The sequence below is a fragment of the Tinamus guttatus genome, unplaced genomic scaffold (assembly GCF_059628265.1).
Source record: "Tinamus guttatus ecotype Peru unplaced genomic scaffold, ASM5962826v1 Tinamus_guttatus_pri_ptg000613l, whole genome shotgun sequence".
Classification (NCBI taxonomy): domain Eukaryota; kingdom Metazoa; phylum Chordata; class Aves; order Tinamiformes; family Tinamidae; genus Tinamus; species Tinamus guttatus.
In genome coordinates, this window is record NW_028289147.1 from 220,791 (window position 1) to 292,314 (window position 71,524).

At 65.3% G+C, this 71,524-nt stretch overlaps 2 protein-coding genes across 2 annotated transcripts; one reads left to right on the forward strand and one right to left on the reverse strand.

Moving 5' to 3' along the window:
• The first annotated feature begins 14,136 nt into the window (after positions 1-14,136).
• On the forward strand, positions 14,137-20,552 carry LOC148592400 (C-type lectin domain family 9 member A-like). Its single transcript, XM_088535084.1, has 4 exons — positions 14,137-14,188; positions 17,241-17,336; positions 18,804-18,955; positions 20,421-20,552. The coding sequence occupies exons 1-4, from the start codon at positions 14,137-14,139 to the stop codon at positions 20,550-20,552; spliced, it is 432 nt and encodes a 143-aa protein (XP_088391210.1).
• Positions 20,553-25,325: 4,773 nt separating this feature from the next.
• Positions 25,326-55,124, reverse strand: LOC148592401 (cadherin-related family member 5-like). The gene is made up of 16 exons (XM_088535085.1): positions 55,034-55,124; positions 53,126-53,352; positions 51,654-51,713; positions 51,478-51,570; positions 49,970-50,056; positions 49,746-49,856; positions 44,277-44,447; positions 41,625-41,715; positions 39,513-39,619; positions 34,816-35,016; positions 31,777-31,908; positions 29,421-29,499; positions 28,416-28,609; positions 27,849-27,869; positions 26,562-26,729; positions 25,326-25,394 (listed from the first exon to the last, which is right to left on the reverse strand). Exons 1-16 carry the CDS (start codon positions 55,122-55,124, stop codon positions 25,326-25,328), a joined length of 1,902 nt encoding a protein of 633 aa, XP_088391211.1.
• Between the last annotated feature and the right edge of the window lie 16,400 nt (positions 55,125-71,524).

The following is a 71,524-nucleotide window of genomic DNA, read 5'->3' on the forward strand; positions in this document are numbered from 1 at the left end:
CTGCACCCCCAAACCCCAGGATGCAGGGACCCCAGCACCCATGGACCCCAATGCCCAGGGACCCCTGTGCCCAGAGACGCCCGGGACCCCCGTGTCCTGGTGTCCCCTAGGACCCGGCCACCAGGGACCCAGGGGACCCCTGTGTCCTGCTATCCATGTCCCCAGGGACCCTGGTACGTGGGGACCTCGGCACCCAGCGCTCCCTTCCCTCCGGAGACCCTGGGACACAGGGACCCCAATGCCCAAGGACCCCCGGGACCGCAGTGTCCCCGTATCCCGGCACCTGGGGACCCTGGTACGAGGCAGCCCCGGGGACCCATGGACCCCGCGCCCTGTCACTGCAGCACCCATGTCCCCAAGGGTTGGGGACAGCCCTGGGCACTGGGACTGGGGGGTGGCAGTGCCACTCGGCCGGGCCCTAGTTGGCCCGGGCCAGGCCTGGGTCCCCGCTCGGGGCAGAATGCAGCCCAGAGGGCTCGGGAAGGGAGCCAGGACGCCTGGGCCCCCTTTGGCCCCGTTTCTGTCAGGCGCCAGGACGCCTGGGCCCCTCTGGGGTCCGATCCCGGGGCACAGCGGGACCCATAGCCGTGGGGCAACCCCAGGAGAGGGGCAAGTGGCTTCGGGGACCACCGGTTCCGTGGGGTTCTGGCCACGCGTGGGGCTTCCCAGGGCCGCGTTCCGCCTCCCCTCGCCCGGGGCCGCCCCGTTCCTGCCGTCCCGCGCGCGGCCCCTTTAAGGGGCGTGTCCCTCTGGCCCCGCCCCGGGCAGGGGGCGGGGCGACGAGGCTATAAAGGGAGGGGGCTCCACGGGGGCTGCGGTGGCTCCGTGGTGAGAGCGGGGACTTGGGGACACGGGGGACTTGGGGACACGGGACACGGGGACGGGGGACCGAACCCAGGGGACAAGGAACCAGGAGACACCGGGCCCAAGGAACACCGGACCCAGGGGGTGACACCGGACCCAGGGGACACCGGGCACAGGGGGTGACACCGGGACCAGGGGACACGGGATCGGGGGCGACAACAGCACTGGGGGGTCTGGGTGCTCCGAGGGTTTCTCAGTCTGCGGGACATCGGGTGCAGGTGACACCGACCCGGGGGGCTCCGGTTCCGGGAGGGTCCGTGGGGGGATCCGAAGGGTCCAGGGGGGCAGCCCCGAGTGGGGACGCGGCGATCCCCGTTGAGCGGGGCCGGTCACCGAGCGGGGACACTCGGGGGTTTGTGGCCTCTCAAGGGGAGGGCTGGGAGGTGGCACGCGGGGACACGGGGACACGGGGACCCCCGCCCCGGTGCTTGGTCACCGGCGTCTCGCATCTCCCCCCGCCCCGGTGCAGGAGCAACGCGGAGCTCCACGGAGCGGGACAGCCCCACGCGGAGCTCCACGGAGCGGGACAGCCCGGTGCGGAGCTCCACGGTTTGGAGCAGCCCGGCACGGAGCTCCACGGTGTGGGACAGCCCTGTGCGGAGCTCCACGGAGCGGGACAGCCCGGTGTGGAGCTCCACGGAGCGGGACAGCCCAGCACGGAGCTCCACAGTGTGGGACAGCCCTGTGCGGAGCTCCACGGTGCGAGACATCCCGGTGTGGAGCTCCACGGTGCGGGACAGCCCCGCGCGGAGCTCCACGGAGCGGGACAGCCCGGTGTGGAGCTCCACGGTGCGGGACAGCCCAGCACGGAGTTCCACAGTGTGGGACAGCCCTGTGCGGAGCTCCACGGTGCGAGACATCCCGGTGTGGAGCTCCACGGTGTGGGACAGCCCAGCACGGAGCTCCACGGAGCGGGACATCCCGGCACGGAGCTCCATGGTGCGGGACAGCCCGGCACGGAGCTCCACGGTGCAGGACAGCCCGACACGGAGCTCCACGGTGCAGGACAGCCCGACACGGAGCTCCACGGTGCGGGACAGCCCCACGCGGAGCTCCACGGTGCGGGACAGCCCGGCACGGAGCTCCACGGTGCAGGACAGCCCGACACGGAGCTCCACGGTGCGGGACAGCCCCACGCGGAGCTCCACGGTGCGAGACATGCCGGTGTGGAGCTCCACGGTGCGGGACAGCCCGGCACGGAGCTCCACGGAGCGGGACAGCCCCACGCGGAGCTCCACGGAGCGGGACATCCCGGTACGGAGCTCCACGGTGCGGGACAGCCCCGCGCGGAGCTCCACGGAGCGGGACAGCCTGGCACGGAGCTCCACGGTGCGGGACAGCCCCACGCGGAGCTCCACGGAGCGGGACAGCCCGGCACGGAGCTCCACGGAGCGGGACAGCCCGGCATGGAGCTCCACGGTGCGGGACAGCCCAGCACGGAGCTCCACGGAGCGGGACATCCCGGCACGGAGCTCCATGGTGCGGGACAGCCCCACGCGGAGCTCCACGGTGCGGGACAGCCCGGCACGGAGCTCCACGGTGCAGGACAGCCCGACACGGAGCTCCACGGTGCGGGACAGCCCCACGCGGAGCTCCACGGTGCGAGACATGCCGGTGTGGAGCTCCACGGTGTGGGACAGCCCCGCGTGGAGCTCTACGGTGCGGGACAGCCCCACGCGGAGCTCCACGGTGCAAGACATCCCGGCACGGAGCTCCACGGTGTGGGACAGCCCCACGCGGAGCTCCACGGAGCGGGACAGCCCGGCACGGAGCTCCACGGAGCGGGACAGCCCCACGCGGAGCTCCACGGTGCGAGACATCCCGGTGTGGAGCTCCACGGTGCGGGACAGCCCAGCACGGAGTTCCACGGTGTGGGACAGCCCTGTGCGGAGCTCCACGGAGCCGGACAGCCCCACGCGGAGCTCCACGGAGCGAGACATCCCGGTGTGGAGCTCCACGGTGCGGGACAGCCCGGCACGGAGCTCCACGGAGCGGGACAGCCCCACGCGGAGCTCCACGGAGCGGGACATCCCGGTACGGAGCTCCACGGTGCGGGACAGCCCCGCGCGGAGCTCCACGGAGCGGGACAGCCTGGCACGGAGCTCCACGGTGCGGGACAGCCCCACGCGGAGCTCCACGGAGCGGGACAGCCCGGCACGGAGCTCCACGGAGCGGGACAGCCCGGCATGGAGCTCCACGGTGCGGGACAGCCCAGCACGGAGCTCCACGGAGCGGGACATCCCGGCACGGAGCTCCATGGTGCGGGACAGCCCCACGCGGAGCTCCACGGTGCGGGACAGCCCGGCACGGAGCTCCACGGTGCAGGACAGCCCGACACGGAGCTCCACGGTGCGGGACAGCCCCACGCGGAGCTCCACGGTGCGAGACATGCCGGTGTGGAGCTCCACGGTGTGGGACAGCCCCGCGTGGAGCTCTACGGTGCGGGACAGCCCCACGCGGAGCTCCACGGTGCAAGACATCCCGGCACGGAGCTCCACGGTGTGGGACAGCCCCACGCGGAGCTCCACGGAGCGGGACAGCCCGGCACGGAGCTCCACGGAGCGGGACAGCCCCACGCGGAGCTCCACGGTGCGAGACATCCCGGTGTGGAGCTCCACGGTGCGGGACATCCCGGCACGGAGCTCCACGGAGCGGGACAGCCCCACGCGGAGCTCCACGGAGCGGGACATCCCGGTACGGAGCTCCACGGTGCGGGACAGCCCCGCGCGGAGCTCCACGGAGCGGGACAGCCTGGCACGGAGCTCCACGGTGCGGGACAGCCCCACGCGGAGCTCCACGGAGCGGGACAGCCCGGCACGGAGCTCCACGGAGCGGGACAGCCCGGCATGGAGCTCCACGGTGCGGGACAGCCCCACGTGGAGCTCCACGGAGCAGGACAGCCCCGCGCAGAGCTCCACGGTGCGGGACAGGCCCACGCGGAGCTCCACGGTGTGAGACAGCCCCAGGCGGAGCTCCACGGTGTGGGACATCCCGGCACGGAGCTCCACGGTGCGGGACAGCCCCACGCGGAGCTCCACGGTGCGGGACAGCCCGGCACGGAGCTCCACGGTGCGGGACAGCCCAGCACGGAGCTCCACGGTGCGGGACAGTCCCACGCGGAGCTCCACGGTGCGGGACATCCCGGTATGGAGCTCCACGGAGCGGGACAGCCCCATGCAGAGCTCCACGGTGTGGAACATCCTGGCACGGAGCTCCACGGTGCGGGACATCCCGGCACGGAGCTCCACGCTGCGAGACGGCACATCGTGGATCTCCACGGAGCGAGACAGCAGATCGCGGAGCTCCGCAGGGCAGGGTAGAGCACCACGGAGCTGCGCTGCGCGGAGCTGCCCGGCGCAGAGCAGCAGATCTCGGAGCTCCCTGGCACGGGGCTGCGCGTGGCGGAGCTGCCCCCCGCAGCGTGTCCCCTCGCGGGTCCCGTGTCCCCTCGCGGGTCGCGCGTCCCCTCGCGGGTCGCGCGTGTCCCCGGCCGTGCAGTGACCCGTGCGGCTCTCCCGGCTCCTCTCGCTTCCCTCGGCCCTCATGGGGCTCCTGGTGGCCCGGGGCGGCCCCGAGCGCGGGCCGGGGGCTGATCGAGGTGTCGCGTGTCGCTCCCACCCGTGAGCGCCGCCCGCCCGGGGGCTCCTGTTAAAGCGGGGGCTGCAGCCCCGGCCACGAGCCCCGCGTCCCGCGTGGGTCTTTGCCCCGCAGCCCCCTCCCCAGCGTGCGGGGCCGGGGGCGGTCGCGGGGCTCTGTCCCCTGCGGTGGCCCCGGCGCCGCCCGCGGCTCCTCGGAGCCGGGGGGTGACAGTGCCACGGTGCGGGAGGGGACATCCCTGTCACCCGCATCCCGCATCCTGCATCTCGCAGTGCCCGTGGACGGGGCCGGGTGGTCACAGTCTGGGCACGGAGGTGACAGTGGCAGGTGACAGCACGTGGAGCTGGGGGGGGACAGGCGACAGCCCCGGGGCAGGGGTGGGTGCGAGGCGGGTGGCACTGGGAAATTTGTGTCCCCGTGGGTGGCCATGTCCCCATGTCCCCATATCCGCGTGGCTGTCCCATGTCCACGCCCCCATGTCCTTGTGGGTGACCCTATATCTGTGTCCTTGTGGGTGTCCCCATGTCTGTGTGGCTGTCCCCATATCCATGCCACCGTATCCATGTGGGTGTCCCCGTATCTGTGTCCTTGTGACTGTTCCCGTGTCTGTGTTGCTGTCCCCATGTCCTTGTGGGTGTCCCCATGTTCATGCCCCTGTGTCCACATGGGTATCCCCATGTCTGTGTGGGTGCCCCCATGTCTGTGTGGGTGTCCCCATGTCCTTGTGGGTGTCCCCATGTCCTTGTGGGTGTCCCCATGTCCATGCCCCTGAGTCCACGTGGGTGTCCCCATGTCTATGTGGGTGTCCCCATGTCTGTGTGGGTGTCCCCATGTCCTTGTGGGTTTCCCCATGTTCACACCCCTGTGTCCACGTGGGTATTCCCGTGTCCGTGTCCCCATGTCCCCACGCATGTCCCCATGTCCCTATTGTCTCTGGTGCTCTCGTCCTGGCTCTGCCCCGAGCCAGCTCTGTCCCCCTCCCAGGCCAACCCCCCCACAGCGGAGGGGACAGCAGGTAAGTGCAGATGACCATGGGCCACCGTGGGTCCCCCCCTCGCATGTCCCCAGTGTCCCCAGGGGGCCACCCAGGCTGGGGGGGCAGCTGTGGGGCTCCATTAAGGGACCCTGGGGACATCCCCGCGTCCCCCCTTGGTCTGTCCTGGATTTAGCCCCTCTCTTGCCCATCTGGGGACCCGGGAGGGGGTGTCACCCCACATGGGTGCTGTGTGGCCCTGGGGACAACGGGGACCCGGTGGCACCCGGGTGGCACCCAGCCAGGCTCTGTTTGGGTGGCTGGTGATGGATCACAGGGCACCAAGGTGGTGAGCAAGGGGGTCTGTCCCCATAGTGGTGGCCCACAGGCCCCAAGGTGGCAGCCAGGGGGGCTCTGTCCCCATAGAGGTGACCCACAGGTCCCAAGGAGGTGACCAAGGGCGTCTGTCCCCATAGAGGTGACCCACAGGTCCCAAGGTGGTGACCAAGGGGGTCTGTCCCCATAGAGGTGACCCACAGGCCCCAAGGTGGCAGCCAGGGGGGCTCTGTCCCCATAGAGGTGACCCACAGGTCCCAAGGAGGTGACCAAGGGGGTCTGTCCCCATAGAGGTGACCCACAGGCCCCAAGGTGGCAGCCAGGGGGGCTCTGTCCCCATAGAGGTGACCCACAGGCCCCAAGGAGGTGACCAAGGGGGTCTGTCCCCATAGAGGTGACCCACAGGTCCCAAGGAGGTGACCAAGGGGGTCTGTCCCCATAGTGGTGGCCCACAGGTCCCAAGGAGGTGACCAAGGGGGTCTGTCCCCATAGAGGTGACCCACAGGTCCCCTGGCTGTCAAGGGCTCCTCTCTGTGGTGGCCCCATTGGTGCCAAATGGTGGCCACTGCTGGTGGCCCTGTCCTGTCCCCAGTGTGGGACATGGGGGACATGGAGCCTCCCCTGCCACTGTCCCCTGGTGTCTCTCCGGCCCCCACGGCCACCATGGGGACAAGGTGGAGAGCGGCCACCAGCAGATGGAGCCACCGCCTTCCTGCCTGTCCCCAAGCCGCCAAGGCCCTGCCTGTCCCCAAGCCACCGTGGCCTTGTGCCATTGCCCCTCTGCATGTCCCCATGCTGACTGTGTCCCTGCATGTCCCTGTGCCGTTGGAGCCCTGCAATCCCCTGGGGACTGCTCCGGTCACAGGGACCCCGTCCTGCTGGGAACTGATCCGGATGCTCCAACCCATCCCACTGGAAACTACTCGGGATGCTCCAACCCCATCCCATTGGGAGCTGCTCTGGTCACACTGACCCCATCCCACTGGGAGCTGCTCCGGATGCTCCATCCCCATCCCATTGGGAGCTGCTCTGGTCACACTGACCCTATCCCACTAGGAGCTGCTCCGGATGCTCCATCCCCATCCCATTGGGAGCTGCTCCGGCCACAGGGACCCCATCCCCCTGGGAGCTGCTCGGGATGCTCCATCCCCATCCCGCTGGGAACTGCTCGGGATGCTCCGACCCATCCTGCTGGGAGCTGCTCGGGGTGCTCCATCCCATCCTGCTGGGAATTGCTCCAGATGCCCTGACCCATCCTGCTGGGAGCTGCTCAGGATGCTCTGACCCCATCCCGTTGGGAGCTGCTCCGGATGCTCCATCCCCATCTCGCTGGGAGCTGCCCGGGATGCTCCATCCCCATCCCATTGGGAGCTGCTCGGGATGCTCCATCCCCATCCCGCTGGGAGCTGCTCGGGATGCTCCATCCCCATCCCGCTGGGAGCTGCTCGGGATGCTCCAACCCATCCTGCTGGGAGCTGCTCTGGTCGCACCGACCCCATCCTGCTGGGAACTGCTTGGGATGCTCCAATCCATCCCACTGGGAGCTGCTCCATAACACCGACCCCATCCCGCTGGGAGCTGCTCGGGATGCCCTGAGCCCATCCAGACCCGGAGATGCCATGAGCAGATCACATTGAGTTAAAAAAACTTCCTTTTGGGCAACTTTACCAGAAATGCAACATTCACCCTCCCCCCTCCCCGGCGGGCGTCACAGCCACAGGGGGGGGTCTGTGACCCCCGTGTCCCCATCCCCTCCGTGCGGGGGTGCCGGGGGGGGTGTCCGTGGGTGGCTCCGGCCGCGCTGTCCCCTGTCCCCGCGTCACGGCCGCCCCTTCCTGCACACACAGCGATGCAGCTCCCGGCAGCGGCGCCGGAGGAACTGCCCGTGCAGGAGCAGCCCGCAGAACATGCGGCGGTTGGAGCCGCGCGGGCCCGGCTGGAACCTGCGGGGACGGCCCCTTCCCGCGGTGACACCGCTGTCCCCTGGTCCCCTCCGGGGCGGGAAGGAGCCCGGGGGGACACGTGGCCTGGGGGGGTGACACTGAGCCTGGGAGGGGGGACGTGGCCTGAGGGGTGGGTGGCCCTGAGCCTGGGAGGGGACACATGGCCCAGGAGGGGACACATGGCCCGGGGGGGGGGGGGGTGACCCTTGGAGGGGACACATGGCCCGGGGTGGGGGATGACCCTGAGCCCCAGGAGGGGACACATGACCTGGGGTGAGTGAGGGGGTGACCCTGGACCCCAGGAGGGGACACATGGCCCAGGGGGGACACATGGCCCAGGGAGGGGGATGACCCTGAGCTCTAGGAGGGGACACATGGCCCAGGATGGGGGGGTGACCCTCAGAGGGGACACATGGCCCAGGCTGGGGATGACCCTGGACCCTGGGAGGGGACACACGTCCCAGCGAGGGGGGTGACCCTGAGCCCTGGGAGGGGACACATGGCCCAGGGGGGACACATGGCCCGGGGGGACACATGGCCCAGGGAGGGGGGGAGTGACCCTTGGAGGGGACACATGGCCCAGGCTGGGGGTGACCCTGGACCCCGGGAGGGGACACATGGCCCGGGGGGGGCGGGGGTGACCCTGGACTCCAGGAGGGGACACATGGCCTGGGATAGGGGGTGACCCTGGACCCCAGGAGGGGACACATGGCCTGGGGGGATTGAGGGGGTGACTGTGGACCCCAGGAGGGGACACATGGCCCAGGGGGGACACATGGCCCAGGGAGGGGTGGGGTGACCCTTGGAGGGGACACGTGGCCCAGGCTGGGGTGACCCTGAGCCCCAGGAGAGGACACATGGCCCAGGGGGAGTGAGAAGGTGACCCTGGACTCCAGGAGGGGACACATGGGACAGGGAGGAGGGTGACCCTGAGCCCTGGGAAGGGACACGTGACCTGGTGGGGACACATGGCCTGGGATAGGGGGTGACCCTGAGCTCCAGGAGGGGACACATGGCCCAGGGGGGACATATGGCCTGGAATGGAGGGGTGACCCTCAGAGGGGACACAAAGCCCAGGGAGGGGGACAACCCTGAGACCCATGAGGGGACACATGGCCCAGGGGGGACACATGGCCCTAGGAGGGGACACATGGCCCGGAGTGGGGGGTGACCCTCAGAGGGGACACATGGCCCGGAGGGGACACATGGCCCAGGGGGGACACATGGCCCAGGGAGGGGGGGGTGACCCTGGGAGGGGACACATGGCCCGGAGGGGACATATGGTCCAAGGGGGACACATGGCCCAGGCTGGGGGTGACCCTGGACCCCGGGAGGGGACACACGTCCTGGGGGGATTGAGGGGTGACCCTTGAGCCCAGGAGGGGACACATGGCCCAGGGGGGACACATGTCCCGGGGTGGGGGGTGACCCCGGACCCCAGGAGGGGACACATGGCCTGGGGGGGGAGTGAGAAGGTGACCCTGGGCCCCAGGAGGGGACACATGGCCCGGAGTGGGGGGTGACCCTCAGAGGGAACACATGGCCCGGAGGGGACACATGGCCCAGGGGGGACACACGTCCCGGTGGCCCCGTGTCCCCGCGGCGGTGACACCTCCTCACCGCTCCGTGGGGAACACGGTGCCATCCAGCCACGTCCAGACCTTAGCGGTGCCATTGAAGGACAGACCGACCCAGTGGGGCAGGGACAACCGCGGGGCCGCGTCCCCCGTCCCCAGCGTCCCCCGCATCCGCTCCGTGACAAACTCCTGCGGGACGGGGACCATGAGCAGGGCCGCCCTGATGCCACCTCCCGCCCGGGACACTTGGGGACGTCACCGTCTCTGCGTCCGTGTCCAGGCGGAGCAGCTGCGCGTCCCGGGCGCCGCAGTAGCCCACGCACTTGCCCCACGCACGCGGCTCCGTGGAGAAGTGGTAGCAGATGCCACCGCGTTGGTGCCACCCCTCTGCGCACGGCGGGCACCCGCCGCCTGGGGACACCAGGGGACATCCAGCCGCGTCACGGGGCATCCCCCCATGTCCCCATGTCCCCAGTGTCACCCGCGGCCTGGGGACACCGGGGGACATCTAGCCTTGTCGCGGGGCGTCCCCCCATGTCCCCATGTCCCCAATGTCACCCGCCGCCTGGGGACACCGGGGGACATCCAGCCTTGTCGCGGGGCGTCCCCACATTCCCCCCATGTCCCCATGTCCCCAATGTCACCCGCCGCCTGGGGACACCGGGGGACATCCAGCCTTGTCGCGGGGCGTCCCCACATGTCCCCCCATGTCCCCATGTCCCCAATGTCACCCGCCGCCTGGGGACACCGGGGGACATCCAGCCTTGTCGCGGGGCGTCCCCACATGTCCCCCCATGTCCCCAATGTCACCCGCCGCCTGGGGACACCGGGGGACATCCAGCCTTGTCGTGGGGTGTCCCCACATGTCCCCCCATGTCCCCATGTCCCCAATGTCACCCGCCGCCTGGGGACACCGGGGGACATCCAGCCGTGTCGTGGGGTGTCCCCACATGTCCCCCCATGTCCCCATGTCCCCAATGTCACCCGCCGCCTGGGGACACCGGGGGACATCCAGCCGTGTCGCGGGGCATCCCCACATGTCCCCCCATGTCCCCATGTCCCCAATGTCACCCGCCGCCTGGGGACACCGGGGGACATCCAGCCGCGTCGCGGGGCGTCCCCACATGTCCCCCCATGTCCCCAATGTCACCCGCCGCCTGGGGACACCGGGGGACATCCAGCCTTGTCGTGGGGCGTCCCCACATGTCCTCCCATGTCCCCATGTCCCCAATGTCACCCGCCGCCTGGGGACACCAGGGGACATCCAGCTGCGTCGCGGGGCATCCCCACATGTCCCTCCATGTCCCCATGTCATGTCACCCGCCGCCTGGGGACACCGGGGGACATCCAGCCTTGTCGTGGGGCGTCCCCACATGTCCCCCCATGTCCCCATGTCCCCAATGTCACCCGCCGCCTGGGAACACCGGGGGACATCCAGCCTTGTCATGGGGCGTCCCCACATGTCCCCCCATGTCCCCATGTCCCCAATGTCACCCGCCGCCTGGGGACACCGGGGGACATCCAGCCGCGTCGCGGGGCGTCCCCACATGTCCCCCCATGTCCCCATGTCCCCAATGTCACCCGCCGCCTGGGGACACCGGGGGACATCCAGCCGTGTCGTGGGGTGTCCCCACATGTCCCCCCGTGTCCCCATGTCCCCAGTGTCACCCGCCGCCTGGGGACACCGGGGGACATCCAGCCTTGTCGTGGGGCGTCCCCCCATGTCCCCATGTCCCCAGTGTCACCCGCCGCCTGGGGACACCGGGGGACATCCAGCTGCGTCGCGGGGCGTCCCCACATGTCCCCCCATGTCCCCATGTCCCCAATGTCACCCGCCGCCTGGGGACACCGGGGGACATCCAGCCTTGTCGTGGGGCGTCCCCACATGTCCCCCCGTGTCCCCATGTCCCCAGTGTCACCCGCCGCCTGGGGACACCGGGGGACATCCAGCCTTGTCGTGGGGCGTCCCCCCATGTCCCCATGTCCCCAATGTCACCCGCCGCCTGGGGACACCGGGGGACATCCAGCCGCGTCGCGGGGCATCCCCACATGTCCCCCCATGTCCCCATGTCCCCAGTGTCACCCGCCGCCTGGGGACACCGGGGGACATCCAGCCTTGTCGTGGGGCGTCCCCACATGTCCCCCCATGTCCCCATGTCCCCAATGTCACCCGCCGCCTGGGGACACCGGGGGACATCCAGCCTTGTCGTGGGGTGTCCCCACATGTCCCCCCATGTCCCCATGTCCCCATGTCCCCAATGTCACCCGCCGCCTGGGGACACCGGGGGACATCCAGCCTTGTCGTGGGGCGTCCCCACATGTCCCCCCATGTCCCCATGTCCCCAATGTCACCCGCCGCCTGGGGACACCGGGGGACATCCAGTCTTGTCGTGGGGTGTCCCCACATGTCCCCCCATGTCCCCAATGTCACCTGCCGCCTGGGGACACCGGGGGACATCCAGTCTTGTCGTGGGGCGTCCCCACATGTCCCCCCATGTCCCCATGTCCCCAATGTCACCCGCCGCCTGGGAACACCGGGGGACATCCAACCTTGTCGCGGGGCGTCCCCACATGTCCTCCCATGTCCCCAATGTCACCCGCCGCCTGGGAACACCGAGGGACATCCAGCCTTGTCGCGGGGTGTCCCCACATGTCCCCCCATGTCCCCATGTCCTCAATGTCACCCGCCGCCTGGGGACACCGGGGGACATCCAGCCTTGTCGTGGGGCGTCCTCACATGTCCCCCCATGTCCCCAATGTCACCCGCCGCCTGGGGACACCAGGGGACACCCAGCCTTGTCGTGGGGCGTCCCCACATGTCCCCCCGTGTCCCCATGTCCCCAACGTCACCCGCCGCCTGGGGACACCGAGGGACATCCAGCCGCGTCCCCATGTCCCCATGTCCCCCCATGTCCCCAGTGTCACCTGTGCGCAGCCGCAGCTCCCGCAGCGCCTCGCGGAGCCGGGCGCCCTGCGCCCGCAGCAGCGCCACGCGCCGCCGTGTCACCAAGGGGACCGCGAAGTCTGCGGGGGACACGGGGGGACGCGGACACGTGCCACCCGCTGCCCCGTGTCCCCGAGTGTCCCCTACTCACGCCGTGCCGCGAGCGCCAGCAGGGCCGGTGCCAGGAGCAGGCAGGCGGCCAGCAGGGCCAGCGTCACCCGCCGCCACCGCAGGGACGGCGCTGGGGACATCGGGATGAGCGTGGTGAGAGACCGGCGTTTTGGGGCGGTTTGGGGTGTTTTTGGTCCCCGGCCGTGCCCCGCGCTCACCGCCCGCGCTGGGCGCCATGTTGTCCCCATGGGGGGGACTTGGTGGCCTTGGTGGCTGCGGTGGCAGTGGCCCCACGCGCCAGGTGGCCATGCGGGGGACGTGGCGCCGTCGCCATGGAGACGGAGCCCCCCGTGCGCCATCTTGGGGACACGGGGACTGTCACCGTGGAGACAGAACCCCCCCGCCGCCGCCATCTTGGGATGTGGGGCTGTCACCATAGAGTTGGAGCCACCTTGGCCACCATTCTGGGGCCTTGGGGACCGTCATGGTAGAGATGGAGCCACCTCAGTTGCCATTTGGGGGCCTTGGGGACCATCAGGATGAAGATGGAGACACCCTGGCCACCATTCTGGGGCCTTGGGGACCATCATGATGGGGACAGAGTGTCCCCTGCCCAGACCTTCTTTTTGGAGCCACAGGGGCCATGACCATAGAGATGTCCCCTCCGTCACCACCTTGGGGCCCTGGCACTGTCACCATAGAGTTGGAACCACCCTGGCCACCGTTCTGGGGCCTTGGGGGACCATCATGGTGGAGATGGAGCCACCTCGGTTGCCATTTTGGGGCCTTGGGGACCATCAGGATGAAGATGGAGCCACCCTGGCCCCCATTTTGGGGCCTTGGGGTCCATTATGGTGGAGATGGAGCCACCCTGGCCACCGTTTTGGGGCCTTGGGGGACCATCATGGTGGAGATGGAGCAACCTCGGTTGCCATTTTCGGGCCTTGGGGACCGTCAGGATGAAGATGGAGACACCCTGGCCCCCCGTTTTGGGGCCTTGGGGTCCATTATGGTGGAGATGGAGTCACCCTGGCCACCATTCTGCGGCCTTGGGGACCATCATGGTGGAGATGGAGCCACCTCGGTTGCCATTTGGGGGCCTTGGGGACCATCATGGTGGGGATAGAGACACCCTGGCCCCCATTTTGGGGCCTTGGGGACCGTCATGATGGGGACAGAGTGTCCCCCACCCAGACCTTCTTTTTGGAGTCGCAGGGGCCATGACCATAGAGATGTCCCCTCCGTCACCACCTTGGGGCCCTGGCACTGTCACCATGGAGATGGAGCCACCCTGGCCACCGTTTTGGGGCCTTGGGGACCTCATGGTGGAGATGGAGCCACCTCGGTTGCCATTTTGGGGTCTTGGGGACCATCATGGTGGGGATAGAGACACCCTGGCCCCCATTTTGGGGCCTTGGGGACCATCATGGTGGAGATGGAGCCACCTCGGTTGCCATTTTGGGACCCTGGGGACCATCCCTGTGGAGATGGAGCCCCCCACAAAGACCATTTTGGGTCCCCAGGGGCCATCGTGGTAGACGTGGTGCCCCCCAAACTGCCATTTTGGGGCTCTGGGGACCGTCACCATGGAGGTGGCACCCCTACCCAGGCACCATCTTGAGGCCATGGGGCGATTCCCATGGGGACGAAGCCTCCCTAGGGCCCCCGTCCCCATCTTGTGCCCTGAGGGCCTGGGTGGGGACAGGGGGTGACTGTTGCCATTGGCGACCGACTCCGTGTCCCTCCCTGGTGACATCCGTTGGGGACAGATCCCTGCGGATCCCCGCAGCCATGGAGGAGGCCGGAGGCGCTCCGGGGTCGAGGGACGACGTCCACATCGCGGGTGGGGACAGCGGCCCCGAGCAGCCTGCAGGGCATCAAGGGGACGTCCCTGACGCGTCCCCCCATTTTCCAGGGCCTCCCAAGGCCTCGCGGTGGCCCTGGTTGGCCCTGTTGGCCTCCATCGCCCTCCTGGTCCTGCTGGGGCTCATGGGGGTCTTGTTCCACCAGGGTGAGGAGCGCGGGGGGACATGGGCTGGCGTGGGGAGGCCTCGGCTCTGTCCCTGTCCCCATCTCCGTCCCTATCCCTGTCCTCATCCTCATCCTTATCCTCATCCTCATCCCCGTCTCCATCCCTATCCCTGTCCCCATCCTCATCCTCATCCCCATCTCCATCCCTATCCCGTCCTCATCCTCATCTCCATCCCTACCCCTGTCCTCATCCTCATCCTCATCCCCATCTCCATCCCTATCCCGTCCTCATCCTCATCTCCATCCCTACCCCTGTCCTCATCCTCATCTTCATCCTCATCCCCATCTCCATCCCTATCCCGTCCTCATCCTCATCCTCATCTCCATCCCTATCCCTGTCCTCATCCTCATCCTCATCCCCGTCTCCATCCCTATCCCTGTCCCCATCCTCATCTTCATCCTCATCCCCATCTCCATCCCTATCCCGTCCTCATCCTCATCCTCATCTCCATCCCTATCCCTGTCCTCATCCTCATCCCCATCTCCATCCCTATCCCTGTCCCCATCCTCGTCCTCATCCTCATCCCCGTCTCTGTCTCTATCCACATCCCTATGTCCATTCCTGTCCCATCTCTGTCTCCATCCCCATCCCTTTCCCTATGTCCATCCCCGTCCCTGTCCCCATTCCCATCACTGTCCCCATCCTTGTCCCCATCCCTGTCCCTGTCCCTATTCCCGTTCCTGCCCCCATCCTCCTCCCCGTCCCTTTCCCTGTCCCCATTCCCATCCCTGTCCCCATCCCCATCACTGTCCCTGCGACATCCCCATCTCCAACCCCATCCCCATCCCCATTCCTGTCCCCATCCCCGTCCTCATCCCTATGCATGTCCCCATCCCTGTCCCCATCCCCATTCCCTGGAGACCACCCTGCCCTCCAAGGGACCCTGCTTGGGGCAGCTGGCGGTGGACGGGGTTTGGTGACACGTTGTCCCCATAGCCCTCGCTGCCACCTTGCTGGGGGGCACCATGGCCTGGGCCTTGGGACAGCTCAGGGGACCTTCCATGGGCCCTCATGTGGGTCCCATCTTGGGGCGGGGAGGTCCCAGGTGGGGCTCCCACCTCAGGCTGGCAGGGCTGTGGGTGTCCCACCCTGGTGGCATCGTGGGGTGTCACCCTGGGGCAGGCTGGGTGGGAGTCTCCTGTCAATGGGGCACATGGGGCCATGGGGTCCAACAGGGCTATGGGGTCCCATCCAGGGCACAGGTCCATGGCGGTCCCAAGGGCCATGGGGTCCCATCCAGAACACACAGGACCATGGGGGTCCCACAGGACCATGGGGGTCCCCTTGCAGGACACATAGGACCATGGAATCCCACAGGACCATGGGGTCCCATCCCAGAACACAGAGGACCATGGGGTCCCATAGGGCCACGGGTGTCCCATCCAGAACACACAGGACCATGGGGTCCCATAGGGCCCTGAGGTCCCATCCCAGGGCACACAGGACCATGGGGTCCCACAGGCCATGGGGTCCCATCCAGAACACACAGGACCATGGGTGTCCCACAGGACCATGAGGTCCCATCCCAGGGCACAGAGGACCATGGGGTCCCACAGGGCCATGGGGTCCAACAGGGCCTTGGGGTCCCATTGCAGGACACATAGGACCATGGGGTCCCACAGGGCCATGGGGGTCCCGCAGGGCCATGGGGGTCCCATCCCAGGACATGTAGGACCATGGGGGTCCCACAGGGTATGGGGGTCCCATCCAGAACACACAGGATCTTGGGGGTCCCACAGGACCATGGGGTCCCATCCCAGGGCACACAGGACCATGGGGTCCCACAGGACCATGGGGTCCCATCCCAGGGCACACAGGGCCATGGGGGTCCCATCACAGGACACATAGGACCGTGGGTCCCACAGGGCCATGGGGGTCCTGCAGGGCCATGGGGGTCCCATCCCAGGACATGTAGGACCATGGGGGTCCCACAGGGTGTGGGGGTCCCATCCAGAACACACAGGATCTTGGGGGTCCCACAGGACCATGGGGTCCCATCCCAGGGCACACAGGGCCATGGGGGTCCCATCACAGGACACATAGGACCGTGGGTCCCACAGGGCCATGGGGTGCCATCCCAGGGCACAGAAGACCATGGAGGTCCCACAGGCCATAGGGGTCCCACAGGGCCATGGGGGTCCCATCCCAGGACATGTAGGACCATGGGGGTCCCAGAGGGCATGGGGTCCCATCCAGAACATACAGGGCCATGTCCCACAGAACCAGGGATGTCCCACAGGACCATGGGGTCCCATCCCAGGGCACACAGGACCATGGGGATCCCACAGGGCCATGGGGGTCCCATTGCAGGATATGTAGGACCATGGGGGTCCCACAGGGCCATGGGGTCCCACAGGACCATGGGGTCCCATCCCAGGGCACAGAGGACCATGGGGTCCAACAGGACCATGGGGGTCCCATAGACCATGGGGTCCCCTCCAGAACACACAGGACCTTGGGGGTCCCACAGGGCCATGGGGGTCCCATCCCAGGGCACACAGAATCTTGGGGGTCCCACATGACCATGGGGGTCCCACACGACCATGGAGGTCCCACAGGACCATGGGGTCCCACAGGGCCATGGAGGTCCTATCCCAGGACATGTAGGACCATGGGGGTCCCACAGGACCATGGGGTCCCATCCACAACACACAGGACCATGGGTGTCCCACAGGACCATGGGGTCCCATCCCAGGGCACACAGAATCTTGGGGGTCCCACACGACCATGGGGGGTCCCACAGGACCATGGGGTCTCACAGTGCCATGCAGTCCCACGTAGCGTCACTGCGGTCCCACGTGCAGCTCTGTGAGGTCCCCCAGGGCTCTGTGGGTCACCCCGTCCCGCGTCCCCGTGTCCCCAGCCTACGTGGCGTGGCAGCAGCACCAGGCCGCGGTGGCCGTGGAGCTGGAGAACGCGGAGCTGGCGGAAGGCGTGCGGCAGCTCAGCAAGGGGCAGGGTACGCGGGGCACCGCGGGCACCGCGCGGGGACGGCGCCCGGCGCCTCCGACGCGTCCCCAGCCGCGGTGGCACCTGACAGGGCGCCCATGTGTGCCCAGTGATGGTGACATCCTGGGATGCAGGTGATGCTGTGTGTCCCCAGCCATGGTGGCACCCTGGGACGCAGGTGATGCTGTGTGTCCCCAGAGACGGTGGCACCCACCAGGGCTCCCACGTGTCCCCAGCTGTGGTGGCACCCTGGGACGCAGGTGATGCTGTGTGTCCCCAGAGATGGTGGCACCCGCCAGGGCTCCCACGTGTCCCCAGCCATGGTGGCACCCTGGGGACATAGGCGATGCCCTGTGTCCCCAGCCATGGTGGCATCCTGGGACGCAGGTGATGCTGTGTGTCCCCAGAGATGGTGGCACCTGCCAGGGCTCCCATGTGTGCCCAGCCGTGGTGGCACCCTGGGACGCAGGTGATGCTGTGTGTCCCCAGAGATGGTGGCACCTGCCAGGGCTCCCACGTGTCCCCAGCCGTGGTGGCACTCTGGGGACATAGGCGATGCCCTGTGTGCCCAGCCATGGTAGCACCCTGGGGACATAGGTGATGCCCTGTGTCCCCAGCCACGGTGGCATCCTGGGACGCAGGCGATGCCCTGTGTACCCAGATGATGATGGGACTTGGGTGGTGCCATCTCCCTCATGTCCCCAGCAATGGTGGCACCCTGGGGACTCAGGCAATGCCCTGTGTCCCCAGCTGCGGTGGCACCCGCCAGGGTTCCAACATGTCCCCAGCCGCGGTGGCACCCTGGGGATGCAGGCGCTGCCCTGTGTCCCTGGATGCAGGCGGTGCCATCTCCCTCATGTCCCCAGTGGCGGTGGCACCCTGGGGACACAGGTGCTGCCCTGTGCCCCTGGATGCAGGTAGTGCCACCTCCCTCATGTCCCCATGATGGTGGCACCCTGGGGACGCAGGCACTGCCCTATGTCCTTGGATGCAAGCAGTGCCACCTCCCTCATGTCCCCATGATGGTGGCACCCTGGGGACGGAGGCACTGCCCTATGCCCCTGAATGCAGGCGGTGCCATCTCCCCCATGTCCCCAGCGATGGTGGCACCCTGGGGACGCAGGTGCTGCCCTATGACCCCAGCTGCAGTGGCACCTGCCAGGGCTCCCGTGTGTCCCCAGCCATGGTGGCACCCTGGGGACACAGATGATGCCCTGTGCCCCCAGATGATGGTGCGACATGGGTGGTGCCATCTCCCTCATGTCCCCAGCCATGGTGGCATCCTGGGGACACAGATGATGCCCTGTGCCCCCAGATGATGGTGGGACATGGGTGGTGCCACCTCCCTCATGTCCCCACGATGGTGGCACCCTGTGACACAGACCCCCAGCCCTGTTCCCCCAGCCGGGGGGGGGTCCGCGGGCGCTGCCACCTCCCCAGTGTCCCCCCGGGCTCACGGTGTCCCCGGTCCCCGCAGGGCTCAACTGCAGCGCGTGCCCCGTGCGCTGGGTGCAGCGCGGCACCAGCTGCTTCCTGCTCTCCGAGGGCACCGGAGCGTGGCAGCGGGGACGGGGGGTCTGCGTGGGCCAAGGGAGCGCCCTGGCACGGCTGGATACCCGGGAGGAGCTGGTACCGTGGGGACACGGGGACATGGGGACATGGGGACACGGGGACATGGGGACATGGGGACACAGGGACGTGTGGCAGCGGGAACGGGGGGTCTGCATCGGCCAGGGGAGCGCCCTGGCACGGCTGGAGAGCCGGGAGGAGCTGGTACCGCATGGGGACATGGGGACGTGGGGACATGGGGACATGGGGACACGGGGACATGGGGACACGGGGACGCGTGGCAGTGGGGACACGGGGCCTGTGCCAGCCTGGGCAGCACCCTGGCATGGCTGGAGAGCCGGGAGGAGCTGGTACCACATGGGGACACGGGGACATGGGGACATGGGGACATGGGGACACGGGGACGTGGGGACATGGGGACATGGGGACGCGTGGCAGCGGGGACGGGGGGTCTGCGTGGGCCAGGGGAGCGCCCTGGCACGGCTGGAGAGCCGGGAGGAGCTGGTACCGCATGGGGACATGGGGACATGGGGACGTGGGGACATGGGGACATGGGGACACGGGGACGGGGGGTCTGCGTGGGCCAGGGGAGCGCCCTGGCACAGCTGGAGAGCCGGGAGGAGCTGGTACCGTGGGGACACGGGACACGGGGACACGGGGACGTGGGAACGTGGGGACATGGGGACATGGGGACATGGGGACACGGGGACGTGGGGACATGGGGACACGGGGACATGGGGACGTGGGGACATGGGGACACGGGGACGTGTGGCAGCGGGGACGGGGGGTCTGCGTGGGCCAGGGGAGCGCCCTGGCACGGCTGGAGAGCCGGGAGGAGCTGGTACCGCGGGGACACGGGACACGGGGACACGGGGACGTGGGAACGTGGGGACACGGGGACATGGGGACATGGGGACACGGGGACATGGGGACGTGGGGACATGGGGACATGGGGACGCAGAACCTGTACCGGCCTGGGGAGTGCCCTGGCATGACTCAAGACCCTGGAGGAGCTGGTACAGCAGGGAGACGGGGACGTGGGGACATGGGGATAGAGGGATGCGGAGATACGAGGACATCAGGGAGGAAGGGTTGTGGGGACACAAGGATGCCAGGGGTGTGGGGACACCAGGGACACTGGGGATGCGGGGACGCAAGGACGTGGGAGCGCAGGGACACAAGGATGTGAGGACGCATGGATGCAGGGACACGGGGATGCCGGGGACGCCAGGGACGTGGGGACACAGGGATATGGGGATGCAGGGATGTGGGGACGCTTGGACACAGGGACACAAGGATGCGGGGATGCAGGGATGCGGGGACACAGGGACACCGGGGATGCCAGGGATGTGGGGACACAGGGACACCGGGGATGCAGGGAGGCCAGGAACGCAGGGATATAGGGACGCAGTGACATGAGGACATGGGGACACAGGGACACAAGGATGCCGGGGGCGCAGGGACGCAGGGTGCCTGTCCCGGTGGTCACGGCGCTGTCCCCGCGCTGTCCCCGCGCTGTCCCCAGGCCTTCGTGACACACGAGGTGGCCCTCGCGGGCGGCAGGGCCCCGCGCTCCTTCTGGCTGGGCCTGGCGTTCGACGGCGCCCGGCGCGTCTGGGCATGGAGCGACGGAGCCCCCCTGGCACCGGCACTGTAGGGACACGGCGGGACGCGGGGACCGGCACCGCGGGGCGGGGGGACGGGATGGGGACGGGGATAGGGAGAGGGATGGGCATGGGGATGGGGACAGGGATAGGGAGAGGGATGGGGACGGGGACGGGGACGGGGAGAGGGACGGGGATAGGGACAGGGACGGGGATGGGGACAAGGATGGGGACAGTGATGGGGACGGGGATGGGGATGGGGACGGGGATGGGGATGGGGATGGGGAAGGGGACAGGATGGGGATGGGGATGGGGATGGGGATGGGGATAGGTATGAGGATGGGGATAGGGATGGGGATAGGGATGAGAACAGGGATGGGGACGGGGATGGGGACAAGGATAGGGATGGGAACAGGGATGGGGACAGGGATGGGGATAGGGATGGGGACGGGGACGGGGATGGGGATGGAGACAGGGATAGGGACAGGGATGGGGATGGGGACAGGGATAGGAATGGGGATAGGGAAGGGGACAGGTCAGGATGGGGACAGGGATGGGGACGGGGACGGGGATGGGGAGGGGGATGGGGACGGGTATGGGGATAGGGACAGGATGGGGACAGGGAGAGGGATGGGGACCCGGATGGGGATGGGGAGAGGGATGGGGATGGGGAAGGGGAAAGGGACAGCATGGGGACAGGGATGGGGATGGGGACAGGGATGGGGACGGGGATGGGGACAGGGATGGGGACAGGGATGGGGATGGGGACAGGGACGGGGATGGGGAAGGGGAGAGGGACAGGGATGGGGACTGGGACAGGAATGGGGATGGGGGTGGGGAAGGGGACAGGATGGGGACAGGGATGGGGTTAGGGACGGGGAAGGTGAAGTGGGGACACAGAAGGTGATAGGGGACCGAGGACAGTGACGGAAATGGGAACAAGGGCCAGAGACCGGGATGGGGACAGGGCTGGAACAGGGCAGGGGTTGGGAGCCCCTGGAGACACCCCATGGGGACCATGGGGACACAGCGGAGCAGGTGCCACCTCCAGACTGTCCCGAGGGCCCAGGGAGGCTGCACCCCCGGCCACCCCATTGCCCGACCACTGTCACCCTGTGTCCCACCTCCCTGCCACCCCGTTACCCCCCTGCCTGTCCCACCTGTCCCTGTGTCCCCGTCACCCGCCCCATTTGTCCCCCATCACCCAGGTGCCACCCCAGAGCCCTGCCAGGTCCCCGCCTGCCCCACTGCTGGTGTCCCCAGCCCCCCAAAAGCTCCGGCCCTGGGGGACCCTGAGTCTGAGAAGGGGGGATGCAAGCACAGTCTGAGTGTGCATGCATGTCTGTGCACATGTGCATGCATGAGGATGTGCATGCACGTGTATGCATGCGTGTGCACATGCATGAGTATGTGCATGTGTGTATTTGCATGTATGGGTGTGCATGCATATGTGTACGCGTGCACACCTGTGTGTGCATATGCGCGCACACATATGTGCATGCATGTGCGCGCACGCATGTGTGCATATGCATGCATGTGTGTGCATATGTCTGCTTATGTACGCCCACGTGTGCGCGCATGTGTGTGCACACGTGCATGCATGAGTATGTGCATGAGTGTATTTGCATGTACGGGTGTGCATGCATGTGTGCATGCCTGCATGTGTGTGTGCATGCATGAATACGTGGATGTGTGTATTTGCATGTACGGGTGTGCATGCATGTGTGCATGCGTGCACATTTGCGTGTGTGCATATGCACGCACACATATGTGCATGCATGTTTGCATATGCATGCATGTGTGTGCATATGTCTGCTTATGTATGCCCACGTGTGTGCACACGTGCACGCATGAGTATGTGCATGCATGTATTTGCATGTATGGGTGTGCATGCCTGTATGTGTGTGTGTGCACATGCATGAGTATGCGGATGTGTGTATTTGCATGTACGGGTGTGCATGCATATGCGTGCACACCTGCGTGTGTGCATATGCATGCACACATATGCGCCTGCACGTGTGCATATGCATGCGTGTGTGTGCATATGCATGCTTATGTACGCCCGCATGTGCGCGAGCATGCATGCGCACGCATGTACGTGCATGCACGCGCTCCCGGCGCAGGTTCTCGCTGCAGGCGCGAAAGGGCTGCGCGTTCCTGCATGCCCGGGGGGTCTCCGCAGGGCCCTGCAGCAGCTCCCACCGCTTCCTCTGCAAGAAGCTGGCGGGGCTGGGCCTGTCCTGAGCCCTTGCTGCACGGTGCAGCTTGCTGCATGCTGTTGCATGGTGCAGCTCGCTTGCTGCATGGTGCTGCACGGTGCAGCTTGCTTGCTGCATGGCATGCTCGCTGGCTGCATGGTGCAGCTCGCTTGCTGCAGCCTCCAGCGCAGTTTTGTGCAGCGGTTTCACCCGCTGCAATAAATTCCAGCTGGTTTTCGGAGCGGCGCTGCCTCCCGTGCTGGCCCGGCAGCGCAGGACGGTCCCTCGGGCTCACCCGGATAAATGGGGGCTGTGACACCCCGGGGTGTCCCAGTGTGTCCCAGGGCCTCCCAGTGTGTCCCAGTGCATCAGAGCTGGGGCTGTTGACACCCCAACATGTCCCAGCACCTCCCAGTGTGTCCCAGTCCCTCCCAGTGTGTCCCAGTGCTTCCCAGTGTGTCCCAGTGTGTACAAATGAGGCTGTGACACCCCAACGTGTCCCAGCACCTCCCAGCATGTCCAAGTGAATCCCAGTGCCTCCCAGTGTGTACAAATGAATTCCAGTGCGTTCCAATCCCCCCCAGCTCGTCCCAGTGCTACCCAGCATCTCCCAGTGCATCCCAGCGTGTCCCAGTGCCTCCCAGTGCCTCCCAGTGTGTCCCAGTGCATCAGGGCTGGGGCTGTGACACTCCAATGTGTCCCTGCACCTCCCAGCGTGTCCCAGTGAATCCCAGTGTGTCCCAGTGAATCCCAGCATGTCCCAGTGCATCCCAGCAAGCAGAGCTGAGGCTGTGACGTCTTGGGGTGTCTCAGCACCTCCCAGTGTGCCCCAGTCCCTCCCAGTGTGTCCCAATCCTGCCAGCACATCCCAGCATATCCCAGTGCCTCCCGGGGTGTCCCAGTGTGTCCCAGTCCCTCTCAGCATCTCCCAGTGCATCCCAGCATGTCTCAGTGACTCCCAGTGTGTCCAAGTACAACCCAGTGCATCCCAACACCTTCCAGCATGTCCCAGTGCCTCCTAGGGTGTCCCAGTGCCTCCCAGCATGTCCCAGTGTCTCCCAGTGCATCCCAGCATCTCCCAGTGCCTCCCAGTGTGTCCCAGTGCCTCCCAGTCCCTCCCAGTGTGTTCCAGTCCCTTCGAGCTTGTCCCAGTGCCTCCCACGGTGTCCCAGTGCCTCCCACGGTATCCCAGTGTCTCCCAGTGTGTCCCAGTCCCTCTCAGCATCTCCCAGTGCATCCCAGCATGTCCCAGTGTCTCCCAGTGCGTCCAAATGTCTCCCAGGGTGTCCCAGTGCCTCCCAGCATGTCCCAGTCCCTCTCAGCATGTCCCAGTGCCTCCCAGGGTATCCCAGTGTCTCCCGGTGAGTCCCAGTCCCTCTCAGCATCTCACAGCGCATCCCAGCATGTCCCAGGACCTCTCAGTGTGTCCCAGTCCCTCCCAGCACGTCCCAGTGCCTCCCAGGGTGTCCCAGTGTGTCCCAGTCCCTCCCAGCATCTCCCAGTGCATCCCAGCATGTCTCAGTGACTCCCAGTGTGCTCAAGTGCGACCCAGTGCATCCCAAAACCTCTCAGCACGTCCCAACACCTTCCAGCATGTCCCAGTCCCTCCCAGGGTATCCCAGTCCCTCCCAGGGTGTCCCAGTGCCTCCCAGTGTGTCTCAATCCCTCCCAGCGCATCCCAGCACCTCCCAGTGCCTCCCAGCATGTCCCAGTGTCTCCCAGTGAGTCCCAGTCCCTCTCAGCATCTCACAGTGCCTCCCAGCATGTCCCAGTCCCTCCCAGTGTGTCCCAGTCCCTCCCAGCATGTCCCAGTGCCTCCCAGGGTGTCCCAGTGTGTCCCAGTCCCTCTCAGCAACTCCCAGTGCCTCCCAGTGTGTCCCAGTGCCTCCCAGTATGTCCAAATGTCTCCCAGGATGTCCCAGTGCATCCCAGCATGTCCCAGTCCCTCCCAGTGTGTCCCAGTCCCTCTCAGCGTGTCCCAGTGCATCCCAGCATGTCTCAGTGACTCCCAGTGTGTCCAAGTGCAACCCAGTGCATCCCAGCACCTCCCAGCACGTCCCAACACCTTCCAGCATGTCCCAGTCCCTCCCAGGGTATCCCAGTGCCTCCCAGTGTGTCCAAGCGTCTCCCAGTGTGTCCCAGTGCATCCCAGTACGTCCAAATGTCTCCCAGGGTGTCCCAGTCCCTCCCAGTGTGTCCCAATCCCTCCCAGCGCATCCCAGCACCTCCCAGTGCCTCCCAGCATGTCCCAGTGTCTCCCAGTGAATCCCAGTCCCTCTCAGCATCTCACAGTGCATCCCAGCATGTCCCAGTGCCTCCCAGGATGTCCCAGTCCCTCCCAGGATGTCCCAGTGCCTCCCAGTGTGTCCCAGTCCCTCTCAGCATCTCACAGTGCATCCCAGCATGTCCCAGTGTCTCCCAGGATGTCCCAGTCCCTCCCAGGATGTCCCAGTGCCTCCCAGTATGTCCCAGTGCCCCCTGCCCTGTCCCCAGTGCCCCCCACCCCCGGTGCCCGCAGGGACGCAGTGGGGCGGCCGCTCCCTTGTCTTTATTGCGGCTCCCGCGGCGCCCCCGTCCCGTCCATCCGATCCCATCCCATCCCATCCCGTCGTTCCCGTCATTCCCGTCTCAGCACTCGATGGAGTCCTCGAGCAGCTGCAGCAGCGCGGGCGGCACGCGCGGCTCCTCCTCGGCGCCCTCCTCGTGCAGCGCGGGCAGCGTCACCGCGCGCCACCCCCGCGGGGACCCCCCCGCTGCCACCGCTGCCACCGCCGGGGACACGGGGCTGCCCGGAGCCACCGCGGCGGGGACGGGAGATGGGCCATGCGCCGGGCCATGCGCCGTGCTGGGAGATGCACCATGCACCGTGCTAGGAGATGCACCATGCACCGTGCTAGGAGATGCACCATGCACCGTGCTGGGAGACGCGCCATGCACTGTGCTTGCAGATGGGCCATGCACCATGCTAGGAGATGCACCATGCACCATACTTGGAGATGCACCATGCATCGTGCTTGGAGATGGGCCATGCACGGTGCTTGCAGATGGGCCATGCACCGTGCTAGGAGATGCACCATGCATCGTGCTTGCAGATGCACCATGCATCGTGCTAGGAGATGCACCATGCATCGTGCTTGCAGATGCACCATGCATCATGCTTGCAGATGTGCCATGCACCGTGCTGGGAGATGCACCATGCACCGTGCTTGCAGATGGGCCATGCAACATTCTGGGAGATGTGCCATGCACCGTGCTTGCAGATGCGCCATGCACGGTGCTTGCAGATGTGCCATGCACCGTGCTGGGAGATGCACCATGCACCATGCTTGCAGATGCACCATGCATCATGCTTGCAGATGTGCCATGCACCGTGCTAGGAGATGCGCCATGCACCATGCTTGCAGATGTGCCGTGCACCAGGCCATGCACCGTGCTGGGAGATGGGTCATGCACCGTGCTTGCAGATGTGCCATGCACCATGCCGGGAGACGCGCCATGCACCGTGCTGGGAGATGCACCATGCACCGGACCATGCAGTGTGCTGGAAGATGCACCATGCACCATGCCGTGCACCGCACCGGGAGATGGGCCATGCACCGTGCTCAGAGATGCACCATGCACTGTGCTGGAAGATGCACCATGCACCGTGCTGGGAGATGCACCATGCACCGCACCGGGAGATGCACCATGCACCGTGCTTGCAGATGCACCATGCACCATGCTGGGAGATGCACCATGCACCGCACTTGCAGATGTGCCATGCACGGTGCTTGCAGATGTACCATGCACCGTGCTGGGAGATGCACCATGCACGGTGCTTGCAGCCGCGCCATGCGCCGTGCCCGCAGCCGTGCCCGTCCCCACCGCGGTGGCCGCGGGGCCACCCTCGGCCTGGCCCACCGAGTTGGCCACTGTCTTGTTGTCCCCGCGGCCACCCGCGGGCGCCTCGGGGTGCCCGTCGCCCACGTCGCTGTAGCCCTCGTTGGGGAAGCAGAGGCTGCCGGCGCCCGGGGGGGCCTTGCTGGCGTTGACCTGCGCGGAGGGACGCGGTGACGCTCGGTGACACCGCAGGGACACCCCGGCCGCGCGGGGGCCCAACGCACCCGTGGTGGGGACACCGTGAGCTGGGGTCGCCATGTCCCCATGCACCCCATGGTGGCACCTCATGGCTTGGGGGTCCCCATGTCCCCATGCACCCCATGGTGGGGGCTCATGGCTTGGGGTCACCCTGTCCCCATGCACCCCATGGTGAAGGTTCATGGTCCAGCGTCACCCTGTCCCCATGCACCCCATGGTGGCACCTCATGGCTTGGGGTCCCCATGTCCCCATGCACCCCATGGTGGCACCTCATGCCTTGGGGTCACCGTGTCCCCAAGCACTCCATGGTGGGGACTCGTGGATGCATTGGGTCCCCATGCACCCTGGCGTGGGGACACTGTGAGCTGGGGTCACCATGTCCCCAGGTATCATGTCCCCATGCACCCCATGGTGGAGGCTCATGGTCCAGCGTCACCCTGTCCCCATGCACCCCATGGTGGCACCTCATGGCTTGGGGTCACCCTGTCCCCATGCACCCCATGGTGGGGGCTCATGGTCCAGCGTCACCCTGTCCCCATGCACCCTATGGTGGCACCTCATGGCTTGGGGGTCACCATGTCCCCATGTGCCCTGGGGTGGGGGCTCGTGGCCCGAGGTCGCCATGTCCCCATGTATCATGTCCCCACACACCCCATGGTGGCACCTCCTGGATTGGGGTCACCATGTCCCCATGCATCCCATGGTGGCACCTCATGGCTTAGGACCACCCTCTCCCCATGCACTCTGCACTGGGGACACCATGACATGGGGTCACCCAGTCCCATGTTGGAGGGTCCCACGGCCCAGGGCCACCCTGTCCCCATGCACCCCATGGTGAAGTCTTATGGCCCAGCGTCACCCTGTCCCCATGCAGCCCATGGTGACAACTCGTGGCTTGGGATCACCCTGTCCCCAAGCACCCCATGGTGGCACCTCATGGCTTAGGGTCACCCTGTCCCATGTTGGAGGGTCCCATGGCCTGGGGCCACCCTGTCCCCACACACCCTGCACTGGGAACACCGTGACCCAGGGCCACCCTGTCCCCACGTTGGGGACATCACGGCCGCACTCACCGGCTGGAACCACCTGAGGCTCTGCGGAGAGAGCGGGACAGCGTGAGCCGGGGCCAACGCGGGGGGCTCAGGCGTCCGGGCACCCCCAGCGCCACCCAAGGGACCCAGGTGTCCGGGCACCCCCAGCGCTGCCCGAGGGGCCCAGGTGTCCAGGCATTCCCCTAAGCCCCCAACGTCACCCAAGGGGCCCAGGCGTCTGGGTGCCCCCCTGAGTCCCCAGCACCACCCAAGGGGCCCAGGCGTCCGGGCGCCCCCCTGAGCCCCCAACGTCACCCAAGGGGCCCCGGCGTCTGGGCGTCCCCAGCGCTGCCCAAGGGGCCCAGGCGTCCGGGCATCCCCCCTGAGTCCCCAGTGCCACCCAAGGGGCCCGGGCATCCAGGCACCCCTCTGAGCCCCCAACGTCACCCAAGGGGCCCTGGCGTCCGGGCACCTCCAGCGCCACCCAAGGGACCCCGGCGTTCAGGTGCCTCCTGAGCCCCCAACGTCACCCAAGGGGCCCTGGCGTCCGGGTGCCCCCCTGAGCCCCCAGCACCACCCAAGGGGCCCAGGCGTCCGGGGGGACCCTACCACGTTGGGGTGCTTCTCGAGCGCCAGCGCCGCGCGGTCCGCGGTGCCCTGGTGCTGCTGCCGCCTCTTCATGGCCCTCATGACGAGGAAGAGGATGGCGGCCGTGAGGAGCACCAGGGCGGCCAGGCCCCCGGCCAGGACCCCCGTGTGCACCGCGCTGCGGCCCGGCCCCACGTCCTGGGGGTCCCGGGGGGCTGCGGGAGGCTGCGTTAGTGGGGCTGGTGCTATGGGGCAGCCCCATCAGTGGGGCTGGGTGCTATGGGGCAGGGGGAGCCCCGTCAGTGGGGCTGGGTGCTATGGGGCAGGGGGAACCCTGTGAGTGGGGCTGGTGCTATGGGGCAGCCCCATCAGTGGGGCTGGGTGCTATGGGGCAGGGGGAGCCCCGTCAGTGGGGCTGGGTGCTATGGGGCAGGGGGAACCCTGTGAGTGGGGCTGGGTGCTATGGGGCAGCCCCATCAGTGGGGCTGGGTGCTATGGGGCAGGGGGAGCCCCGTCAGTGGGGCTGGGTGCTATGGGGCTGGATTCTATGGGGCTGGAGGATCCCGATCAGTGGGGCTGGGTGCTATGGGGCAGGGCGAGCCCCGTCAGTGGGGCTGGCGCCATGGGGCAAGGGGAGCCCCGTCAGTGAGGCTGGGAGCTATGGGGCAGAGGGAGCCCCACCAGTGGGGCTGGGTGCTATGGGGCAGGGGGATCCCTGTCAGTGGGGCTGGGTGCTATGGGGCAAGGGGAGCCCTGTGAGCGGGGCTGAACACTATGGGGGCAAGGGGAGCCCGTCAGTGGGGCTGGCACTATGGGGCAGGGGGAGCCAGGTCAGTGGGGCTGGGCGCTATGGGACCGGGTGCTATGAGGCCAGGCGCTATGGGGCAGGGCGCTATGGGGCCAGGCACTATGAGGCCAGGTGCTATGGGGCAGGGCACTATGGGGCTGGGTGCTATGGGGCAGGGCGCTATGGGGCCAGGCGCTATGGGGCAGGGCGCTATGGGGCGGGCGCCGCTCCCTCCGTACCCGCCTGCCCCGGCCGCAGCACCTCCAGCTCCACGGTGGCGTTGGCCGTCTCGCCCGACTCCTCGTCCCGCGCCAGCACCTGGGGGGCAGGCGCTGCCGTGGGGCCCTCCCAGCCCCCCGGGGGCCGCCCGGACGCCTGGGCCCCTCCCCAGCCCCCAGCCCCACGGAGGGGCCCCACCCCCCTCAGGGACAGGGTCACTCCCTGTAAACCCCGGGCTGGGTCCTGCCCCCATGGATATGTGGGGCTGGTCCTGCCCTATGGATGTGTGGGGCTGGGTCCTGCCCCCATGGGTGCTGGATGTGGGGCTGGTCCTGCCCTATGGATGTGTGGGGCTGGGTCCTGCCCCCATGGGTGCTGGATGTGGGGCTGGGTCCTGCCCTATGGATGTGTGGGGCTGGGTCCTGCCCTATATGTGTGTGTGGGGCTGGGTCCTGCCCCCATGGATGTGTGGGGCTGGTCCTGCCCTATGGATGTGTGGGGCTGGGTCCTGCCCCCATGGGTGCTCGATGTGGGGCTGGGTCAGGCCCTATATGTGTGTGTGGGGCTGGGTCCTGCCCCCATGGGTGCTCAATGTGGGACTGGGTCCTGCCCTATGGATGTGTGGGGCTGGTCCTGCCCCTCGGGGTCCCATCTGGACGGTGCCAGCCCTGGGGACGGGTCCTGCCACCCGGGCGCCTCCCATCTGGCTCCTGTGTCCCGGGCACCCAGGATCTCATCCCATCCCATCCCATCCCATCCCCATCCCCATCCCCATCCCCATCCCATCCATCCCATCCCATCCCATCCCATCCCATCCATCCCATCCCATCCCCATCCCATCCCATCCCATCCCATCCCCATCCCCATCCCCATCCCATCCCATCCCATCCCATCCCCATCCCCATCCCCATCCCATCCCATCCCATCCATCCCATCCCATCCCATCCCATCCATCCCATCCCATCCCCATCCCATCCCATCCCATCCATCCCATCCCATCCCATCCCATCCCATCCCATCCATCCCATCCCATCCCATCCCCATCCCATCCCATCCCATCCCATCCCATCCCCATCCCCATCCCATCCCATCCCATCCATCCCATCCCATCCCATCCATCCCATCCCATCCCATCCCATCCCCATCCCATCCCACCCCATCCATCCCATCCCATCCCATCCCATCCCGTCCCGTCCCATCTCCATCCCATCCCATCCCCATCCCATCCCCATCCCATCCCATCCCCATCCCCATCCCCATCATCCCCATCCCCATCCCATCCCATCCCATCCCATCCATCCCATCCCCATCCCATCCCATCCCATCCCATCCATCCCATCCCATCCCATCCCATCCCATCCCATCCCATCCCCATCCCATCCCACCCCATCCATCCCATCCCATCCCGTCCCATCCCCATCCATCCCATCCCATCCCATCCCATCCCCATCCCATACCATCCCCATCCCATCCCATCCATCCCATCCATCCCATCCCATCCATCCCATCCCATCCCGTCCCATCCCATCCCATCCATCCCATCCCATCCCGTCCCATCCCATCCCATCCCATCCATCCCATCCCATCCCCATCCCATCCCATCCATCCCATCCATCCCATCCCATCCATCCCATCCCGTCCCATCCCATCCATCCCATCCCATCCCATCCCATCCCATCCCATCCCATCCATCCCATCCCATCCCATCCCATCCCATCCATCCCATCCATCCCATCCATCCCATCCCATCCCATCCCATCCATCCCATCCCATCCCATTCCATCCCCATCCCATCCCATCCCATCCCATCCCATCCCATCCCATCCATCCCATCCCATCCCATCCCATCCCATCCCATCCCATCCCATCCATCCCATCCCATCCCATCCCATCCATCCCATCCCATCCCATTCCATCCCCATCCCATCCCATCCCATCCATCCCATCCCATCCCCATCCCATCCCATCCCATCCCATCCCATCCCCATCCCCATCCCCATCCCATCCCATCCCCATCCCATCCCATCCCCATCCCCATCCCCATCCCATCCCATCCCATCCCATCCCATCCATCCCATCCCATCCCATCCCCATCCCATCCCACCCCATCCATCCCATCCCATCCCGTCCCATCTCCATCCCATCCCATCCCATCCATCCCATCCCCATCCCGATCCATCCCATCCATCCCATCCCATCCCGTCCCATCCCCATCCATCCCATCCCATCCCATCCCACACCTGTAGCCGGTAGGAGCGCCCCGGACGCAGGTCCCCCCGTGCCACCAGCAGCCCGTTGGGCATGATCTGCACCCCATCCCATCCCATCCATCCCATCCCATCCATCCCATCCCATCCATCCCATCCCATCCCACACCTGTAGCCGGTAGGAGCGCCCCGGACGCAGGTCCCCCCGTGCCACCAGCAGCCCGTTGGGCATGATCTGCACCAGCTGCTGGCTCAGGTTGGCGCGCGGGCGCAGGCTGTACCGCACCTGCGGGTTCAGGCCCTGGGGGGCCGGGGGGGTCAGCCTGGACCCACGGGGGACCCCAGGGACATCCTGGGACCCCTGGGCACCCCCTGGCACCCCCTTGGGCTCCCTCGGTTACCCCATAGGCATCCCTCTGGGGACCCCCTGGTTACCCCATGGGCATCCCCTGGGTACCCCCTTGACCTCCCCTGGTGACCCCATGGGCATCCCCCTGGTTATCCCATGGACATCCCTCTGGGATCCCCTGGGAGCTCCCAGGCATCCTGTGGGTACCCCCAGGCATCCCCCTGCTTACCCCATGGTTACCCCATGGGCATCCCTCTGGGGACCCCTGGAACATCCTGGGCAACCCCTGGGTACGCTCTGGCACCCCCTTGGCCTCTCCTAGTCACCCCATGGGCATCCCCCTGGGGACCCCCGGGACCTCCCGGGCACCCCCTGGGGACCCCCAGGCATTCCCCTGGGACCCCTGGGCATCCCTCTGGGCATCTCCCTGGGATCCCCTGGGACTTCCCAGGCATCCCCCTCATTACTCCATGAGCATCTCCTGGTACCTTCTGAGTGCCCCCCCTGGGTACCCCCAGGCATCCCCTTTGGCTTCCCCAGTTACCCCATGGGCATCCCCCTGGGGACCCCTGGGACCTCCTGGGCACCCCCTGGGGACCCCCAGGCATCCCCCTGAGACCTCCTGGCCATCCCTCTGGGCATCTCCCTGAGTCCCCTGGGACCTCCCAGGCATCCCCCTCATTACTCCATGAGCATCCCCTGGTACCTTCTGAGTGCCCCCCCTGGGGCCCCCCGGGCATCCCATTGGGTACCCCTTGGGCATCCCCCGGTACCAACCAGGGATCCCCCTGGTACCTCTTGGGCATTCCCCTGGGACCCCCTGGGTACCCACTGGGCACCCCCTCTGGGTACCTCCTAGTACTGCCCAGTCACCCACTGGTACCCTCTGAGCATCCCCCTGGGCACCCCCCTGATACATCCTGGTACCCCCTGAGCACCCCCCGGGCACCCCCCTGCTAGCTCCTCGTAACCCCTGGGTACCCCCAGGTACCTCCCGGGCATCCCCCTGGTACCTCTTGGGCATCTCCTGGGCATCCCTCATGTGTTCCTTGAGCATCCCCCTGGGTACTCCCCGGGTAACCCCTGGGTATCTCCCTGGCAGCCCCCATTACCCTCCTGGTACCCCTGAGCACTCCCTGGTTACCCTCCAGGCATCCCCCAGTACCCCTGGGCATCCCCCTGATACCCCATAGCACCCCTGAGCACCCCCTGGTTACCCCCAGGCATCCTCCTGGTACCCCCTGAGCATCCTCGGGTTCTTCCCCGGGCATCCCCCTGGGTATCCTGCTCGTTATCCCCCAGGTATCCCCCTGGTTTTCCTCCAGGCATTCCCCTGGTACCCACGGGCATCCCCCTGGTTTTTCCCTGGGCATCCCCCCCGTACCCCCGGGCATCCCCCTGGTTATCCCTTAGGCATTCTCCTGGTACCCCCTGGGTACCCCCCAGTACCCCCGGGCATCCCCCTGGTTATCCCCCTGGCATCCCCTGGGTGCCCACTGGTATAACCCAGGCATCCCTCTGGTTATCCCTTAGGCATCCTCCTGGTTATCCCCTGGGTACCCCCTGGTGCCCCCAGGAATCCCCCTGGTACCCGCTGGTATAACCCGGGCATCCCCCCAGTACCCCTGGGTATCCCCCTGGTTACCCCCAGGTATCCCCCTGGTTTTTCCCTGGGCATCCCCCCAGTACCCAAAGGTATAACCCGAGCATCCCCCTGGTACCCCTGGGCATCCCCCGGTTATCCCCTAGGCATCCTCCTGGTACCCCCTGGGTACCCCCTGGTACTTGCAGCCATCCCCCTGGTTATCCCCTAGGCCTCCCCCTGGTTACCCCCCAGCCATCCTCCCTAGGCATTCCCCCAGTACCCGCTGGTATAACCCGGGCATCCCTCTGGTACCCCCAGGCATACCCTGGTACCCCCTGGGTACCCCCGGGTACTCCCGGGCATCCCCCTGGTTATCCCCTAGGCATCTACCGGGGACCCGCTGGTATAACCTGGGCATCCCCCTGGTGTGCCTGGGTATCCCGCTCGTTATCCCCCAGGCATCCCCCTGGTTTTCCTCCTGGCATCCCCCTGTTTTTTCCCCAGGCATCCCTCCAATACTCCCAGGCACCGCCCTGGTTACCCCCAGGCATCCTCCTGGTACCCCCTGGGTATCCCCCAGTACCCCCAGGCATCCCCCTGCTTATTCTCCAGTCATCCCCCCGGTACCCACTGGTATAACCCGGGCATCCCCCCTAGTACCCCTGGGCATCCCCCTGGTTATCCCTTAGGCATCCTCCTGGTATTCCTTGGGTACCCCCTGGTACCCCCAGGCATCCCCTTGGCATCCCCCTGGTACCCACTGGTATAACCCGGGCATCCCCCCGGTACCCCTGGGCATCCCCCTGCTTATCCCCCAGGCATCCCCCTTGTACCCCCTGGGTACCCCCCGGTACTCCCGGGCATCCCCCTGCTTATCCCCCAGGCATCCCCCTGGTACCCGCTGGTATAACCCTGGCATCCACCCGGTACCCCCGGGCATCCCCCTGGTTACCCCCAGTCATCCTCCCAGTACCCGCTGGTATAACCGGTGCATCCCCCTGGTACCCCTGGGCATCCCCCTGGTTACCCCCAGGCATCCCCCCGGTACCCACTGGGTACTCCCTGGTACCCCTGGGCATCCCCCTGGTTATACCTTAGGCATCCTCCTGGTATCCCTTGGGTACCCCTTGGGACCCCCAGGCATCCCCCTGCTTACCCCCTGGCATCCCCCCGGTACCCACTGGTATAACCCGAGCATCCCCCCGGTACCCCTGGGCATCCCCCCTGTACCCCGGACGGTCGCCCCCGGTGCGGTGGCGCGTGGGGACACTCACGTCCTCGAAGTCGGCGTCGTGGGCGCGCAGGGCGAGCACGCGCCCGCCGTAGGTGGTGAGCAGCACGGGCTCGCGCGGCGCCGCGGGCGCGAAGGCGCGGTAGGCGGCGCGGGCGAAGCGCGGCGGGTGCCGGTTGGCCGCCAGCACGCGCACCAGCGCCTCCGTCACCGCGTACTTGGTGGCGTCGTTCGCCTGCGCGGCCTGCGGGGACGGGGCCGCCGAGCGGGCCTTGGGCCTGGCACCTCCACCCAACAGCCCTCAGCCCGACAGCCCAACAACCCTCAACCCAACAGCCCTCGTCCCAACAGCCCAACAGCCCAACAGCCCTCGTCCCAACAGCCCTCATCCCAACAACCCAACAGCCCTCGTCCCAACAGCCCTCGACCCAACAGCCCTCGTCCCAACAGCCCAACAGCCCTCAACCCAACAGCCCTCAATGCAACAGCCCAACAGCCCTCGTCCCAACAGCCCTCGACGCAACAGCCCAACAGCCCTCAACCCAACAGCCCTCGTCCCAACAGCCCTCGTCCCAACAGCCCTCATCCCAACATCCCAACAGCCCTAATCCCAACATCCCAGCAGCCCTCGTCCCAACAGCCCTAATCCCAACATCCCAACAACCCTCGTCCCAATAGCCCAACATCCCAACAGCCCTCAACCCAACAGCCCAACATCCCAACAACCCTCTTTCCAACAGCCCTCGCCCCAACAGCCCTCACCTCAACAGCCCTAATCACAACATCCCAACAGCCCTCGTCCTAGCATCCCAATAGCCCTCGTCCCAACATCCCAACAGCCCTCATCTCAACAGCCCTAATCCTAACATCCCAACAGCCCTCATCCCAACAGCCCTCATCCCAACATCCCAACAACCCTCATCCCAACAGCCCTCACCCCAACAGCCCTCATTCCAACAGCCCTAATCCCAACATCCCAACAACCCTCGTCCCAACAGCCCTCATCCCTGGCACCCAAGAGGCCTTGTCCCAACAGCCCTCACCCCAACATCCCTCATCCCAACAGGCCTCATCCCAACATCCCTCATCCCGAGCATCCCCGTCCAAGCATCCATCATCCTGAGCATCCCACCCTCCTTCCCACCCAAGCATCCCTCATCCTGAGCATCCCAACATCTCTCATCCTGAACATCCTCATCCCAGCATCCCAATATCCTTCCCACCTGAGCATCCTTCTTCCTGAGCATCCCACCCTCCTTCCCACTCGAGCATCCCTCATCCTGAGCATCCCTCTTCCTGAGCATCCCAACATCCCTCCCCTTCAGCATCCCTCCCCGGAGCATCCCTCACCCCAACTATCCCTCACCCCAAATATTTCTCAACCGATCAATCCTCATCCTGAACATCCCTCATCCTGAGCATCCCTCATCCCGAGCATCCCTCATCCTGAGCATCCCAACATTCCTCCCTTTGAGCATCCCTCACATTTCTCAACCAAGCATCCCTCATCCCGAGCATCCCTCATCCTGAGCCAGCCTCATCCCAACATCCCTCCCCTTGAGTGTCCTTCCCTGGAGCATCCCTCACCTGAGTATCCCTCATCCCAGACCAGAATATATTCCTTGCCTGAGCATCCCTCGCCGAGTATCCCTCTTCCTGAGCATCCCTCACCCGAGCATCCCAACATCCTTCCCCTTGAGCACCCCTCACCTGAGCACCCCTCACCTGAGCATCCCTCACCTGAGCATCCCAACATCCTTCCCCTTGAGTATCCCTCATCCTGAGCATCCCTCTTCCTGAGCATCCCTCATCCTGAGCATCCCTCCCCAGAGCACCCCTCACCCGAGCATCCCTCACCTGAGCATCCCAACATCCTTCCCCTTGAGCAGCCCTCACCTGAGCACCCCTCACCTGAGCATCCCTCATCTGAGCATCCCAACATCCTTCCCCTTGAGTATCCCTCATCCTGAGCATCCCTCCCCAGAGCACCCCTCACCCGAGCATCCCTCACCTGAGCATCCCAACATCCTTCCCCTTGAGTATCCCTCTTCCTGAGCATCCCTCTTCCTGAGCATCCCTCACCTGAGCATCCCTCACCCCAACTATCTCTCATCCCAAATATTCCTCACCTGGGGTCCCACACCGAGCATCCCTTACCTGAGCATCCCTTACCTGACCATTCCTCACCCGAGCATCCCAATATCCTTCCCCTTGAGCAGCCCTCACCTGAGCATCACTCCCCAGAACGTACTTCACCTTGAGTGCCCCTTGTCCCAACTGTCCCTCACCTGAGCATCCACCACCCAAGTCTCCCTCTCCCTGAGCATCCCTCCCCCGAGCATCCTTCACCCAAGCATCCCTCACCCGAGCGTCCCTCACTCCGAATACCCCTCACCCCACCTCTCCTCCATGCCCCTATCCCTGCCCTGGGTATCCTTGATCCCGGCTATCCCTCATCCCAAGCCTCCCTCTCCCTGAGCTCCCTCCTCCTGAGCACCCCTCACCTGAGCATCCTTCAAGAGGCGCCTCTCGCCCAAGGCCCCCTCACCCAAACAGCCCTGCCCCGAGGTCCCTTCCCCTGCCTGTGTCCCCGCATCCCTCCATCCCCGCGTCCCCTCAACCCCGTATCCCCACATTCCCATATCCCTGTGCTCCTGCATCCCCATGTCCCTGCGTCCCCATGTCCCCATATCCCCACATCCCCACACCCCTGCATCCCGCATCCCCGCACCCTTGCATCCCCTCTCCCTGCATCCCTGTGTCCCCTCATCCCCATGTCCCCATATCCCCACATCCCTATGTCCTCATAACCCGTATCCCTGTATCCCCACATCCCCATATCCCTATATCCCCATGTCCCTATGTCCCTGTATCCCCATGTCCCCATGTCCCCATATCCCCACATCCCTGTGTCCCTGCAACCCTATATCCCCCATCCCCATGTCACTGCATCCCCTCATCCCCGTGTCCCTGTATCCCCACATCCCTGTGTCCCCGTATCCCCACATCCCCACATCCCACCTCCCCATGTCGCCACATCCCCGCATCCCTGTGTCCCTGTATCCCCATATCCCTGTATCCCAACATCCCCGTATCACCGTGTCCCTGTATCCCCATGTCCCCACATCCCCACATCCCTGTCTCTGCATTCCCGTATCCCCACATCCCCATATCCCCATGTCCCTGTATCCCAACATCCCCGTATCACCGTGTCCCTGTATCCCCATGTCCCCACATCCCCACATCCCTGTCTCTGCATTCCCGTATCCCCACATCCCTGTATCCCCATGTCCCTGTATCCTCGCTTCCCCGCATCCCCATATCCCCACATCCCCGCATCCCCGTGTCCCTGTGTCCCTGTATCCCCACATCCCTGTATCTCCACATCCCCACATCACTGTGTCCCCACATCCCTGTATCCCCACATCCCACCTCCCCGCGTCCCCAAATCCCCACATCCCCGTGTCCCTGCGTCTCCGTATCCCCACGTCCCTGTATCCTCACATCCCCATACCCGTGTCCCTGCATCCCCATGTCCCCACATCCCCATGTCCCCACATCCCCATGTCCCCACATCCCTGTGTCCCTGTATCCCCACGTCCCTGTATCCCCATGTCTCTGTATCCCCCTATCCCCATGTCCCCATATCCATGTCCCCATATCCCCGCATCCCCACATCCCCGTGTCCCTGCATCCCCGTGTCCCCATGTCCCCGTGTCCCCGTCCCCACATCCCCGTGTCCCCACATCCTTGTGTTTCTGTATCCCCGTATCCCCACGTACCTGTATCTCCATGTCCCTGTATCCCCCTATCCCCATGTCCCCATATCCCTGCATCCCCACATCCCTGTGTCTCTGCATCCCCGTATCCCCACATCCCTGTATCCCCACATCCCACCTCCCCGCGTCCCCACATCCCCACATCTCTGTGTCCCTGCGTCTCCGTATCCCCATGTCCCTGTATCCCCACATCCCCATGTCCCTGCATCCCCATGTCCCCACATCCCCACGTCCCCACATCCCCACGTCCCTGTATCCCCACATCCCCGTGTCCCCACATCCCTGTGTTTCTGCATCCCCATATCCCCACATACCTGTATCCTGTATCCCCATATACCCGCATCCCCGTATTCCCACGTACCTGTATCCCCATGTCCCTGTATCCCCGTATCCCCATGTCCCCATATCCCTGCATCCCCACGTCCCTGTGTCTCTGCATCCCCGTATCCCCATGTCCCTGTATCCCCATGTCCCCGCATCCCACCTCCCCAAGTCCCCAGCTCCCCACATCCCACCTCACCACATCCCCACATCCCTGCGTCCCTGTGTCCCCATGTCCCTGCATCCCCACATCCCTGTGTCCCCATATCCCCACGTCCCTGTATCCCCACATCCCCGTGTCCCCACATCCTTGTGTTTCTGCATCCCCGTATCCCCATGTACCTGTATCCCCATGTCCCTGTATCCCCACATCCCCGTATCCCCGTGTTCCTGTATCCCCACGTCCCTGTATCCCCACATCCCACCTCCCCACGTCCCCGCATCCCTGAATCCCCACATCCCCGTGTCTCTGCATCCCTGTATCCCCATATCCCCACGTCCCTGTATCCCCATGTCCCCGTGTCCCCACGTCCCCGTCCCCACATCCCCGTGTCTCTGCATCCCCATGCCCCCGCGTCCCCGTCCCCGCGTCCCCGCATCCCCGCATCCCCGTCCCCCCGTGTCCCTGGTCCCCGCGCACCACGACGCCGAGGCGGATGGCGGGCGTGCTCCGGCTGCTCTCCACGGCGCGCAGCAGCGTGATGGCCCCGCTCGCGTTGTCGATGTGGAAGCGGCCGCTCTCCTGCCCTGGGGGGACAACCAGGGGGTCCCCCAGCGCCCCCTCCGCGTCCCCGTGTTGGGGTGCAACGGGGTGACCCCCGGCAACCCCGTCCCCCCCCCGGCGCTGGGGGATTAGGGCCCCGCTCGATCCCTTGATGCAATTTGCGCCCGCGGGGCCCATTGGATGGTGCCAATTGGATTGCGGCACCGCCGCCCCCGCGCGCCGGGATGTGCCGGGATGTGCGCTGCGTGCGCATCCGCGTGCCACGCGTGCAAGGCCCGGTGGTGTGTCGGGCTCGGGTGTGCGCACGCTTGTGTGCCCGTGTTCTCGTGTGTGCACACTCGTGTGACCATGCTCTCGTGTGTGCATGCTTGTGTGCCCGTGCTCTTGTGTGTGCACGCTCGTGTGACCATGCTCATGTGTGTGCACGCTTGTGTGCCCGTGTTCTTGGTGTGTGCACACTCGTGTGACCATGCTCATATGCGTGCACGCTTGTGTCCTTGTGCTCTTGTGTATGCATGCTTGTGTGCCCGTGCTCTCAGTGTGTGCACACTCGTGTGACCATGCTCTTGTGTGTGCATGCTTGTGTGCCCGTGCTCTTGTGTGTGCACGCTCGTGTGACCATGCTCGTGTGTGTGCATGCTTGTGTGCCTGTGCTCTCATGTGTGCATGCTTGTGTGCCCGTGCTCTTGTGTGTGCACACTCGTGTGTGCATGCTTGTGTCCCGGTGCTCTTGTGTGTGCACGCTTGTGTGCCTGTGTTCTCGTGTGTGCACACTCATGTGACTGTGCTAATGTGTGTGCATGCTTGTGAGCCCGTGCTCTCATGTGTTCACACTCGTGTGACCATGCTCTCATGTGTGCATGCTTGTGTCCCTGTGCTCTCGTGTGTGCATGCTTGTGTCCCCGTGTTCTCGTGTGTGCACACTTGTGTGATCATGCTCATGTGTGTGCACGCTTGTGTGCCCGTGTTCTTGGTGTGTGCACACTTGTGTGACCATGCTCATGTGTGTGCACGCTTGTGTGCCCGTGCTCTTGTGTGTGCAAACTCGTGTGACTGTGCTAATGTGTGTGCGCACTTGTGTGCCTGTGCTCTCAGTGTGTGCACACTCGTGTGTGCATGCTTGTGTCCTGGTGCTCTCGTGTGTGCACTCTTGTGTGCCCGTGTTCTCGTGTGTGCACACTCGTGTGACCGTGCTAATGTGTGTGCGCACTTGTGTGCCCGTGTTCTTGGTGTGTGCACACTCATGTGACCATGCTCATATGTGTGCATGCTTGTGTGCCCGTGCTCTCAGTGTGTGCACACTCGTGTGACCATGCTCATATGTGTGCATACTTGTATGCCCGTGCTCTCAGTGTGTGCACACGCTCATGTGTATGCACACTCGTGTGCACACGCTCATGTGTGTGCATGCTTGCGTGCCCGTGCTCTCGGTGTGTGCACACTCGTGTGACCATGCTCTCGTGTGTGCATGCTTGCGTGCCCATGTTCTCGGTGTGTGCACACTCGTGTGACCATGCTCATGTGTGTGCGTGCTTGTGTGCCCATGTTCTTGGTGTGTGCAAACTCGTGTGACCATGCTCTCGTGTGTGCATGCTTGTGTGCCCGTGTTTTCGGTGTGTGCACGCTCGTGTGACCATGCTAATGTGTGTGCATGCTTGTGTCCCTGTGCTCTCATGTGTGCACGCTCGTGTGGCTGTGCTCAGGTGTGTGCACACTTGTGTGAGCGTGCTCTCTGTGTGTGCAAGCTTGTTTGTGCTCTGGGGTTTGCACACTTGTGTGACTGTGCTCCTGGTGTGTGCACGCTCATGTGGCCTTGCTCTTGTGTGTGCAAGCTCGCATAGCCGCGCTCTTGCACGTGCACGCTCCCATGGCCGCGCTCTTGTGTTTGCACGCTCGTGTGAGCATGCTCAGGTGTTTGCACACTCGTGTGGCTGTGCTCAGGTGTTTGCACGCCCGTGCTGCTGTCTGTGCTCACACGCGCGCCCCGTTGCACGCGCGCCCCGTTGCACACGCGCGTGCCCCCCGTACCTGCGAGCAGGGAGTAGGTGATGGGCGCCCGCAGGCCCCGGTCCCCGTCCTCAGCGTGCACCGCGCCGGGGGCGAAGCGCAGTGGGCCGGCCTGCGGGAAGGGCGGCATGGCATGGAATGGAATGGAATGGCACGGAATGGCATGGAATGGCACAGCACAGCATGGCACGGAACGACATGGCACGGCACGAAATGGCACGGAGCAGCACGGAATGGCACGGAATGACACAGCACAGCATGGCACGGCATGGCACGGCATGGCACGGCATGGCATGGAATGGCACGGAATGGCACAGAGTGACACGGAACGGCAGGGAATGACACAGAACGGCAGGGAATGACACGGAATGGCACAGCACAGCATGGCACGGAACGACATGGCACGGCACGGAACGGCATGGCACGAAATGGCACAGAATGGCATGGAATGACACAGCACAGCATGGCATGGCATGGCACGGAATAGCACAGCACAGCATGGCACGGAACGACATGGCACGGCACGAAATGGCACGGAGCGGCACGGAATGGCACGGAATGACACAGCACGGCATGGCACGGCATGGCACGGCATGGCATGGAACGGCACGGAATGGCACGGAATGGCATGGAATGACACAGCACAGCATGGCATGGCACGGAACGGCATGGAATGGCACAGCACAGCATGGCAGGGAATGACACAGTGTGGCATGGCACGGAACAGCATGGAATGGCAGGGAATGACACGGAACAACATGGAATGGCACGGAATAGCACTGCACAGTGTGACACGGAATGGCAGGGAGTGACACGGTGTGGCACGGAACGGCACGGAATGAAACGGAACGACACAGCACAGCATGGCATGGCATGGCACGGAATGGCATGGAATGGCACAGAATGACACGGAATGGCAGGGAATGACACGGAACGGCACAGCACAGCATGGCACGGAATGGCACGGAAAGACATGGAACGACACAGCACGGCACGGCATGGCATGGCACAGAACGGCATGGCATGGAATGACACAGAATGGCACAGCACAGCATGGCACGGAACGGCAGGGAATGACAGGGTGTGGCATGGCACGGCATGGCACAGAAAGACATGGAACGACACAGCACAGCATGGCATGGCACGGAATGACACGGAATGGCATGAAATGACACAGAATGACACCGAATGGCAGGGAATGGCACAGCACAGCATGGCACAGAATGGCAGGGAATGACATGAAATGGCATGGAACGACAGGGAATGGCATGGAACGACACGGAAAAGCACACAACAGGGCACAACACAGCATGGCACAGAACAACACAGAATAGCATAGCATGGCATGGAACGACATGGAATGGCATGGAGCAGCATGGCATGGCACAGAATGGCACAGTGTGGAAAGGCATAGCGCAGCATGGAATGACATGTGGCATGGCACAGCATGGCACAGAACAACACAGAATGGCACAGCATAGCATAGCATGGCATGGAATGACATGGAACGGCGTGGAGCAGCACGGAATGACATGGACCAGCACGGCATGGCACAGAATGGCACAGCGTGGAAAGGCATAGCACGGAACGGAGTGACATGGACCAGCACGGCATGGCACAGAATGGCACAGCGTGGAAAGGCATAGCACGGAACGGAATGACATGGACCAGCACGGCATGGCACAGAATGGCACAGCATAGCATAGCATGGCATGGAACGACATGGAATGGCATGGAGCAGCACGGAATGACATGGACCAACATGGCATGGCACAGAATGGCACAGAATGGCACAGCGTGGAAAGGCATAGCGTGGAACGGCATGGCACAGAACAACACAGAATGGCACAGCATAGCATAGCATGGCATGGAACGACATGGAATGGCATGGATCAGCACAGAATGGCATGGACCAGCACGGAATAGCACAACGTGACACAGAACAACACAGAATGGCAAAGCATAGCATAGCATGGCATGGAACGACATGGAATGGCATGGAGCAGCACGGAATGACATGGACCAGCACGGCATGGCACAGAACAACACAGAATAGCATAGCATGGCATGGAACGACATGGAATGGCAGGGATCAGCATGGAATGGCATGGACCAGCACGGAATGACATGGACCAGCACGGAATAGCACAACGTGACACAGAACAACGCAGAATGGCACAGCATAGCATAGCATGGCATGGAACAATATGGAATGGCGTGGAGCAGCACGGAATGACATGGAGCAGCACGGCATGGCACAGCATAGCACAGAATGGCACAGCGTGGAAAGGCATAGCACAGCATGGAATGACATGGAACAGCATGGCATGGCACAGAACAACACAGAATGGCACAGCATAGCATAGCACGGCATGGAATGACATGGAATGGCATGGAGCAGCACGGAATGACATGGACCAGCGTGGAATAGCATGACGTGACACAGAACAACACAGAATAGCATAGCATGGCATGGAATGACATGGAATGGCACGGAGCAGCACGGCATGGCACAGAACAACGCAGAAGGGCACAGCACAGCATAGCATGGCATGGAACAACATGGAATGGCACGGAGCAGCACGGCATGGCACGGCGTGGCACAGAACAACGCAGAAGGGCACAGCACAGCACAGCACGGCACAGCACGGCCCGGTGCGGCACGGCTGTCACCTGCAGCTCGCCCTCGGTGACGTTGGCGCGGTACACGGGGCTCACGCACACCGAGGCGCCGCGCAGGCTGCGGCGGCTGCAGGGCAGGAACTGCGGGTACTGGTCGTCGCCGTCCTGCACGTGGACGCGGATGCGCGCCGACGCGTTGAAGCGCTCCTTGGTGCTCATCTCCTGCGGGCACCGCGCGCCGTGGGGGACGGGGACCCGGCACCGCGCGCCGTGGGGACACCGGGCGCTGTGGGGACACCGGGTGGCCCCGGTGCCCGTCGTGCGCCCGCACCGGCTCTCCCAGCCGTTCCCGGTCCGGAGATGGAGCGAGCCCGGGGACAGCCCTGGCCTGCGAGTCCCATGGGCAGCGTGGGGACAAGGACACTGGGACCCCCATGCATGGGACCCCCCCATGGCACCAGGACCCCTGGGCACAGCGACCCCCAAAGCAAAGGGACCCTCAGGGCATGGGGACCCCCCAGGACACTGGGATGCCCAAGGGACAGGGACCCCTGTGGCACCAGGACCATCAATGCACAGCAACCCTGGGCATGGGGACACCCATTGCACCGTGACCTCTGGACACAGGGACCCTGGTGGCACCAGGACCATCAATGCACAGGGACCCCAATGCCCAGGGACCCCCATGGCACCAGGACCACCAATGCACAGGGACCCTGGGCACAGGGACCCCCATTGCACCAGGACCCCTGGGCACAGGGACCCCGTGGCACCAGGATCACCAATGCACAGGGACCCTTTGCATGGGGGCACCCATTGCACCAGGACCCCTGGACACAGCAACCCCCAAAGCAGAGGGACCCTCAGGGCATGGGGACCCCCAGGGCACTGGGATGCCCAAGGGACAGGGACCCCTGTGGCACTAGGACCCCTGGGCACAGGGACCCCCATGGCACCAGGACAACCACTGCACAGGGACCCTGGGCTTGGGGACCCCCTTGGCACCAGGACCCCTGGGCACAGTGACCCCCAAAGCAGAAGGACCCTCAGGGCATGGGGACCCCCAGGGCACTGGGATGCCCAAGGGACAGGGACCTCCGTGGCACCAGGACCATCAGTGCACAGGGACCCCAATGCACAGGGGCCCTGGTGGCACCAGGACCCCTGGACACAGGGAGCCCCAAAGCAGAGGGACCCTCAGGGCACGGGGACCCTCAGGGCACGGGGACCCCCAGGGCACTGGGATGCCCAAGGGACAGGGACTCCCATTGCAGCAGGACCCCTGGGCACAGGGACCCCCGTGGCACCAGGACCACCAATGCACAGGGACCCTGGGCATGGGGACACCCATTGCATCAGGATCCCTGGGCACAGGGACCCTGGGCATGGGGATCCCCTCATTGCACCAAGAGCCCTGGGCACAGGGACCCCCGTGGCATCAGGATCATCAATGCACAGGGGACCCTGGGCATGGGGACACCCATTGCACCAGGATCCCTGGGCACAGGGACCCTGGTGGCACCAGGACCATCAGTGCACAGAGACCCCAATGCACAGGGACCCCCGTGGCACCAGGACCACCAATGCACAGGGACCCTGGGCATGGGGACCCCCCCCCCATTGCACCAAGACCCCTGGGCACAGGGACCCCCATGGCACCAGGACCATCAATGCACAGGGACCCCAATGCCCAGGGACCCCCATGGCACCAGGACCACCAATGCACAGGGACCCTGGGCATGGGGACCCCCATTGCACCAGGATCCCTGGGCACAGGGACCCTGGTGGCACCAGGACCATCAGGGCATAGGGACCCCAATGCCCAGGGACCCCCGTGGCACCAGGATTTCCAGGACACAGGGACCCCCGTGGCACCAGGAACACCAATGCACAGGGACCCTGGGCATGGGGACACCCATTGCACCAGGACCCCTGGGCACAGGGTCCCCCATGGCACCAGGACCATCGATGCACAAGGACCCTGGGCATGGGGACACCCATTGCACCAGGATCTCTGGGCACAGGGACCCTGGTGGCACCAGGACCATCAGTGCACAGGGACCCCAATGCCCAGGGACCCCCGTGGCACCAGGATTTCCAGGACACAGGGACCCCCGTGGCACCAGGAACACCAATGCACAGGGACCCTGGGCATGGGGACCCACATTGCACCAAGACCCCTGGGCACAGGGACCCCCATGACACCAGGACCATCAATGCACAGGGACCCCAATGCACAGGGACCCCCATGGCACCAGGACCACCAATGCACAGGGACCCTGGGCATGGGGACACCCATTGCACCAGGATCCCTGGGCACAGGGACCCTGGTGGCACCAGGGCCATCAATGCACAGGGACCCTGGGCATGGCGACCCCCCCCCCCCCGCCATTGCACCAGGACCCCTGGGCACAGGGTCCTCCATGGCACCAGGACCATCAATGCACAAGGACCCTGGGCATGGGGACACCCATTGCACCAAGATCCCTGGGCACAGGGACCCTGGTGGCACCAGGACCATCAGTGCACAGGGACCCCAATGCCCAGAGACCCCCATGGCACCAGGGCCATCAATGCACAGGGACCCCGGGCATGGGGATCCCCCCATTGCACCAAGACCCCTGGGCACAGGGACCCTGGTGGCACCAGGACAATCAGGGCATAGGGACCCCAATGCCCAGGGACCCCCGTGGCACCAGGATTTCCAGGACACAGGGACCCCCGTGGCACCAGGAACACCAATGCACAGGGACCCTGGGCATGGGGACACCCATTGCACCAGGATCTCTGGGCACAGGGACCCTGGTGGCACCAGGACCATCAGTGCACAGGGACCCCAATGCACAGGGACCCCCATGGCACCAGGACCACCAATGCACAGGGACCCCGGGCATGGGGATCCCCCCATTGCACCAAGACCCCTGGGCACAGGGACCCCCGTGGCACCAGGACCATCAATGCACAAGGACCCTGGGCATGGGGACACCCATTGCACCAGGATCTCTGGGCACAGGGACCCTGGTGGCACCAGGACCATCAGTGCACAGGGACTCCCAATGCACCAGGATTTCCAGGACACAGGGACCCCCCCCAGCGCACCAGGACCCGCAGGACACAGGGCAGGACAGGGACACGGGGCTGGTGCCACGGAGCCGGTGACACCTGCGGTGGCGCCGGTGCCGCGGGGGGGTCAGGCCGGATGCGCCGGCCATTAGGGCCGCCTTAGCGCAATTAGGGAAATTAAAAAGGGGGATTGAGGGCAGCGGCGGGGCGCTGACGAGATCACGTCGCCCCCAATTAGCGGGGAAGGCGCCGGGGCCGCTAACGAGCTCGGCGCGGGGTGGGGGAGGGTACCGCGCACCCGTGGACACCTGCACGTGTCCCCCCAGCACGGGGCACACGCGTGTGTCATTGCACACGCATCCCTGAGCCCCTCCAGGGCATGTACCCTGTTGCATGCACCCTTTGCTGCAATGCATGCACGCATGCTTGAGCATGCATCACTGCAGCACTCCAGTCCATGCACACCCCCCCATTGCATGCACACGTGTGCTCGCACACACATCCCTGCACCCCTCCAATGCGTACACCGGTGCTGCATTGCACGCGTGCATGCTTGCACACGCATCCCTACATCCTTCCATTGCACACACCCCTGCTGCAATGCACACACGTGTGCTTGAACATGCATCCCTGCACCCTTCCAGTGCATGCACCCGTTGCACACACCCCTGCTGCATTGCACACACGTGTGCTTGCACACGCAGCCCTGCACCCTTCCAGTGCATGCACCCATTGCACACACCCCTGCTGCAATGCATACACGTGTGCTTGCACACGCATCCCTGCACCCTTCCAGTGCATGCACCCATTGCACACACCCCTGAGGCATTGCACATACGTGTGCTTGCACATGCATCCCTACACTCTTCCAGTGCATGCACCCATTGCACGCACCCATTGCACACACCCCTGCTGCAATGCACATGTGTGTGCTTGCACATGCATCCCTGCACCCTTCCAGTGCATGCACCCATTGCACACACCCCTGCTGCACTGCGCACACGTGTGCTTGCACACGCAGCCCTGCACCCTTCCGGTGCATGCACCCATTGCACACACCCCTGCTGCATTGCACATACGTGTGCTTGCACACGCATCCTTGTACTCTTCCAGTGCATGCACCCATTGCACACACTCCTGCTGCACTGCACACACGTGTGCTTGCACACGCAGCCCTGCACCCTTCCAGTGCATGCACCCATCCCTGCTGCATTGCACACACGTGTGCTTGCACACACATCCCTGTACTCTTCCAGTGCATGTACCCATTGCACACACCCCTGCTGCAATGCACACACGTGTGCTTGCAAATGCATCCCTGCACCCTTCCAGCACATGCACCCATTGCACACACATGTGCTTTAACACGCATCCCTGCACCCTTCCAGTGCATGCACCCATTGCACACACGTGTGCTTGCACACGCAACCCTACACCCTTTCAGTGCACGCACCCATTGCACACACCCGTGCTGCAATGCACACACGTGTGCTTGCACACGCATCCCTCCACTCTTCCAGTGCATGCACCCATTGCACACACCCCTGCTGCATTGCACACACGTGTGCTTGCACACGTATCCCTGCACCCTTCCAGTGCATGCACCTGTTGCACACACGTGTGCTTGCACACACATCCCTATACCCTTCCAGTGCACGCACCCATTGCACACACCCCTTCTGCATTGCACGCACGTGTGCTTGCACACACATCCCTATACCCTTCCAGTGCACGCACCCATTGCACACACCCCTGCTGCAATGCACACACATGTGCTTGCACACACATCCCTACACCCTTCCAGTGCATGCACCCATTGCACACACCCCTGCTGCAATGTACACATGTGTGCTTGCACACACATCCCTGCACCCTTCCAGTGCGTGCACCCATTGCACGCACCCATTGCACACACCCCTTCTGCATTGCACGCACATGTGCTTGCACACACATCCCTATACCCTTCCAGTGCACGCACCCATTGCACACACCCCTGCTGCAATGCACACACATGTGCTTGCACATGCATCCCTGCACCCTTCCAGTGCATGCACCCATTGCACACACATGTGCTTTAACACGCATCCCTGCACCCTTCCAGCGCATGCACCCATTGCACACACATGTGCTTGCACACACATCCCTACACCCTTCCAGTGCATGCACCCGTTGCACACACCCCTTCTGCATTGCACACACGTGTGCTTGCACACACATCCCTATACCCTTCCAGCACATGCACCCATTGCACACGCCCCCGCTGCATTGCACACACATGTGCTTGCACATGCATCCCTGCACCCTTCCAGTGCATGCACCCATTGCACACACATGTGCTTGCACACGCATCCCTATACCCTTCCAGTGCATGCACCCATTGCACACGCCCCCGCTGCACCCCGCTGCATTGCACACATGCATGCTCGCACACGAGCGCATCCCTGCACGCGTGCTCACCACGGCGTGCACCACCACGTCCAGCTGCTGCTTGGTCTCGAAGTCGAGCGCCCGCGCCAGCACCACGCGGCCGCTGTTGGGCAGGTCGATGCGGAAGTACCTGGCGTCGGGCTGGGGACAGGGTGACAGGGTGACAGCGGTGGCAGATGGCGCGGCCGCCCCCGCGCGGCCCCGCGCTGCCCGCTCATCCCCGCCCCCGGACGCCGGGGCCCCGCGGCACTCACCGAGGCCGTGTCGAGGACGTACATGAGCGTGTCGCCGTCCGCGTCCTCCGCCTGCGCGCTGAACACCACCGAGTGCACGGCCGCCAGCTGCCACGCGGGTGGCCCTGTCACCCGCTGTCCCCTGCGTGTCCCCGCGCGGTGCCCCGGCCCACCCGGCGCCCGTCCTGCTCCTCGATTCCTCGTGGGCACCCTCTGGGTGTCCCATCTGCCCTTGGCACCAGTTGTCACTGTCCCCAGTGTCCCTATTCTCATCCCCATTCCGGTCCCTCTTTTGCAGTCGCCCCTGTCCCCAGCGTCCCTATTCCCATCCCCATTCAGGCCCTTTTCCACAGTTGCCCCTGTCCCCAGCGTCCCTTTTCCCACCCCCATTCCCATCCCTAGTCTTTTCCCTGTCACTGCCCCCATATCCAGGTCCATTCTTGTCCCATCCCTGTCCACATTCCCACCCCTGTTCCCATCCCCATCCCTGTGCCCTCCCTGTCCCCATCCCCGTGCTTTCCCTGTCCCCATCCCTGTCCCTTCTCTCCCCTATCCCCATCCCTGGGCCATTCCCATCCCCATCCCCATCCCTGTGCCATTCTAGTCCCCATTCCCATGACATCCCCATGCCATCCCCATTCCTGTGCCCTCCCCATCCCCATCCCCATGCTTTCCCTGTCCCTATCCCTGTGCCATCTCTCCCTGTATCCCCATCCCTGTGCATCCCTGTCCCCATCCCCATCCCTGCGCCCTCCCTGTCCCCATCCCCATGCTTTCCCTGTCCCCATCCCTGTGCCTTCTCTCTCCCATCCCCATCCCTGTGCCATCCCCATCCTTATCCCCGTGCCATTCTAGTCTCCATTCCCATGCCGTCCCTGTCCCCATCCCCATTCCTGTGCCCTCCCTGTCCCCATTCCCATCCCCATGCTTTCCTTGTCCCCATCCCCATCCCTGCGCCCTCCCTGTCCCCATCCCCATGCTTTCCCTGTCCCCATCCCCAACCCTGCGCCCTCCCTGTCCCCACCCCTGTCCCTGTGCCATCCCCATCCTCATCCCTGTGCCCTCCCCGTCCCCATCCCCATACCCATGCTTTCCTTGTCCCCATCCCCATCCCCATCCATGTGCCTTCTCTCCCCATATCCCCATCCCTGCGCATCCCTGTCCCCATCCCCATCCCTGTGCCCTCCCTGTCCCCATTCCCATGCCATCCCTGTCCCCATCCCCATTCCTGTGCCCTCCCCGTCCCCATCCCCATCCCCATGCTTTCCTTGTCCCCATCCCCATCCCTGTGCATCCCTGTCCCCATCCCCATCCCTGCACCCTCCCTGTCCCCATCCCCATGCTTTCCCTGTCCCCATCCCTGTCCCTGTGCCCTCCCTGTCCCCATTCCCATGCCATCCCTGTCCCCATCCCCATCCCCATCCCTGTGCCATCCCTGTCCCCATCCCTGTGCCATCCTCATCCCTGTGCCATTCTAGTCTCCATTCCCATGCCATCCCTGTCCCCATCCCCGTCCCCGTCCCTGTCACCTCGCTGACGTTGTGGGTGAGCACCGAGTTCCCCAGGAACCGGGGCCGGTTGTCGTTCTCATTGAGGACCTGCACGATGATCCGGTACTCGACCTGCGGGGACAGGGGGCCGTGGGGACACGGTGGCACCACGTGGCACCGCGTGGCACCACGTGGCACCCCCGTGCCCTCCGTACCAGCGAGAAACCGTCCTCGGTGCACGTCAGGGCCACCATCAGCACCGGCGACTCCAGCTCCTGCAACGGGGCGTCACGCGGGGACGGGGACAGGGACAGGGACAGCGCCCGCCCCCGGCACGAGTGGGATCCCCCCTACCCGGATGGGTGTCCCATGGGCGGGTGAATGGGGGGGACAGGGAGGGGACCCGGTGGCTGCAGGGGGATGTGGGGAGGAGGCAGGAGGATGTGGGATGGATGCGGGAGGATTTGGGATGGATGCGGGATGGAGGCAGGAGGACATAGGATAGAGGCAGGAGGATGTGGGATGGGGGCGGGATAGCCGTGGGATGCAGGACAGGGACTAGCATGGATGGATGGATGGACGGATGGACGGACCGATGGATGGATGGACGGATGGATGGATGGATGGACAGATGGATGGACGGATGGATGGATGGATGGATGGACGGATGGATGGATGGACGGATGGACGGATGGATGGATGGACAGATGGATGGACGGACCAATGGATGGATGGATGGAGGGTGGGTGGATTTGTGCAGATGTGGAGATGGATGTGGACCATCCACATGGATGTGGCTTGGATGGATGCGGAGATGGATGCAGAGCGGATTCACGTGGGGACAGGAGGACACAGGAGGGGACAGAAAGGGACTGGAGGATGCAGGTGGGGACTGGAGGACGCAGGAGGGGACAAAAGGGGACTGGAGGATGCAGATGGGGACAGGAGGATGCAGATGGGGACAGGATACAGGTGGGGACAGGAGGACACAGGAGGGGACAGAAAGGCCCTGGAGGATGCAGATGGGGACAGGAGGATACAGGTGGGGACAGGAGGACGCAGGAGGGGACAGAAAGGGACTGGAGAATGCAGATGGGGACAGGAGGATACAGGTGGGGACAGGAGGACGCAGGTGGGGACAGGAGGACGCAGGAGGGGACAGAAAGGGACTGGAGGATGCAGGTGGGGACTGGAGGATGCAAGAGGGGACAAAAGGGGACTGGAGGATGCAGATGCGGACAGGAGGATGCAGATGGGGACAGGATACAGGTGGGGACAGGAGGATACAGGTGGGGACAGGAGGACACAGGAGGGGACAGAAAGGCCCTGGAGGATGCAGGTGGGGACAGGAGGACACAGGAGGGGACAGGAGGATGCAGGTGGGGACAGAAAGGGACTGGAGGATGCAGATGGGGACTGGAGGATGCAGATGCGGACAGGAGGATGCAGATGGGGACAGGAGGACACAGGAGGGGACAGAAAGCGACTGGAGGATGCAGGTGGGGACAGAAAGGCCCTGGAGGATGCAGATGGGGACAGGATGCAGATGGGGACAGGAGGATGCAGGTGGGCACAGGACACAGGTGGGCACAGGAGGATGCAGATGGGGACAGGAGGATGCAGATGGGCACAGGACACAGGTGGGCACAGGAGGATGCAGGTGGGCACGGACGCCGCGCGTGGGCACCTCGCGGTCCAGCGCGCGCTCCGCGGACACGTTGAGCCGCACGGAGCGGCCGTCCAGGTAGAACCAGGCGGCGTCGGCGCCGGCCAGGCAGAGCCGCAGCCCCGCGGCGCCCGCGTCCCCCGCGTCCCCCGCCGCCGGTGGCAGCCGGGCCACCAGGCTCCCGTGGGCGCTGTTCTCCGCGATCTCCGCAAACACGTTCCCGAAGCCGCTGCAGCGGTCGGCGCCGGCTGCCGGGGGTGCCCGCTCAGGGAGACGGTCCCGTGTCCCGGCCCCGTGTCCCCAGCCCCGTGTCCCCATTCCCATGTCCCCAGCCCCGTGTCCCGGCCCCGTGTCCCATCACTGTGTCCCCAGCCCCGTGTCCCATCACCGTGTCCCCAGCCCCGTGTCCCGGCCCCGTGTCCTGGCCCCGTGTCCCATCACTGTGTCCCCAGCCCCGTGTCCCATCACCGTGTCCCCATTCCCATGTCCCCAGCCCCGTGTCCCGGCCCCGTGTCCCATCACTGTGTCCCCAGCCCCGTGTCCCCAGCCCCGTGTCCCCAGCCCCATGCTCTTCCTCTCCCAGGGTCCCCATCCCTGCATCCCCATGTCCCCATCCCCGTGTCCCCATTTCCATGTCCCCATCACCGCGTCCCCATCCCCATGTCCCCATTCCCATGTCCCCATCCCCGTGTCCCCATCCCTGCACTCCTCCTCTCCCAGGGTCCCCATCCCCGTGTCCCCAGCCCCGTGTCCCCATCTCTGCCCTCCTCCTCTCCCAGGGTCCCCATTCCCCTGTCCCCATCCTTGCATCCCCATCCCTGCATCCCCATCCCTGCATCCCCATCCCCGTGTCCCCATCCTCGTGTCCCCAGCCCTGTGTCCCCATCCCCATGTCCCCATCTCTGCCCTCCTCCTCTCCCAGGGTCCCCATTCCCATGTCCCCATCACCACATCCCCATTCCCGTGTCCCCATCCCTGTGTCCCCATCCCCGCGCTCCTCTTCTCCCAGGGTCCCCATTCCCATGACCCTATCACCGCGTCCCCCATCCCTGTGTCCCCATCCCTGTGTCCCCATCTCTGCCCTCCTCCTCCCCCAGGGTCCTCATTTCCATGTCCCCATCCCTGTGTCCCCATTCACATGTCACCATTCCCATGTCCCCATCCCTGTGTCCCCATCTCTGCCCTCCTCCTCTCCCAGAGTCCCCGTTCCCGTGTCCCCATCCCCATGTCCCCATCCCTGTGTCCCCATCCCCGTGTCCCTATTCCCATGTCCCCATCCCTGTGTCCCCATCTCTGCCCTCCTCCTCTCCCAGAGTCCCCATTCCCGTGTCCCCATCCCTGCACCCCCATCCCTGCATCCCCATCCCCGTGTCCCCATCCCTGCGCTCCTCCTCTCCCAGGGTCCCCATCCCTTCATCCCCATCCCCGTGTCCCCATCCCCAGGGTCCCCACTCCGGGGGTCTCCGTCCTCATGTCCTGAGGTCCTCATGGCCTCATCCCCTGGGTCCCCATCCCCAAGGCCCCTTCCCCATGTCCCCATTCCCAGGGCCATCTCCATGGCTCCCATCTTCCAGGTCCCCATGTCCTAAGGTCCCCATGGCCCTTGTCACCATCCCCAGGACCTATTCCCAGTGTCCCAATGGCCCAAGGTCCCCATGTCCTGTGTCTCAATGACCTGTGTCCCCATCCCCAGGTCCCCTTCCCCAGGTCCCCATCCCCAGGGCCATCTCCAGAGGTCCCATCTCCCAAGTCCCCATGTCCTAAGGTCCCCATGGCCCGTGTCACCATCCCCAGTGTCTCAATCCCCCAAGTCCCCGTGTCCTAATGTCCCCATGGCCCAAGGTCCCCATGTCCTGTGTCCCCAAGACCTGTGCCCCCGTCCCCAGGTCCCCAACCCCCGCTGTCCCCCCGTGTCCCCGCGCTGCTCACCCGTGGCCAGCTGCAGTGCCAGGCAGGTGGCCAGGAGGGCCAGGCCGCGCGGTGCCCGCATGCTGCCACCCGCGGCGCCGTGCCATGCCATCGTCACGCCACGCTGTGCCGCCGCCACGCCATGCCACTGCCACGCCACTGCCACCCGCGCGGGACGGGCAGAGCATGCCAGCCGTGACATTGTCACCAACCATGTCATTGCCACCACCGCCCGTGCCATTGTCACCACCCGTGCCACCGCCACCCGTGCCATTGCCACTACCCGTGTCACCGCCACCCGTGCCATTGCCACCACCACCCACATGGGCCATGCACTGGCACCCATGCCATTGCCACCACCCGTGCCACCGCCACCCGTGCCATTACCACCACCACCCGTGCCATTGCCACTACCCGTGTCACCGCCACCCATGCCATTGCCACCACCACCCACATGGGCCATGCACTGGCACCCATGCCATTGCCACCACCCGTGCCACCGCCACCCGTGCCATTAGCACCACCACCCGTGCTATTGTCACCACCCGTGTCATTGCCACCACCACCCGTGCCATTGCCACCACCTGCGTCATTGCCACCACCACCCGCGCCATTGCCACCACCCGTGTCACCACCACCCGTGCCATTGCCACCACCACCCGTGCCATTGTCACCACCCGTGTCATTGCCACCACCACCTGTGCCATTGCCACCACCCGTGCCACCACCATTTGTGCCATTGCCACCACCACCCACGTGGGCCACGCACTAGCACCCGTGCCATTGTCACCACCCGTGTCACCACCACCCATGCCATTGCCACCACCCGTGCCACCGCCACCCGTGCCATTGCCACTGCCACCACCATTGGCCGTGAAACCCATGCCACCACCACCACCCATGTCACCACCACCACCCATGCCACCACCGCCACCCATGCCACTGCCACCCACACGGGCCATGCACCCATGCCACCACCACCCAGGCCAACCGTGCAAGCCATGCCCTGCTACGCATGCCACTGTCACCCATGCTGGCCATGCCACACCACCTTGCCTCAATGTAACCCATGCCACCACGACGTGTCCCCCTTGTCCCCACCCCCTCGGTGCCATTACAGTGGGGTCCCCATGTCCCCCAGGCCTCCTGTGTCCTGTCCCTCTATGGTCCCCCATGCCCTGGAGTCCCCAGCGCTCCCGAGCGGGTGTCCCCGTGTCCCATGTCCCCGTGTCCCCATGTCCCCAGTGGGGCTCTCACCGCGGCAGCGCCGGGGGCTGGCGGGTCCCAGGGAGCCGTGGGGCGACGCGGCCGCTCCGGGGCAGCGCTGAGCCTGGGAGAGAGCAGCGCGTGCGGGGAGCGTGCACACGCGTGTGCAACAGCCGGGGCACATGGAGCGTGCACACGGGTGTGCAACAGCCGGGGCACACGGAGCGTGCGTATGTGTGTGCAACAGCCAGGGCACATGGAGCGTGCACACGTGTGTGCAACACAGCTGGGGCACACGGAGCGTGCGCATGTGTGTGCAAACCGAGCCAGGGCACACGGAGCGTGCACACGGGTGTGCAACCCAGCTGGGGCACATGGAGCGTGCACACGTGTGTGCAAAACAGCCGGGGCACATGGGGCGTGCACACGTGTGTGCAACCCAGGTGGGGCACATAGAGCGTGCACACGCGTGTGCAACAGCCAAGGCACACGGAGTGTGCACACGTGTGTGCAACACAGCCGGGGCACACGGAGCGTGCACACGTGTGTGCAACAGCCGGGGCACACGGAGCGTGCACACGTGTGTGCAAAACAACTGGGGTACATGAAGCGTGCACACGGGTGTGCAAAACAGCCAGGGCACACGGAGCGTGCACACGTGTGTGCAAACTGAGCCTGCAAACTGAACCAGGGCACACGGAGCGTGCACACGTGTGTGCAACACAGCCGGGGCACACGGAGCATGCACACGCGTGTGCAAACTGAGCTGGGGCACATGGAGCGTGCACACGTGTGTGCAAAACAGCTGGGGCACATGGAGCGTGCACACATGTGCAACCAGCCAGGGCATACAGAGCATGCACACACGTGTGCAAACTGAGCTGGTGCACACGTGTATGCAACACAGCCAGGGCACATGGAGCGTGCACACGCGTGTGCAAACCGAGCTGGGGCACATGGAGCGTGCACACATGTGCAACCAGCCAGGGCATACAGAGCATGCACACACGTGTGCAACCCAGCCAGGGCACGCAGAGCGTGCACACATGTGTGCAACCCAGCTGGGGCACATGGAGTGTGCACACGGGTGTGCAATACAACTGGGGCACATGGAGCATGCACACGCGTGTGCAACACAGCCAGGGCACTCAGCACATGCACACACATATGCAACCCAGCCGGGACACATGGAGCATGCACACACATGAGCAAATCCAGCCTAGTACAAACAGAACATGCACACCCATGTGCAAACCCAGCCAGGGCACACAGAGCACGCACACGTGTGTGCAAGCCGAGCCGGGGCATATGGAGCGTGCACACAAGTGCAAACCCAGCCTGGGCACACGGAGCGTGCACACGTGTGTGCACACACAGCCCGGGACACCTGGAGCGTGCACATACATGTGTGCACTTAGCCCGCTGCACACAGAGCATGCTCCACTCGCATGCACACACACGTGCGCCTGTGCACACCCAAAATATGCCCCACGTGTGTACACATGTGCAGGTCCCCGTGCACACCGTGTCCCACACGTGTGCACACCGACGGCCGCTTGTGCACACAGAGCATCACACACGCGTGCATAGCGGTCACCCCCAAGGTGTGCATGCCCAGGGCACCCTGTCCTGCGTGTGCACCCGGACACGCGCGTGTGCACCCGGACACGCGCGTGTGCCCTCTCCCAACCCCGCTAACCTGATTACGCGGCCCCGGCCCACGCACGGACCGGACTGAGTGACGGTGCCAGAGCCTCATGCGGCCTTGCACACTCACGGCCCCAGCGTGTGCCCGGGCACAGCCTGGCACCATCCTGGTGTGCTCCCTTGCACCATCCTGGTGCACGCCTTGCACCACCCTGACACATCCTTGCACCACCCCGGCGCATTCCTGTGCATGGTGCTTGCACACTACTGTCGCCAATCCCGATGTGCTCCCTTGCACGCACCTTTGCACAATCCTGACGTGCTCCTGTGCATGCTGCTTGCACACACCCTGGCACACTCCTGTGCACGACCCTTGCACGCACCTGTGCACAACCCGGACACGCTCCCACGCACAGCCCTTACCTGCTACCATCACAGCTCCTGGCACACTCCTGTGCACGGTGCTTGCACGCTCCTGTGCAGGGCCCCAACACGCTTCCCTGCACAATCCTGACACATTCCCACCCGAGCCCCAAGACGCTCCCTTGCACGCTCCTGGCACGCTCCCTTGCACGGGCCTCACACGCACCCTGTGTGCTCCTGTACACAACCCTTGCACACTCCTGTGCACTCTCCCAATAAACCTATGGAAGTGACCCTGGCACACTCCCATGCACACTCCTTGCACACTCCTTGCACGCTCCTGTGCACGCTCCCATGCACGACCCTTGCACACGGCTGTGCACCTTCCTGACACACTCCCGTGCACACTCCTGTGCACGCTCCCATGCACGACCCTTGCACACGGCTGTGCACCCTCCTGACACGCTCCCATGCACGCTCCTGTGCACGCTCCCATGCACGACCCTTGCACACGGCTGTGCACCCTCCTGACACGCTCCCGTGCACGCTCCCGACGTGTTCCCGAGCGCGGCGGTTCCGTGTCCGCAGCGCCGGGACCGGCTCGGACACCGGCCGGGACAAGGCTACGGATGAGGATAGGGACAAGGATACGGGACAAGGATACGGGACAAGGATAGGGACAAGGATAGGGACAAGGGTACGGGACAAGGGTAGGGACAAGGATATGGGACGAGGATAGGGACGAGGATAGGGACGAGGATAGGGACGAGGATAGGGACGAGGCTTCCGGACAAGGCTATGGGACAAGGCTACGGAAAAGGATAGGGACAAGGCTAGGGACCAGGATAGGGACCAGGATAGGGACAAGGCTAGGGACAAGGATAGGGACAAGGATAGGGACAAGGCTAGGGACAAGGATAGGGACAAGGATAGGGACAAGGATAAGGACAAGGATAAGGACAAGGATAGGGACAAGGATAAGGACAAGGATAGGGACAAGGCTAGGGACAAGGCTAGGGGACAAGGCTACGGACAAGGATAGGGACAAGGATAGGGACGAGGATAGGGACGAGGATAGGGACAAGGATAGGGGACAAGGATAGGGGACAAGGATAGGGACAGGGATAGGGACAGGGATAGGGACAGGGATAGGGACAGGGATACGGGACAAGGCTACGGGACAAGGATACGGGACAAGGATAGGGACAGGGATACGGGACAGGGCTACGGACACCGGCCCCGCGCCCCCCCCCGCCGCCTCTCACCGTTTCCAGCCCGGGCGCACCGGGGGCTGCATGGGGGCCCCGGCGTCCGGGGGCCGCGGGCGGGCGCTCGGCGCCGCCGCCGGCTCCTGCCGCGCTCATTAGCTAATGAGGGCGGCGCGGCGGGGGGAGAACGGGGGGGAGCGAGCTCGGCCCCATCTGCCCGCCCCGCCCCCCCCGCCACCGCGGGGCCCCGGCGTCCGGGCCCCCCCCCCCACCCCACGGTCGCGCGTGGCCGCCGCTCACCTGCCCGCGGTACCGGGAACGGCGGGGGGGGGACCGGGGGGGGCGGAGCGGCGGGGGGGGGGGGCGCGGGGGGGCCGCGCGGCTCCGGCTGTATCGCGTGGGGGGGTATCCAGTAGGGTGTAGCGCGTGGGGTGTATTGCAACAGGCGTCCTGCTGCGGGTGTATCGCATGGGGTGTATTGCATGGGGTGTATCACGTTGGGTGTACTGCATGGGGTGTACTGCAACAGGCGTCCTGCTGCGGGTGTATCACATGGGGTGTATTGCATGGGGTGTATCACGTTGGGTGTACTGCATGGGGTGTATTGCAACAGGTGTGCTGCAGCAGGTGTGTTGCATGGGGTGTACCTCATGGGGTGTACTCCATGGGGTGTATCACATGGGGTGTACTCCGTGGGGTGTATTGCATGGGGTGTATCACGTCGGGTGTACTGCATAGGGTGTATTGCAACAGGCGTGCTGCAGTGGGTGTACTCCATGGGGTGTATCACATGGGGTGTATCACATAGGGTGTATCACATCGGGTGTACCGCATGGGGTGTATTGCAACAGGTGTATCACATGGGGTGTACTCCGCGGGGTGTATTGCATGGGGTGTATCACATAGCGTGCATCACATGGGGTGTATCACATCGGGTGTACTGCATGGGGTGTATTGCAACAGGTGTGCTGCAGCAGGTGTACTCCACGGGGTGTATTGCATGGGGTGTATCACATAGGGTGTATTGCATAGGGTGTATGTCACGGGGTGTACCGCACCGGGTGTGCTGCAGTGGGTGTATTGCAGAGGGTGCATCCTGCTGACCCCATGCACCGAGTGTATTGTACAGGCCCTGCTGCACCGGGTGTATTGCATCGGGTGTATTGCATCGGGTGTACCGCACGGCAGCCTGTTGCACTGGCTACACTGCACCCACCCCACTGCATCGGGTGTATTGCACTGGCTGTACTGGTCTGCCTGTGCTGCATGGGCTGTATTGCACCAGGTGTACCACACTGGCCCCACTGCACCGGCTGTATTGCACTGCCTGCACTGCACTGGCTACGCTGCACCGGCCCCACTGCACTGGCTGTATTGCATCGGGTGTACTGCACTGCCTGTACTGCACGGGCTGTATTGCACCGGCTGTGCTGCACAGGCTGTGTTGCACTGGCCCTGCTGCACTGCATGGCTGCACTGGTTGCATGGGTGCAGGCTGCATCCATGGCTGTGTCCCCACGTGTGTCCCCGTGTCCCCATGCCCACCTGGGGGGTGCACAGCCGTCCCCATGCCGTGTGTCCCCCCCGCCACATACAGAGGCCGCCGGGGGCCACATAAGTGGCCGTGTCCGCGCGCTGATCCGCCCTAATCGGCTTTGGGGACAAAGAGGATGAGCGCGGGCGGGTGACACGGGTGACACAGGCACCCCGGCCTGGGGGCGGGTGCAGGTGCCTGTCACCCGCTGGCCGCTGTGACCCATTGCGCGTGCAAACCTGCATGCGCATGGGTGCATGCGCATGGTTGCAGCGCACACACGTGTGCAAGCCTTGCATGTGCACATCGGCATGCATGCAACCCCTGTGCACGCATGTGGGTGTGCACAACCCGTGTGTGCACATGTCATTGTGAGGGTAGCCTGTGCGCAGGCGTGGCAGTGTGTGTGCAAGCCCTGCGCACACGTCGATGTGTGCAATGCCTGTGCACGCATGTCCCTATGGGTACAACCCTCATGCACGTGTGTCTTGATGGGCACAACCCCTGTGCACACGTGTCACTGTGTGTGCAATGCCCGTGCACACATGTCAGTATGTCCCCAACCCCTGTGCATGTGTCACTGTGCGTGCAACTCCTGTGCTCACGCGTAACTGTGTGCAGTGCCCCTGCACACATGTCACTATGTGCAGAACCCCTGTGCACGCATGTCACTGCGCGTGCAACCCCCTGCTCACGTGTCACTGTGTGTGCAATGCCCGTGCACGCACGTCAGGGTGTGCACAGCCCCTGTGCATGTATGTCACCGTGTGTGCAACCCCTGGACACGTGTGTCACTGTGTGTGCAATTCCCATGCATGCACATCAGGGTGTGCGCAGCCCCTTTGCACACATGTCACTGTGTGTTCAATCCCTGGACACGTGTGTCACTGTGTGTGCAACCCCTGTGCACACATGTAACTGAATGTGCAATTCCCGTGCACGCACATCAGGGTGTGCACAGTCCCTGTGCACACGTGTCCCTGTGTGTGCAACCCCTGTGCACATGTGTCACTGTGTGTGCAATGCCCGTGCACGCACGTCAGGGCGTGCACAGCCCCTGTGCATGCATGTCACCGTGTGTGCAACCCCTGGACACGTGTGTCAGTGTGTGTGCAATTCCCGCGCACACATGTCAGGGTGTGCACAGTCCCTGTGCACACGTGTCACTGTGTGTGCAACCCCTGGACACGTGTGTCACTGTGTGTGCAACCCCTGTGCACACGTGTCACTGTGTGTGCAATTCCCATGCATGCACATCAGGGTGTGCACAGTCCCTGTGCACACGTGTCACTGTGTGTGCAACCCCTGTGCTCGCATGTCACTGTGTGTGCAATTCCCGTGCACGCACAGCAGGGTGTGCACAACCCCCGTGCACATGTGTCACTGTGTGTGCAACCCCTGAACACGTGTGTCAGTGTGTGTGCAATGCCCGTGCACGCACATCAGCGTGTGCACAACCCCTGGACACGCGTGTCACTGTGTGTGCAACCCCTGTGCGTTCAACCCCTGTGCACACGTGTCCCTGTGTGTACAACCCCCATGCGCACCCATGGGTGCAGTGTGGGGTCTCTCCATCCGCCCCCCCCCCGCAGTTGTCCCCCCCAGCGGCCACTCCCCCCAGGTGCCCCGCCCCCTTGGTGACAGAGGGCCCAGGCGTCCGGCCCCGCCCCCCGATCAGGTGTCGCCACCCGACACCGCCCTCCCCCGCGCGGGGGGCCCCGGCGTCCGGGGGGGCCCCGCAGCCGCCGGCAGCAGCCATGGCCCGCAGGTAGGCCCGGACGCCGGGGCCCCCTGGGGAGGTGGGGTGGGGGGGGTCCTTCCCCTCGCCCCCCGTTTCTGCCCCATCGACCCCCCCCCAGGGCTCCCCCGTCCCCAGCTGTGGGGCTACCCCTGTCCCCCAATGCAGGGGCTGTCCCCGAGTAGCTGGGACCCCCCCATAGCATGGGAAGCCCCATGGAGATGTCCCCGGCGCTGGTGGCACCATGGCCTGAGATGGTCACCACCATGAGCATGGCCATGGCCGTGGACATGACCGTGGCAATGACAATAACCATGACCGTGGCCATGGTCATGACCATGACAATAACCATGACCGTGGCTGTGACCATGACCATGACAATAACCATGACCATGGCTGTGACCATGACCATGACCGTGACCACGATCGTGATCGTGGCCACGGTCATGACCATGACAATAACCATGATCGTGGCCATGGTCATGACCATGACAATAACCATGACCGTTGCCATGGCCATGACAATAACCATGACCGTGGCCGTGACCACGATCGTGATCGTGGCCGTGGTCATGACCATGACAATAACCATCACCATGGCCATGGTCATGACCATGACAATAACCATGGCTGTGACCACGATCATGACCGTGGCCATGGCCATGACAATAACCATGACCATGGCTGTGACCATGATCGTGGCTGTGACCACAATCGTGACCGTGGCCATGGCCATGACAATAACCATGACCATGACAATAACCATGATCGTGGCTGTGACCACAATCGTGACCGTGGCCATGGCCATGACAATAACCACCACCGTGGCTGTGACCATGATCGTGATCGTGGCCATGGTCATGACCATGACCAGAGTCTGTGTTCATGGAGGTGACCACAGGCATGACCGCAACATGCGCTGTGGTCACGGATGTGACTGTGACCATGGCCACAGCTTCTTCCATGACCGTGATGGGGACTATGGCCACCACCACAGATGCCACCATGACCATGATCATAGTGATGTCCACTATTGTGACCACAGCCATGACCAGGTCCACGGACATGGACATGATCATGACACCAACCATTACCAAGGACACGGCCGTGACCTCAACCACTTCCATGGACACAACCATGACCTTATCCATGTCCACAGACACGCTCATGACCTCAACCGTGGCCATGGACACAACCGTGACCTCATCCACGTCCATGGACACGACTGTGACCTTGACCACATCCACGGACATAACCATGACCTCAACCACAGCTATGGGCATGACCGCGACCTCAACCATGGCCATAGACACAACCATAACCTCAGTCATGTCCACAGACACACCTGTGACCTCAGCCACGTCTGTGGACATGACCGTGACCTCAGCCACATCCGTGGACACGACCATGACCTCAGTCACATCCATGGACATGACCATGACCTCAGCCATGTCCATGGACATGACTGTGACCTCAGCCATGTCCATGGACACAACCGTGACCTCAACCACATCCATGGACACAACTGTGACCTCAACCACATCCGTGGCCCTCAATCATGTGACCTCATCCACGTCCATGGACACGACTGTGGACACCCCTGTGACCATGACCATGAGCACCGCTCTGCGCATGGTTGTGGCCACCATCGGGTCCACGGCCTAGGCCGCGGCCGTGACCTACGTGTCCTCCCTGGTGTCCCGCGGGGTCCCCTGTCCAGCCTGGTGCTACTGGGTGCCGGGTCCCCCCATGGCGCCCCACACCTGCCCCACATGTCCCCACAGGAGCCTGTGCCCCCCCCGCCACGCCTGTCCCCAAAGGACTCTGTGTCCTCCCTGCTGTCCCCAATGTCCCCAAAGGAGCCTGTGCCCTCCCTTCCTTGCGTGTCCCCCCGCTCCTGGGTGTCCCTGTCACCGCCCCAGCCCTGGGTGTCCCCAAAGGAGCCGATGTCCCTGCCGCCCCCCCTGTCCTGGAGTCCCCGTCCCCGAATGTCCCCAACACCCAAGGTGTCCCCCCATGCCCGGGTGTCCCCCCAGGCCAGGGTGTCCCTGCTCCCCCCCTGGCCCGAGATGTCCCCCCATGTCCAGGTGTCCCCCCAGACCCAGGGGCTCCTGTCCCCTCCCCGGACCCAGATGCCCCCCAAGTCCCTGGTGTTCCTTGGGGTGCTCGTGTCCCCCTCGATGCCGGTGTCCCCTCTGCCCTGGGTGTCCCCAAAGGAGCCGCTGCTGCCTCAGACCCTGGTGAACCCAAGGGGGCCGGTGCCACCCCAGCCCCAAATGTCCCCAGGGGGGCGGGGGTCCCCCCAGAGCTCGGGGTCCTCCCAGGCCCAAATGTCCCCAAGGAGAAGGATGTCCCCCCAGATCCTGGTGTCCCCAGAGAAGCCATTGTCATCCCAGCCCTCAGTGTCCCCCCAGCCCCAAATGTCCCCAAGGAGGTGGGTGTCCCCCCGGTCCCCAATGTCCCCACAGTCCCTGGTGTCCCTGGAGGAGCCCATGTCCCCGGAAGCCTCAGTGTCCCCCCAGCCCCAAATGTCCCCAGGGAGGCGGGTGTCCCCCCAGTCCCCAATGTCCCCACAGTCCCTGGTGTCCCTGGAGGAGCCCATGTCCCCGGAAGCCTCAGTGTCCCCCCAGCCCCAAATGTCCCCAAGGAAGTGGGTGTCCCCCCATTCCCCAATGTCCCCCCAGTCCCTGGTATCCCAAAAGGAGTCCGTGTCCCCCCAGCCCTCAAGGTCACCTGAGTCCCAAATGTCCCCAAGGAGGCGGGTGTCCCCCCAGTCCCCAATGTGGCCCCAGTCCCCAATGTCCCCCCAGTCCCTGGTGTCCCTGGAGGAGTCCGTGTCCCCACAGAGCTTGGTGTCCCCCCAGCCGCAAATGTCCCCAAGGAGGCGGGTGTCCCCCCAGCCCTCAATGTCCCCTGAGTCCCAAATGTCCCCAAGGAGGCGGGTGTCCCCCCAGACCCCGGTGTCCCCAGGGGAGCCCCAAGCCCCGCACCCCCCCCGGTCCCCTCCTGGCCCCAACAAAGGGGGATTCCAGGGGGATCTGGAATCGGGTCCCAGCTCCGGCTGCCCAGGACAAGGGGCACCCGGACCCCCCCAGGGGGCCACATCCAGTCCCAGGCCCCCATCCCGGAGGGATCCAGCATCCCGGGATCAAGGGGACACATCCAGGCTGGGACCCCCATCCCGGAGGGATCCAGCATCCCGGGATCAAGGGGACACATCCAGGCCGGGACTGCCATCCCGGAGGGATCCAGCATCCCGGGATCAAGGGGACACATCCAGCCTGGGACCCCCATCCCGGAGGGATCCAGCATCCCGGGATCAGGGGGACACATCCAGGCTGGGACCCCCATCCCGGAGGGATCCAGCACCCCGGGATCAAGGGGACACATCCAGCCTGGGACCCCCATCCCAGAGGGATCCAGCATCCCGGGATCAAGGGGACACATCCAGCCTGGGACCCCCATCCCGGAGGGATCCAGCACCCCGGGATCAAGGGGACACATCCAGTCCCAGACCCCCATCCCGGAGGGATCCAGCATCCCGGGATCAGGGGGACACATCCAGTCCCAGACCCCCATCCCAGAGGGATCCAGCATCCCGGGATCAGGGGGACACATCCAGGCCGGGACCCCCATCCCAGAGGGATCCAGCATCCCGGGATCAAGGGGACACATCCAGTCCCAGACCCCCATCCCAGAGGGATCCAGCATCCCGGGATCAGGGGGACACATCCAGTCCCAGACCCCCATCCCAGAGGGATCCAGCATCCCGGGATCAGGGGGACACATCCAGGCCGGGACCCCCATCCCAGAGGGATCCAGCACCCCGGGATCAAGGGGACACATCCAGCCTGGGACCCCCATCCCGGAGGGATCCAGCATCCCGGGATCAGGGGGACACATCCAGCCTGGGACCCCCATCCCAGAGGGATCCAGCATCCCGGGATCAAGGGGACACATCCAGCCTGGGACCCCCATCCCGGAGGGATCCAGCATCCCGGGATCAAGGGGACACATCCAGCCTGGGACCCCCATCCCAGAGAGATCCAGCATCCCGGGATCAAGGGGACACATCCAGCCTGGGACCCCCATCCCGAAGGGATCCAGCATCCCGGGATCAGGGGGACACATCCAGGCCGGGACCCCCATCCCAGAGGGATCCAGCACCCCGGGATCAAGGGGACACATCCAGTCCCAGACCCCCATCCCGGAGGGATCCAGCATCCCGGGATCAAGGGGACACATCCAGCCTGGGACCCCCATTCCAGAGGGATCCAGCATCCCGGGATCAAGGGGACACATCCAGCCTGGGACCCCCATCCCAGAGGGATCCAGCATCCCGGGATCAAGGGGACACATCCAGGCCGGGACCCCCATCCCAGAGGGATCCAGCATCCCGGGATCAAGGGGACACATCCAGGCCGGGACCCCCATCCCGGAGGGATCCAGCATCCCGGGATCAAGGGGACACATCCAGCCTGGGACCCCCATCCCGGAGGGATCCAGCATCCCGGGATCAAGGGGACACATCCAGGCCGGGACCCCCATCCCAGAGGGATCCAGCATCCCGGGATCAAGGGGACACATCCAGTCCCAGACCCCCATCCCAGAGGGATCCAGCATCCCGGGATCAAGGGGACACATCCAGGCCCAGACCCCCATCCTGGAGGGATCCAGCATCCCGGGATCAAGGGGACACATCCAGGCCAGGACCCCCATCCCGGAGGGATCCAGCATACCGGGATCAAGGGGACACATCCAGCCTGGGACCCCCATCCCGGAGGGATCCAGCATCCCGGGATCAAGGGGACACATCCAGGCCGGGACCCCCATCCCGGAGGGATCCAGCATCCCGGGATCAGGGGGACACATCCAGGCCGGGACCCCCATCCCGGAGGGATCCAGCATCCCGGGATCAGGGGGACACATCCAGGCCGGGACCCCCATCCCGGAGGGATCCAGCATCCCGGGATCAGGGGGACACATCCAGGCCGGGACCCCCATCCCAGAAGGATCCAGCATCCCGGGATCAAGGGGACACATCCAGCCTGGGACCCCCATCCCGGAGGGATCCAGCATCCCGGGATCAGAGGGACACATCCAGCCTGGGACCCCCATCCCGGAGGGATCCAGCATCCCGGGATCAAGGGGACACATCCAATCCCAGGCCCCCATCCCAGAGGGATCCAGCATCCCGGGATCAGGGGGACACATCCAGCCTGGGACCCCCATCCCGGAGGGATCCAGCATCCCGGGATCAAGGGGACACATCCAGGCCGGGACCCCCATCCCGGAGGGATCCAGCATCCCGGGATCAGGGGGATACATCCAGCCTGGGACCCCCATCCCGGAGGGATCCAGCATCCCGGGATCAGGGGGACACATCCAGGCCGGGACCCCCATCCCAGAGGGATCCAGCATCCCGGGATCAAGGGGACACATCCAGCCTGGGACCCCCATCCCGGAGGGATCCAGCATCCCGGGATCAAGGGGACACATCCAGGCCGGGACCCCCATCCCGGAGGGATCCAGCATCCCGGGATCAAGGGGACACATCCAGCCTGGGACCCCCATCCCGGAGGGATCCAGCATCCCGGGATCAGGGGGACACATCCAGGCCGGGACCCCCATCCCGGAGGGATCCAGCATCCCGGGATCAGGGGGACACATCCAGGCCGGGACCCCCATCCCGGAGGGATCCAGCATCCCGGGATCAGGGGGACACATCCAGGCCGGGACCCCCATCCCAGAGGGATCCAGCATCCCAGGATCAAGGGGACACATCCAGCCTGGGACCCCCATCCCAGAGGGATCCAGCATCCCGGGATCAGGGGGATACATCCAGGCCGGGACCCCCATCCCGGAGGGATCCAGCATCCCGGGATCAGGGGGACACATCCAGCCTGGGACCCCCATCCCAGAGGGATCCAGCATCCCGGGATCAGGGGGACACATCCAGGCCAGGACCCCCATCCCGGAGGGATCCAGCATCCCGGGATCAGGGGGACACATCCAATCCCAGGCCCCCATCCCAGAGGGATCCAGCATCCCGGGATCAAGGGGACACATCCAGGCCGGGACCCCCATCCCGGAGGGATCCAGCATCCCGGGATCAAGGGGACACATCCAGGCCAGGACCCCCATCCCAGAGGGATCCAGCATCCCGGGATCAAGGGGACACATCCAGCCTGGGACCCCCATCCCGGAGGGATCCAGCATCCCGGGATCAGGGGGACACATCCAGGCCGGGACCCCCATCCCAGAGGGATCCAGCATCCCGGGATCAAGGGGACACATCCAGGCCGGATCCGCAGGCCCTGGGCCAGGAGCCCCCCTTGCAGCCGCGGGTACAGGGGACACAGGGACATAGAGGGGACAGGGACATGGGGGGCTGGCACGGGGTGGGAGGCGCAGCTCTGGGGCTGGGCAGAATCTCTGGGTCCAGAGGGGGGACACTGGGGGCAGGACTGAGTCACCTGGGGGCTGTACGAAAAATATGGGGACAAAACCCCGAGTTTTGGGTCACCTGGAAGCTTTATGGAGAATATGGGGAGAGAACGCCCAGATTTGGGTCACCTGGGGGCTTTACGGAGAATATGGGGACAAAACGCCCAGTTTTGGGTCACCTGGGGGCTGGGGGGGCTGGTTCTGGGTCCCCTGGGGGGGGGCGCCCACACGGGGATCTCCAGCCCCCCCACGTGGCCGTGGGGTTGGTGCCCCCTGACCCCCCCCCCTCCGCGGGTGGGTGACATGGGGGGGGGGGCACAGGGGACCTCAGCCCCTCCCCCGGGTCCCCCCTGCCCCGGGGGTCCCGTCCCACGCGGGGGGGGGGGTTCCCGTTCCACGCGGGGGGGGCAGGTTTCACCCACGCGGGGGGGGGGCGGGTTTCACCCCACGGGGGGGTCCCCCGGGGCCCCGTCCCACGCGGGGTGGGGGGGCGGGTTTCACCCCACGGGGGGGGGATCCTGTCCCACGCGGGGGGGCGGGTTTCACCCCACGGGGGGGGGGTCCCGTCCCACGCGGGGTGGGGGGCGGGTTTCACCCCACGGGGGGGTCCACGGGGTTCCGTCCCACGCGGGGGGGGGGCGGGTTTCACCCCACGGAGGGGGGGGGATCCTGTCCCACGTGGGGGGGGCGGGTTTCACCCCACGGGGGGAGATCTCGTCCCACGCGGGGGGGGCGGGTTTCACCCCACGGGGGGGTCCTGTCCCACGCGGGGGGGAGGAGGGGGCGGGTTTCACCCCACGGGGGGGTCCCGTCCCACGCGGGGGGGTCCCGTCCCCTGCAGGGGGGGCCGCGCGCGGCCCTGCGGCGGCGCCTGGAGCTCGTGCGGCGGCAGCGGAACCGGGTCCTGCGGCGGCGGCGGCGCCGGTACCGGTACCGGGCGGGGGGGGCGGAACCGGGTCCTGCGGGTCCTGCGGTGGGGCCGGTACCGAGAGGGGGGGGCGGGGCCGGGTCCTGCGGCGGGGGCGGTACCGGGGGCGGAACCGGGTCCTGCGGGTCCTGCGGGTCCTGCGGCGGCGCCGGTACCGGGGGGAGGGGGCGGAACCGGGTCCTGCGGGTTCTGCGGCGGTACCGAGGGGAGGGCGGGGCGGAGCCGGGTCCTGCGGCGGAGGCGGTACCGGGGGCGGAACCGGGTCCTGCGGGTCCTACGGCGGCGCCGGTACCGGCGGGGGGCGGTGGAACCGGGTCCTGCGGCGGTGGCGGCTCCGGTACCGGTACCGGTACCGGGGGGGAGCGAGGAGGGGACACACACGGGAACCCCCCCCCGCCGTCCCAGGAACGTGCAGAGCTTCCGGGCGCTGCTGGAGCCGCTGGGAGCACCGGGAGCGACGGGAACACCGGGAGCACCGGGAGCACCGGGAGCGGCACCGGGAGCAGCGGGAGCGGCACCGGGAGCACCGGGAGCGACGGGAACACCGGGAGCACCGGGAGCAGCGGGAGCGACGGGAGCACCGGGAGCACCGGGAGCACCGGGAGCGGCACCGGGTGCACCGGGAGCACCGGGAGCACCGGGAGCACCGGGAGCACCGGGAGGCCGGAGCCGGCCCGGGTCGCGCTGACCGCCCCCCCCGCCCCGCACGGAGCGGCCGAGACCCCCGCGGGGCAGCGGGGGCCACAGGGCAATAAACGGTGTCACCCCCGGCCCTGCCCCGTGTCACCAAGCCTGTCCCGTGTCACCCCCCTCCCGTCCCATGTCACCCCAATCCTGTCCCATGTCACCCCCTCTCTCATCCCGTGTCACCCCAATCCTGTCCCATGTCACCCCCTGCCTGCCCATGTCACCCCCCTCCCGTCCCATGTCACCCCAATCCTGTCCCATGTTAGCCTCAATCTTGCCCCCCGTCACCCCTCTCCTGCCCCCTGTCACCTCCGTGTCACCCCTCCTGTCCCTTGTCACCGCTCTCCTGTCCCATGCCACCCCTCCTGCCCCATGTCACCAATCCTGCCCCATGCCACCCTTCCTGCCCCATGTCACCTCTGTTCTGCCCCGTCACCGCCCCCTGCCCCATGTCACAAATCCTGTCCCATGCCACTCCTCCTGTCCCTTGTCACCGCCTCCTGCCCCATCACCCCTCCTCTCCCGCCCCACGTCACCCCAATCGTGTCCCCTGTCCCCGCCTCCCCCCCCGCCCCCCTCGTCCCCGTGACACCCACGGGGACACCCAGGCCACCCCCCCCCCGGCCTCTCCCATCCCGGCAGCCCCAACCGGCCCCCGGCGGCTCCCGCTTCCTGTTCCCGCGGGCGCAGCCAGAGTCACGCGTGTCCCCAGTGTCCCCACGTGTCCCCACGTGTCATAGAATCATAGAATGAA

Coding starts and splice junctions, on each gene's coding strand:
- LOC148592400 (XM_088535084.1), top strand. CDS start 14,137: ATGGAGGAGGCCGGAGGCGCTCCGGGGTCGAGGGACGACGTCCACATC. Junction 14,189..17,240: donor GGACGACGTCCACATCGCGG/GTGGGGACAGCG, acceptor CCGTGTCCCCAG/CCTACGTGGCGTGGCAGCAG. Junction 17,337..18,803: donor GCAGCTCAGCAAGGGGCAGG/GTACGCGGGGCA, acceptor CGGTCCCCGCAG/GGCTCAACTGCAGCGCGTGC.
- LOC148592401 (XM_088535085.1), bottom strand. CDS start 55,124: ATGGCATGGCACGGCGCCGCGGGTGGCAGCATGCGGGCACCGCGCGGC. Junction 51,571..51,653: donor CCGAGGACGGTTTCTCGCTG/GTACGGAGGGCA, acceptor CTGTCCCCGCAG/GTCGAGTACCGGATCATCGT. Junction 49,857..49,969: donor ACGTCCTCGACACGGCCTCG/GTGAGTGCCGCG, acceptor CCCTGTCCCCAG/CCCGACGCCAGGTACTTCCG.